At 38.1% G+C, this 72,089-nt stretch overlaps 1 long non-coding RNA gene across 1 annotated transcript; it reads right to left on the bottom strand.

Moving 5' to 3' along the window:
• Positions 1–34,542: 34,542 nt before the first annotated feature.
• Positions 34,543–42,856, bottom strand: LOC120753136 (uncharacterized). Its single transcript, XR_005700981.1, has 2 exons — positions 42,520–42,856; positions 34,543–36,072 (listed from the first exon to the last, which is right to left on the bottom strand). It is a non-coding gene; the product is annotated as an uncharacterized LOC120753136 (long non-coding RNA).
• Positions 42,857–72,089: the final 29,233 nt, after the last annotated feature.

Below are 72,089 nucleotides of genomic sequence, written 5' to 3'. Positions count from 1 at the left end.
ACTTAAAAATTATTATTAGAAACCTTTCTGAATTCTTAATGATTGCACATCACAACCTATAACCTCAGTAGGATGAATGCATCCTCTAGAGTTCAGAGAAGACTTCCAAGTAACATCTTGGTTGAAATGCCTTAGCAAATTAGAAAAAAATAAAGACATGTTAGGAACAACAAGAAGTGTCACTCGGCTTTTGTCATACTGGTCTTGGTAAAACCTACTGGTTAAATAATTTAAAGAATAAAAAACCCACCTGGAAATGGAAAGAAGGACAGAATTTTGAAAAAATCAGCAAAAAATTGGAAGTGCGCATATATGTACACACACCCCCTTTTTCTTTATTTGCTTTCTAGTTCATGAAATATAATATAAATATCATTTATATAAGAGAAGATAAAGAGGTGATCAATTGACAGCCTATTACTGGTTCCATCAGGCAAAGTGATGTTTTTATCTAGAAAAAACACCCAGCACATAAAACAGAATAAACCAATCATTACATCAAGTGACTGGAAGTAAAAGCTAAACAGGTACATATTAAAAATATAAGCAAAAATTAAATGGAAGAGATAATTCACCAGGGTAATGGTTTGCCTTCGAGTATGTTGATTTTTTTATGTGAGAATAGGATGATTTTCTAGAAGGGATGTGTTGGGTTTTTTAGGCAAGACAAAGAAAAGTCTAGAAAATGGATCTACCAAGATAAGAGGTGTCCTGGGTGAGTGCACCCCTTCATCTCAGTGGCTCTGGGCCAAGACCAACACCAGGTGATGTGGGGGTGTAAGCTGGGCTCTGGGAAGGCTTGGCAGAAAAACAAAGCCAAGAATAAACCCCCAGGAAAGTGATGGTTTTAATTATTACTCAAAACACAAAGGCAGAGGCTCGTGGTATTGAATGCTGCCTGGCTAGCTGTGGTGCAGCACACGAGGAGTGTGAGAATGACCCCCTCAAACAACTTGGTGTGAGAATCTCTGACCTTGAGAGTCCCCCAGGATAAAAACCTGGGACAGGGTAGAGTGACTAAAATACATCACCAGAGAGGAGGGTGTGTAACAATCACATGATGACAGTTAAACAGTAAACAAAGCCAAGCTGTAGGAACAGGTTTATTGTAGGTGAGGGAAATATTCCTTCCTGCAGGAAGGTGGAACCTCGTGTGGCTCATCACCAGCACAGCAGTTCCACCCCACAATTTCTAAGCTTCCGAAGACATGAGCACTTGATTAAGACAGTCCTGAGATATTTGTGACTGCTGGGGAAAGGGAACATTAAAGAAGCAATCAGCCCAGTTTTCTGCAGGGCTACAGAATCACAGGGCAGTCCAGGAAAATTGGGTTGGGGAATAAATTCCTGGGAGAACTCCATCTGACTCAAAGGTCTGTTAATTTGTGAGACAATTGTGACAGCTTTCATTGTTAGTTGCCACTGAACTCACAGTTCATGAAGACAGGAGAGAAGTAACACTAGATGAAATCTATCTAGGACAGAAATTAAGTCATAACAGTAATGATAATAAAATACTAATTACACCTGAAGCAGCATTTTAATAATGATAATTCAGATTATGTTAATGTACAATTCTCTTTAAACTTGCTAACTACCTGTTCAAACTGGAGAAGGTCAATGCAGTGTGTGGCTGGCTCTCATCAATTTTTTTCTTATATCCTGGAATTCACAGTCTTGGCTGACATCCATTTTCTTTTTTCAATCAGCAGTTTACATTTTAAATTCATTCATTAAGTAATAAAAAAAATCTTTAATTAAAAAAGTAATTTATTCTTAATGACTCTAGGTCCTATAAACTGACAAAGAGTATTGCTTTAATACATTTATTAGATTCTGAGTGACGTGTTATCTCCCTGGAATGCTAAAGACTGTGATGGTTATCAGCTTTGTTTACTCAGCACACACAGAGGATTTTTGGCTGTGTGGACTTGCTAGTGTTCTTTATTACTTAAATACTGGCTACAAGACCTGCATGGTGACTGCAAGCAGTGCCATTAAGTTTGATATCCATTTGATGAAGAAATGTTTCTTCTCTGATAAGAAATGGCCAGGGTAAGAGCTGATATTCTAAAGGGTTGCTTTTGGTGCATGCAGCCGCGTTTCAGTGTTGTTTGTCAGAAGCTGAGGGAAGAAGGAGAGTAAAGAAAGGTGTTTTGACTAAATGAGTATGGGGTTTTTGCCACATCTGAAGAAAGGAAGAAAGATTTGCTGTGAAAGAGACGCCGTAGGTATTGGCTAATTTTTTTATGTTCTTGCCTTCTTCTACGTTCAGGCTTAATTCCTTTGTATCAAATGAATAATACACTAGGTTTGCGTAGCAGGGTGGGGAGGAGATGGGGAAAGGAAAAGAGGAAAAAAAATTCAGACACTGAGCTGTCCTGCCTTGGAGGGAAATTAAGGTCTGAATATCTGATACTTGCTCTGTGAGTACTCAAGAGCCCCTTCCTTGGTGCTGTGTATAATGGCACAATCAAGCCAAATTTCATATACTTGCAGATATTCCCCTCTGGAAATGGGGGAAATTATCATTTTTAATGATTGCTGTTGACTTTAAATTTCCATTCACTGTTTTTAAGCACAACTTGTCTATTTTCAGGTTCAGAGAAAGTATTCCAGTGTCAGGCACAGAAGTTCAACACTTACAGAAAATCAGTGTGAATGTAAATCACATCCCGAGTAAATACCTAGAAAACATCATGATGAATGCAAAACATCAGAGATTAGCTCCAGAACTGCTCATCTGAATTCAGAAGTAAAACGATGTAAATAACCATTACAACTGTCATGCATTTAGCAAAGCTTCAACATTATCTGTTTCATGGATTGGGCCTTGTCAGCATTTAGGAGAAAATGAGACGGACAAAAAGAGAAAGAGAGCGAGCAAGTCCAGTACTGATTTGCCAGGAATTTTCCTTCATTGGCAGAAGACTGTGAAGTATAAATGAAGTTATGGTCATGTCTAGTGAAAATTTGTGATGCCATAAAATCAACTTCATTGGTTGGCATGTTTGGAAGGTTGAGATTAGGCATTTTCTGTCCAGTTTGTTTGATTTTAAATATTCCTGAGAGTTGTGGAACTCATTTGCTTCAAGTAACATAGGCTGGAAAACTAGAAACATGCTTACAAAATGTTCTATGCAATTACCCAATTGCACTGGGAACTGCTTTCTGAATTTAAAGTGTCCTTTTCACTGCAAAAGTTTGCACATTATTGAATAGTCCCACTTTGAAGGAATATTTTGGGGCCTTTCTCAGCAGAAGAAAAGGTCTCCTTCCCAAGGAAAAGGTTTTTCTGACACAGTCTTTTGTATCAAATTAATGTATTAATCTGACCCTGAAGACTTGATCAGAAATGGGTAAGCACTAAGTGGAAAAAATAGTATTTTCCAATGTATTTTAACTTTATATTCACTGGGTTTAACATCGTTCTTGAAATCAGATTTACATACGAAAAAACTCCATTCCCTCTGTATATGGGAAACTGAGACATGTAAATATGCAGCTTCATTTTCAAGAAACTGACCCAAAAGCTTTCAGTTCAAAAAAGGAACAATTATTCCAGAGGAAAACTAGAAATGGAAATGGCCCCTTGTACAGTGCACATCTGATTTCTGCAGCATCCCTCCCACTCTCATCTGGTGGTGTCTCCTACAGCTCCTTAGGACACAGATGCCACTGTCCCTCTGCCAGGTGGCCCTGGCCCCTCAATCCAGCAGTAGGTTTTTTTATAAAAGGCCTTTTTCCTAGTCCTTCTGCCACCTTCTCTCCACTGTTACATATTTCAAAACTTCAGGATCCATGCTGATTTTTCAGCATTAGTGCATGCTCTCTGGTTTTGATGGTGGTGTTACCAAGGATACCATGATATGTTTTATTGAAGATGGTAATAACTCTTTTTATTTTTTCTTTTCTGGACCAAAGTGATGTTTTGCTTTCCAGTCAAGAGCTGATCAAATGATAGTTCGCCTTCAAGTTGCTACGGAAACCAGACTATGAAGTCAAAGATACAATATTTATCTAATATCTTCCTTGCAAAAGTATTTTTTCCCCTCTATGCATTCTGTCAGAATTGTATCTTAAGCAGGTAACACCAGTTCATAAACTGAATCCAATACTGACTGTAGTGAACTATATATGGAACAATAAAAATGTTCTATTGCAGTAATCCCCAAAGAATTCACATGGTCATCAGATAGTAAAATTTAATATATAAATAGTAAAGGAAGCAGTTGCCCACTTTCTTCTCTGTCATTGTTCATAATCCATTTTACAAAGGGCTTTTTAGAATATTGACATAGAGGAGCCTGCAACAGTTTTTGCAGTCACACCTTTGAGGTGAAATATATTTTTATTGGCCCTACAACCAAATGACCATAAAAAAACCAAAAAAAACCAAACAAAATAAGATACTGGATGTTAAATCGGTTTTCTGTAACTCAAATAGACGGAAACTTTCAAGGTAGTTTTAGAAAATAGCATTTAGGAAGGTATCCATGGGAGTTTCCAGTTTGCTGAAGAGCAAAACTTCCCAGGTGAATCTGCTGGCTGGCACAAGGGGCTGTAGTCAGCAGCTCTGCATCTCCTCAGGGCTTGGTACCAAATGAGAGACTACATTTGAGGGCAGTTTACAAAAAATGATGGAAATAAAGGTTCATCAGACAACAAGGAAATTGTGTCATCATGAATTAGTTCACTGCAGCAATTGGCAAATATCATTTGGGCTGGACAAGAGGACTACCTCTTTCTTCATATCAAGAGGGGCAGAAAGCTAATTATACTTAGGGTGCCATCTCTCTAATAAATAATGTTGAAGGGGTTTTGTCTGGTGGGGGTTTTTTTTTTAGTGTTTTTTTTTTTTTTTTTTTAGTGTGCAATACAGTCAAAGCTTGTTGGCAGGAGAGTGTGACAAGAGAGGGACCCCTCAGCAGAGTGATAGCTCAAAAACCCCCACCAGCTGATGTTCTTGTTTGAAATTCTGTGCTCCATTGACTTGAGCATGGTTTCATGCAGTTGAGCAACAGGAATATTTTGCCACATACATATGAAATACCCCAGCTAAAGTTTGGTGTCTCCTGGCTGAGTGTTTAGGCTGTGCCAGCTATCAAGTACCAGTTAACTGAGATGAACACTGGCAGAGATTAATTAATCACATAAACCCCAAATAATGTCTAAGACAAGTGAGATAAATGATGTCCTGAATAAGCTCTCTGTTAAATGCAGAGGGAACCCAGTCAAGAACCAAAATGAGATGCTAGGCACACAAATTTGCTGAGATGAATCTCAGTTCTGGAAGGAGACAAATCCTGGCTAATCCAAAGTGAACAGAGAGAACAGCATACCTGAGACTGTGGGGTGTGCAGGGATCTTGTGCTTTCACAACAGCTGGGTCCCAAATGGATGCACCTGAGCACAGCGGTGGAGGGCTCTGGGGTGTGTCAGGAAAGGGGGCACACAAATTTAAATCAGCCAGAAGTGAGAGGGCTCTTAGGGCTGCCTCTGATTGCTTGGACACACAGCTCAGAGGAGGATCTGCTGTCTCTCAGGCCGTGCTGTGCCAAGCTGAACACAAAGAAGGGGCAGACACACTTTAGGAACACTCGTGCCTCCTTTAAAGCAGCAGGGCGCCTCTCGGCAGCGGTCTGCTCTGCAGGGCCGGTGTGCTCTGTGCCACTCCAGGCTTTCACGTTCTTCAGCCGGGATCGGCAGGCTTCCCTGCAGAGAAGCAATCAAGCATACGACCGTCAGGTTGGGACCAAGAAGGAGAATATGTAAGTTCTGCAGCTATTTCACTGGTTGGGTCTGGCAGTGCACCTCTTATCTGTCCCACAGGAGGTAAAAGAGCAATGTTTTGTTGCGGCATCTGAATAAAAATAAAAATATTTCAGAGCTGGGATTTGCTTTTAGGTTATCAGAAAATCTACTCAACTTTGCAGTGTGGTGGAGCTTGAATCCTTGTTTACTTGCTCCCCTTCTTAAACTCAGTGGCACTGAGTCTTTGCACAGGGTAACATCTCTAGTGGGACACGTGTGTCCCACCATATCACTGCTGGCAGATTTCCATCCTCCCAAAACTAGATTTTTGCTTCTTCCCTCCCTATCACAGCTCTCTCTCTCTCTTTTTTTTTTTTTTTTTTTCCTTCTCACAGCTTTTATCTCCTAACCTCAATCTGCATTTTCCATTTCAATGTTTCATTTTCCTTCTCTTCATGAACAGTTTTTGTGTCCATCATGTGCCTTGGTGGGAGATAAGAGATGAGGCTCTTTTTTGTGAGCAGTGAATCCAACAAAAAGTAAATTACAAAAAAAAGACAGATTCACCAGAGTATTTAAGACAAAGTCTGAATAATTATCAAGGGCCTTGCAGTTAATTTCTTCATGTCTCCACCTGCAGCTTGTTAGCAATGCGCCTGATTCCAGCATTAGGGGTATGGATTCCTATTAGAGATTGTCATGCACTTGTGTAGGCACATGAATTTTTCATGCAGATGCTCCTATGGTTGGGTGATTGCTTCAGCAGAAATATTTGCTTCATCACTAATATATTAAATTGGCTGCAGACACTAGCAAAATCTCGCTTGAGAAAGGGAAAAAAAGCTGGAACAGGATGAAGCCTGTCACATCTAAATGACAGCCATGTAATAATTACTGCTGTGTAATAATGCAACTTCACCTTCTCGTCTGTTATTTCCCAAATAAAAAATGATGAAGTGCTGCAGCTACCAAACCCTCTTTTAGCCTAATATATTCTCATGTCAAAGAGAAAATTTCTACCAGATAAATAATGACTCCATTTGTTTCTTTGTTTCCTGATAAAAATAAAGACTGGTCCATGATTGAAGGTCAGAATTGACACTGCACTTCCAGAGAACGCAGACATTGATTGCTGGAGGAGGTTTTTAGCAAACAAACCTTAGTAGATTAAGTCAATATGTACTTCAACTTTTTCACACTCTGTTGATGTTTTTGTGAGAGTTAGAAGGGAGTTGAAAAGAGGCTGCTTTCTATCAGTCCATAATGAATGTTTTTAGGTGAGGTTTTTTCTGTCTTTACAAAACAAGTGCTGAAGTTTTGGGCCACATTGCCATGGTTGTTCCAGTCTCTTCACTTTTGGAAAAAACACCAAATTTATCCTATTTACCTAATTTTGGAAAGCCAGAAACTCAAACTCTCTGCTTTAGACTCACTTATATGAACAACAGAGAAATCCAGGCAGAACCAGAACATGACTCAGCCAAAATCAGATTCTCTACAGCTACCTGCCTCCACTGACAGCATAACGAGCAGGAGCTCTGTAGCCCCTCAGTGGAGCAAAAGATCTCCCAGGTGTAAAGATGGGAAGCTCTAAAGTAGAGATCAGATCACTCCTTCTGCTGTCAAGAATATATCTGTTACTTGGAAACTGAAGACCACATCTGGGGCTCACAGAATTACAAAATTCAGGCTGGAAATTCCATAGAGCATTTAGTGCAAAAGGCAGTGTATGAGATGGAGGATGTCTGTGAGCCTCAAGAATCTTATTTTACTCTAACCTCAACATCACAACTGCAACTCTTTTACATACAGGTTACAAATTTTTCCCCTCTCAGTTTTCATATTTCTGAGAAGACTGGCTGTCTTTTTAATCTCAAAGAAACTTTACTACTTTTTAATTAAAATAAAGTTTTGGTTATATTTGGAAAAGAAATTGTGTGTATTTTATGAGGATACATAATGCAAGAAATCATGACAGCTTCTAGGACTTCTGTTATGGCTAAACTACCATCAAGTGTCAAACACATTCTAGTTTTGTGCTGACAGTTTTCAGCCTCATCATCTGCTCACGCTGAACACGGGAGTAGCTGGAGCACTGTCTTGGGTTATGTAACCGAAAAATGTGTATTCTATTTCATCTGCTGAAACCCCTTGGGGAGATGTTTTTTCCTTATCTCTTGTAACTCCAGGGTGGAGGGGGGTGGATGCCTTCTGATAATGGCCCAGCCATTAAATCCAGGTGGGGCAGTGTTTCTTATCTCTTTCACCACCCCTCCATCCTCCAGGGGGACATCTTCTGATAATGGGCCATTAGGGCCCACCAGTGACATGACACATTCCATCATCCCATTGGGAGATGCTCCACACAGTGGGGAGGAGCCAACTGTTCACAGCTAGATAAAAACTGGGACTGAAGGACACAAGGTATCCGGTTTTTCCACTGGATTCCCAGAGGAAGACCGGACCCATCTCTTCACCAATGGACTTTCTACAAGACCATCTCTACTTCACAGAACCACATCTGTTACTCCAGGAGGATTTATTTGGACTGCTTCCAACACCCTGACCAACAGGGTGCCAGGTTGTATCCCTGACTCTGTTAGGGTTTTTCCCAGGATTCTTTTTTTACTTGCTTGTTTTTCTGTACTATTACATTTGTGTATATGTATATATATATATTTATATTCCTAGGAAAGAACTCTCACTCCTATTTCCCATATCTTTGCCTGAAAGCCCCTAATTGCAAAATTATAATAATTTGGAGGGAAGGAGGTTTACATTCTCCATTCCAAGGGAGGCTCTAGCTTTCCTTGGCAGACAACTGTCTTTCAAAACCAAGACAAGCACAAATGCACTTTTGTGTGGCTGTGCTTACACCAAGACACAAGTTGGATGATCATTTGGTTTGGTTCCAAGTTAATTCCTGGCACCAGACCCCAAACTCAGCTGTCCCAGGCAGAAGCAGTTAAAATTTGGCTTTTGTCATTTCTCAGCACTGTCAGCGATGGATTTAGCAGATGGGATCACAGGGTTGTGCTCCTCCTCCTCACCTGCTCTGTGGCAGGGAAGGAGCTACAGTGCATTAATATCTCTGTGTTTCCATCCAAACACTGGGATTTGTACTGGGAAACACGCATTGCTTGGCAGTGGGTACAAATCTGGTGCTGGGGTTGTTTCATGGTAATTAGTCAGAGCATGGTGGTCACTGAGCTGCTCAGAAAGCCTTGACCTGTGTTCACCCCACCTAAAGGTTTCACAGATTTTTCAGCATCATTTGATTAAATATTTCTTCAAAAGGATTCCCATGAGAATGTCTAGACTCCCAATTAAAACATTTCCATTTGGTTTTGGACAGCAAAAATCTGTGACAATAAAAGTCATCAGTAAATAGCAAAAGAAAAAATATAAAACCTCTGAATGCAACAGATGAAAAACTCTGCAAGTTATTCATCCTAGTTATTAAATAAATATTTATAAACAACCCATATCTTTAAACACTCGGGATCAGTTCAGAAAGGGATCAAATAAAATGAATCAATTTAAACATAAATGACATTCAAAATAAATGTTTTGATGAGTGAAGTCAATGCAGAATTGATTAAACAGCTCAGTGTGTCAAGGTAGCAGCTTACTAGGTTTAGCTTCTGAGAAAATCAGATGTTTCTCATGTTACTAAATGTTTTGTTAATTCATTTTTACTCTGATATGATGAAGCAGATTTATTTCTTATTTACAATGAGGTACTAAAACAAGACCATGCTGGACCTGATGCTGCACATATGTGCTGTGCCCTGGACATCTCTATTTAAAATGTGGTCAAAGCAGCCTGTAGATAATTTAGGGATGGTGGTGTCATATCAACCATATTTATAAGCTCTGACATGCCTATGGTTAAGGTGAATGTAGGCAAAGCACATGACCAATTGGATTTGGAGAATATTAAAAATATATAAAATCAAAAAAATTAAAATTATGTAAAACAATATTATCAGCTCTGAGAAAGAAATATAGAATATCTGGTGGGTTTTTTTAAGGTCCATAAATGTGCAAAATTCAGGCAGCATGAAGACCCTTTCTGGGAATGTATATACTGCTATATGCTCGGAGAGGAATGATAGTATGTGATTATAAGGTGGAAGTGGGAACCTGCTGGAAGGAAAGAAAAGTTTTTTTCAGGAGAAGAATGTCTGAACTCAGAGGGAGGCTTACCTTTGCTGAGGTGGTGAAACCAAAGCTAAAGCAAACTTTAGAAACTAGAAATAGGTGTAAGGTTAAATTTAAAAAAAAAAAGAAAATCCACATTAAAGTAAGCTGAAGTTCAAATAACACCTGCAGCAGTTGCCAGTTACTAAGTTTTGAGCTGGATTCTAGTCTGAGTGAATGAAGATCCAGAAAGCAAAGTGTGATCTGTCAAAGATTTCTGGGTGCTGTTAACTGGGCTGGAGAGAATTAATGGATCATGACTCCACCATAATACAAAGACAGAGCCAAAAAATGGGCTTTGATGTTTGAAAATAACATTTTAGGTCTTCAGTAAAGGTTAAGTGTAGACAGAGTGAGGAAGGAGAGGCTGTGAGGCCACAGATATTAACCAGGATGAGGCCACGGACTCAAGACAGCAATTTCCTCCACTTTGAAGAATTCTTCTGTTTGTTTAGATGGTAAAAAAATCTTTCCAAACAGTTCGGTGCCCAGTGGTGAACGCAAGGAGGTAGGCCTGACTCAGTGCTGGAATGAGTTGTGTGAATTGCATCACCCCGTCAGTGCTGAACCCCACCAGGACAAAATAACACAGACTGAACTGTTTTCTGGTTATTGAACAGGTATATTATCCACTATTTTTATCTATTCTTTGTCACATCACAAATTTTAAGGAAGGGTTTGGAACAGGATAATGAAATTATTCTTCTACTTCCTCCTGTTGTTGACTGCAGGAGGCCTGGGTGGGCAGCTGGGCTGGGTTCTTCAGAGCAGGGTGGCATTTGCTGGGAATGACCAATATGAGCAAGCTCCTTGGAAAATGGGATTGCTTATTTTTGAGTTCTAAAAGCAAATATTTTTGAAAATTTGTGTTCTTGTTGTAAATGTCAGCATCTTGTTAATGAATACAAGTGTTTGAGGGGAGGAAGGAGAAATGCAAAAGGGTGTTTGCTGTGCATATTCACAGGGCTGAATTTCAGCCTTAAAGAGCAAATAAGGATGGCTCTTCTAAGTTTGATTGTTATTGCTATATTCTGGCTCTTAATAGAGCAATATGCCTAGGAGAAATGGAAAAATAATTGGTTATATTTGATCCTGTATCATCAATCATCCCCCCACCCATCCATCCATCCATGCATTTAATGAGAACCACTGAAGTTTCCCTCGGAAGTAATAAACAAAAAGACATCCTGCAATTAATTCAGGCATTGCAAAATGTCCACTTAATTTTACTGGGGATGCTAAATCAATTCTATGCTTCACTCAGTGCCTTGAAAGAAGCTGGCTGGCAAGAACTTCATCAGTTATTAACTCACAATGTGAATGAAGTGAGTGCCTTTGTGCTATGAATTGTCCTCTGCTGCCAAAACCAAAAGTCAGAGGGATAGAGGAGGAGCTGATTCCTTGTAAAATACAATAGCTATATTCCATTTTTCACCTGCAGCCAAGTCCTAGTAAAAGCTCTGGCTTCCAGCATTCTTTACTGTGCTTTACCTTTTGAAAGAAAAACCTCCTGTCGCTGTTTCAGGCGAAACTCATTCTTTAAGTTCCCTCCAAGAAATAGATCTGTTCTTCACATAGTGATTGCTCTAGTTAAAAATTACATCAGCATAGTTAAATTTGACTTTTACTTGCATGAAGGACAGCAGTGCTTTATTAGGCTCCGTTCTGAACATGGACTTTTCTCAGTCTTCATTGGTTTCTTTTTCATTTACATTTCCTGAGTTGATAATGTGGAATACTCTGGTGCAAGTTTCTGATATTTTTTTCATTGCCCTTTGGATTCTTTGGTTTGGTTTTCATTTTTTTTTCCCCACTTTTATCTTCATTCAGGTTTCAATGTAAGTCAAATCTTTTTGTTTTTATATCTTTCAGCATGATAATGAGGAGCAGATAAAGAGAAGAAGCTGGAGTGAGATAAAGCTTCAACAAATAAGACGTCTCAAGTTCATTGAAGAGTGATTGACAGTTGAAATATTTTAGATGAAAAATATGTGACTTCTTTGAGTCCCATAATGATTAATTAGAATGTTTCACTTGAGTTTTGAACACTAAAGCTCTGGTTTATCCCTGGTTATCTGACCAATGTGGTTGAGATCCTTGTCACCTCACCTCAAAAATCAAAAATATAGGCTTGTAGATCTGCCATAGTCAAATATTCCCTGTGTACAGTGTGAGGAGGTGTAGACAAGGAATTTTAGAACTTATTTAAGCGAGGATGAACCATTGTCAAGGGGACGTTTGTCTTCTGCACTAGCCTCAGAAGTGTTGAGAGATTTTCCACTCTGCAAATCTCCACTGGCTTCTGGCTCCTATTTTAAAGAGTCATTCATTGCTTAAAAGGATTTCACTAATTAGCCACAGAAACTGACAGTGGCTTGCTGACAACAGAGAAATAATGTCCTGATGCTCTCGGCTGAGAATATCAGAACTGCTGAGTAGGTCATCTGTTACAACCCTTTCTCCCTTACCCCCTTGTGGGCTCTTGACCTCTCAACCCTCCTCAAGAGAGGGTCTCTAATACCTCCTGAGTGCAGAAATACAAGGGCTTATTCCAGAAAAGAATTTTTTTCTTTTCCTACAGGTGAGACTGTCACTCCATTCAAGCAGCTAACCCTGGAATCTAGAATCTTACCTCAGGGGCTAAAACTCCTTGTGCTTTGGAGTAAGCTCAAATCCTCCTAAACTCCACTTAATGCATTGACTTGGTCTGCCTTGGTCAAAAACTCAGAAAAATCCCTCCTGTGTAGAAAACTACTTGTTTATCACTGGTGTTGAGTCCACACTTCAAATAACATCTCACAAACTCAAATAAAAAGAAAGAATTGCTTAAAAAAATCTTTGCTTGCTATCTGCTTTGCTTTGCCATCATTACCATATCAGTCTCCATAACTAAATCTTGACAACAATCAGCATTTAGCCAACAGGATAAAATCATAACAAATAAGCATTAAAAAAATGTAACAAATTTTTACTATATATTAATGAACATTTGCATCACTGCTTTGAATGCAATTTGGTACACAAAGACTGCTTCAGCTTACATGTGTAAAAGATAAATAGGACAAGGGGCAGTGGTTTTAAACTAAAAGATTGTTGATTCAGCCTAGATATAAGTATTTTGCTACAATAGGTGTGGTGAAAGGCTGGTGCAAGTTGCTCAGAAAGGTGGTAGATCCTCATCTCTGGAAACATTCAAAGTCAGAAGAGATCTCTGAACAAACCTGATCTGGTTAAAGATTTCCCTGCACATTGCAAAGGGTTGAATTAGGTGACCTTTAAAGGTCCCTTCCAACCCAAACCATTTTTGTTTCTATCATTCTATAGTATTCAAGTTTGAACTAGTCACTCATAGACTCCTTTAGCAGTTTGGAAAGAGCACAAGTACCTCCAGAGGGCTGGATTCTGCTCCTGGGCTGGGGCAATCCTGGTTTTACATTGAAACTGGGAGACAGGAGGCTGGAGAGAAGCTCCACAGAAGGAGATCTGTGGGTTTGGGTTGATGGCAAGTTGAAAATGAGTCAACAGCGTGACCTGTCCTCTCAAAAGGACAACTATGTAATTTCCAGGGGTTTTGAGGCAGAAATATTGGAACCTTATGTAAAAGTACAGACATGAAGAGGACAGTTGGTACAGCCTCCAGATGCCCCCTGTCCGGTCTGCCAACCCCTTCAGCATGTTTTAGATGCAGTTTATCAGATATCCAAAATCCCACGTGTTTGTAGAACTGAGAATTATTGATGATGGAAAAAACAAGATCATGCATATAAGAAGCCAATCCCATATTTTTGTTCAAGTTCTGTATATTTGACTGAGAGAGATGGAGCTACTGAGATCTGTTGCCTGACCCAATATGCAAATAATCCCTTGGATGACAAAAAGCCATTGGGATTTCTCCAATAGTCTCACACAGCCTTCAAAAAGAGGTCCCGGTTATTAAATATGATCAAAAGTTGCATAAGCAACTCAGAAAGGTTGTGTGTTACCTTTAGGGAAAGTGTTGAAAAAGTGGGTCAAACAAGCAAATCAGCCAGGAGAGAGAAAAGTCTGTTATCAACACAGATAAGCTTTGGCTCTTGTTACGAGGTAGGACAGTGAAATCTTTGAAGTGTTTGTAATTGTTTATGTCTTGCAGTTTTTAAATAGACAGCTGGAATGGGCATTATTTTCAGGAGGCATAAACCAGGTCCCTTTGGTTTACATCAGCTATGACCTCCAGGACAGTGACAAGTGTGGTCACAGTAGATTTATCTGTGGGTGGCAGAGTCGACCCCTCGGTGATAGACAGGAGAGATTGGCAGGTGATTTTTGTCTTTTTCATTGACTTGCTGAGAGGGTTATTACCTCCTGAGACAGACCAAAGAGACAGCTGAGTGCTGCAGGAGGCAGGTGGGAGCAAGACAAGAATGGGAATTTCTTTCTGTGTGTTTTACCCCTAGGAAAAAGAGACAGTGTTGTGACGCTGCAAACAGCTGATGTAATGGCAGCTGTAGCCATTTCCAAAAGCTCCACTTGCCCTTCCTCCCTCATCCATAACACATCTGCCACATCCCTCACTCATCCCTCAGGACAGGCCCAGGCTATTATCAGTGTTGCAGCAAAATTTAGGCTGAGAAGTTCTGCATGACATTTACTGCTCTGGTCTGGTTGAGAACATAGTGATCAGTCAGAGGCTGGGCTTGATGATCCTGGAGGTCTAGTCCAGCTTAAATTATTCTTTGATTGATTTGGCCTGGGCTGGAGTTGTAGTTATGCTCCCTAGAATGAGCCTTCTTTAGGTTCCTCTGCCTTTCTGCAAATCCAGCTGGTTTTCTCAGCAGCTGAAAATTGTACCTGAGAGCCCAGCTAGAATAACCTGGGGTTTGACTTGATCTTTCCACAATTGTAACACAGGGAGTCGTATTTATCAGTTATCCAAAGTGCTTTGAAGTCCACAAAGAAGCCCCAGATTTAGAACTGAAACCTCTGCCCTGAATTCTCATTTATTCTAGTACAATCCTTTCTCATGGAACTTTTCTACCTTGGTGAAAGTGCATTTTCCCCCTCCTTGAAAACTGTATTTTGGCAGTCTTTCAATGTTCTCTCTTGCCTGATAATGGGCTCAAAAATATGTGACTAAGTAATACTGAGTTTTAGGCCAATAGCAAAGTTACAGTGTCAATATTTGGGTCTTTAAAGATGTTTTTGTAAATTTTTGAGTAGGATTTATACAAACTTTCAAATTTGAAAAGTCTGTTTTATAAGGAACTTCAACCTTTTTATTTTTTAGTTTTTTTTAATATCTGCCTTTTTATATTATAGGTGAGAACTAAAGGGAGACATCAAAGTTCCGTTTGAGCAAGTCAGCATTGTGGATGGACAATTTCCTCTGTTACTAACAGTTAAAGGTTTTAACTTCAAATATACTCTGGCCATTTAAAAAGTGCTAAAAGTCAAAGAAAACACGTTTCTTTGTAGCTCTTTCTAGGGAGAGATTCCAGGTAGATGTGTTTCACATACCGTGATTCAGTGCCAAGGCTGATGAATTGGGTTAATGTAGATACCAGCAAGTTTTGCAAGCTTCGAACAGAAAAACATTTAGAAAATGCAGGAGTATGCTAAAGGCAGCAAAATTTGAGATAAATTAGAAGCTCCTAATTAAAAAAAAAAGAAAAAAAAGAAAAAAAATATTTTTGTGTTTGTTTGGACAACAGAATCTTCAGTCTCTTAGGTTAGCTTAAGAAGCAGTGAAGGCTAGAAGAACATTTTTCAGATTTATCTTTCATGGCTGCAGAAAAAGGAGAACAGGGCAGAAACACAGAGGTACATATTCAGTCAACCACTAGAATGCATGATAATGCTGAAAATTTTCAAAATAATTTCTCATTTTTCAGAATCATTGAGAGGATTCAAATAATGCAGAGGCAGTTGGTTGGGGTTTTTTTTTGTTTGTTTTTGGTTTTTTGTTTTGTTTTGTTTTGTTTTTTGGGGGTTTTTTTTGGTTTTTTTTTTTGTTTTGTTTTGTTTTTTGTTTTTTGTTTTTTGTTTTCTTTCTTTTTCTATTCCTCTACCTATTCTGTCAGGAAAGTAGCTGTAAATGCTTTTCCTCTGCTAGGATTGCACAGCATTCAGCCAAATTCTGCCTCTCTCTGCACAGCCTGAGCCTGCAGTGCAGCTGAGCCACTTTTACTCCACATTCCCCCATTGCTGGATGATTCTCGGACCATTTCAATCCAGGTTCCCCACCCAGTGCCAATCCCCTCAGATCCTTCTGTCACAAGGGCTGAGGCCATGCCCCAGAGCTCAGTTTTCCTGTTGTATTTTACCTGCACAGTATCTAAGTTTGGTGCCTGCCAGGAAAAAACCCAGAGCTTCCCTTGGAATAGAGAATGTAAATCACCTCCCTCTGAATTATTATAATTCTGAAATTAAGGGGCTCTCAGGCCATGTTCTCATGGGAACAGGAACAACAGTTCTTTACTAGGAATATTAAAAATGTAGTAGTAAAAAAAAAAAAAAAAGAAAAAGCAAACAAATAACAACAACAACTCCCCCCCCCCACACACACACACATACATGCAAAAAAAAACAAACAAAAAAGCGCCCACCACTGACAGAGTCAGAATACAACCTGACACCTTGTTGGTCAGGGTATTGGCAGCAGTCCAATCAAGTCCTCCTGGAGTGATAGATGTGGTTCTGTTGGAGCAGAGATGATCCTGTAGAAGGGTCCAGTGGCGGCGAGATGGGTCTGGTCTTCCTCTGGGAATCCAGTGCAAACAGGCTGTCCTGGTGTTCTGAATCTCAGATTTTATCCAGGTAGGAATGCTTGGCTCCTCCCATTGGATGGAGCATCTCACAATGGAATGATGTAATTGTATCAGTCATGCAGTGAGCCTCAATGGCCCATTAACATCAGATATCCCCCGGAGGGAGAATATGTTGTGGAAGAGAGAAGGAACATTGCTGTACCTGGTTTTAACAGCTGGCCCATTAACAGAAGACACCCACCCCTTCCTCCCTGGAGTTATGAGGAATGGGTTACACAAGAGATAAAGAAAACACCTCCCCAACAGATGACAAATAGAATACACACTTTTGGTTATGTATTGCAACCCAGGACACACAAACACAGCAGCACATTCCCCTCTGAGCAGCTTTTCTTTCCATTTCCACTCTGGGACAGCAGCTGGGGGAGTTTCCTTGTTGGAGCTTTCCATTATCCGTCCTGCTTTTAGTGGTTTGTGAGAGTGCTCTGCAGATCTCTTCCAGCAAACCAAACAGCCAGTTACATATAACATCACACCAGGTGTTTATCTGCCGTTTAGGAGACATTATTAAATTACAAAGGCGTAGAAGAGTTTAGGTTGGAAGGGACATTAAAGCTCATCCAGCTCCATCTCCCCCTGGGGGACATGACGCCTTCCACTGGACCAGGTTGCTCCAACCCCCTTTCCAGCCTGGCCTTGGACACTTCCAAGGATGGAAACCAGACTCATGCCTCTTCTATATGAACTGATATATCTGGTTTGCTCCTCACCTTTTGTGCTGGGGAGAAAGAAAAAAAAAAAAAAAACAACCAAAAAAAACCCCAAACCAACAACCACACACCAAAAAAACACAAACAAACAAACAAACAAAAAAACCACCACAACAACACACCACCAAAAAACAAAACAAAACAACCCCACAAAACAAATCAAACAAAAAAACCCCAACAAAACAAAACAAAACAAAACCAAAAACAAAACAAAACAACAACAACAAAAACAAAACAACCCTCCCCCACCATAGTGATTGCAATCAAGGTGTCCTGAAAATCCCTGAGGAAGAGACTGGAATAATGCCTGAACACAAATTCTGAAATGAGGTTTAAATAGTTAAAATAGCTACAGAGGCCTTGTAAGAGTGAATAAACATAGACACAGGGATGAGTTTCATGTCATGCAAGATTTTTGTTTATTTGTATTCAAATCAATTAAATAAAAAAAATGGAATGGTAGGATTTAAAAATAGTTTAATAATTCCAGGAAATATGTAGTCAAGGAAAGTTATCAGGTTTATTCTTTAGCTCATTTGGAAGAATTTATGCATATTCTGAAATTACCAATATTTCAGTATGCAAGCAAACACAAACAGTGTTGAGCCAATATTAAACTGAATCTCCCATGTACATAAATAAACATTAAATTTCTGCCACCATGCTATCAGTCAGGTTGGTGTGCAGATGTGGTATTTATACCCTAAGGAATTACTATTGCTTCTCTGAGACTTTCTTTACAAATCACTTACAGGAGACAGACTGAAGAAAATTAAGCAAGAAAATCATCCACACCTTGCATGTGATATGGAAAGAAATACATAAAATACTTATATTGATCTAATTTCTAGTTAAGCAAGCATATTTCTTTGAAGCAGGATGCCTATGCAAATTCCACACTAACAGATATTTTATTGAAGGGAACTTAATTGAACTGTAGCTGGTCTAGAGTCTTAGTTGTAAAGTATTGGCTCCCTCATGTGCCTGGGTGGACCTATGGGTTTGACAGCTTTTCATCACTGCTTTCCTCGCTCTTTTCTCTTTATAAACAACAGCTCTGAATGCCATTGCCTTTATTTTAATTTTCTGTGTTGTTTTTTTGTTTTTGTTGGGGTTTTTTGTTTGTTTGTCTGTTTATGTTTGTTTGGTTTCTTTTGGGGTTTTTGTTTGTTTGTTTGTTTGTTTGTTTGTTTTGTATTGAAGAAGAGTTCATAATTTCTAATGAAAACACTCCTTGGGTTCTTTCAATAATAATGGGATACACTTTGCTCTTTTGGAGCCTCACTGCAGTTTTGAGGGGTTCCTGTATAGAGACCCACACATGTGGTTAAGCAAAAAACAATTTGCAGTCAAATTCACAGCAAGGGGACAACATCTGCATCTTTTGGTTCAAAGATTGTCTACAAAAAATATCAAATTAGGTCTGGGGCGAAGGGCAGTATTTAAAATATGCTATAGTATCCTCCAGTCCTATCCTGTCCCCTTTTTTGCAATGCCAATATGATAATAATTACACCATCTCTTTTCAGGCAAAATGGGCAATTTTCTCTGTAACAAGTGCAAATACGTTTCCTTTAATGTCCGGTTGTGTCCCCGCTCCGGGTGGGAGCTAACCCCCAGCTAGCTCGGGTCAACACAGACACAAAGTTTCCAGTTCGTTTCGGCTTCTCGGCTTGGCAGCTGGACCCAAAGGTGACAGTCAACAGCAGCAGAAGAGAAAAGGCTGGCTCTCAGCTTAGCAGGTTAAAGGATGTTTATTAGCAGAGATCTCCAAGCTCCGAGGCGAGCGGCTCGGAGCTTCCAGGCTGAGAACCCCGCGGCTGAGAGCTTCTAGGTGGAGAACCCAGCGGCTGAGAGAGTTTGCTCCTCCCCCCCACCCCCTATAAGTGGGGGAGGGTCCCAGGGAGGATACAAAAAAGACCACAAATCAGGGGTTTCAGGGGGTAACAAGGTGTGCCCACCCCCGAGCTTCAGACCACTAAAATCCAGAGCCAAAGGAATTTCCCCCAGGCTACCTATCACCTGAAGCCCTCTGCCGGAGATTTCACAATCTGGGAGGGACCCCGGGAGTGATAGGCAAGCTGCCCCAGAGAGGGGGGTTGGGGCAGAGGGGATGTTACATGTCATGTGAGGTATGGGATGATTGACACAAAATACCTTAATATACAGACAACACAAAAGGGATACAGAATTGGGGATACAGTGAAACGAACCATAACATAAACTTCTTACAAAAATCTAATAAAACAGTTCTGCACCACCACACTTTAATACAAATCAGAGAAATATAGCGATATGGACATATTAAGGCTCTATTATCAATAAATGTTTTCCTTCTCTGTTGGCAGGCAACATTTTCCCCTGCTTCCAAATGAATAAGTATTGTGTGCACAAATTGGAAAAAAAACCCAAACCACCTTAAAAAAGAAAATGTTTTTGCTTTGCTCTCTATACCTTTCAATTCTAACAGTCTCAGAAAACATTCACTGCAGTTTTAGACAATCTTAGAACTGCATGTGGTGGAAATAAATTAGTACAAAATACCTTTTCAGGAATCATCTGATGGATGTGAAGAAAAACAAACCCAAGACAGAGGTGGAAAGCTAAATAAGGATGTGAATATTAATCATTCAACAGCTCAGCAATAGATATCTGTGCAGAGACACAATTTCTCAGCTGATGTAAATCAACAGAGACCTGTCAGAGCTGTGCTGATTTATGCCAGCTTGGGATACAGCTTCATGTTGCTCCTAAAGCAGGAGACAAGATGTCACTTCAAGTTTGCTTATATCACTAAGAGAGGAGATTTAAAGAACTAGAGGACAATCAAGCACTTCCATTTATACTCAGGGACAATTTAGTATCCAATCCCTGTTATTGGCTTTAAGAAATCTCTTTGTAAAGATACTTCTTCACATTACTGTATTTTAATGTGTGTAAGGATAGAAAACTTTCCTGGAACGTGTGTCCAGTTAAACAAAAATCAGATTTCTGTTGGGAAAAATTAAGTTTTAATTACATGTGTAATAAACGACTGCCCTTTTGAATGTGGCCAATGAAACATAAGGGAAGAAGTTTCATGTTTTGTTTGGAGTGTTTAGTAACAGAGCTGTAAGAACAATGATGGGAGTGAGAAGTTCACCATCATTTTAATTTACACAACACAGGAAGTCTGCAGTGCAACAGTTAGTTTTCCACATAAGTAACTTTCCAGGTAGTATGGAAATACTGGCCAAGAACACAAAGCAATTTTATATTAGAAAAAAAAACATAATATGAAATAGAAAAATATGGATGAGAAAATAACATTTTCCCCCATTTATATGTGTGCTCAATTGTTTTTTATTAATACCCAATTAGTAACCAGATATTTGAGACCTGATAATACCTGAGTAATCTGAGCTTTAAGGCACAGAGGTGAGTGCGGCTCTGGAGGAGGGAGTCCCTCTTCAAAGATTTCCTCAGTGCTCAGTAGAATACCTTTTCATTAGGCAACTGCATTGCCTTTCCTTTGGGCTGTAATCCTTTCAATCAGATTATAAACTGTCATCCATAGGCAATTATGGACTGGGGGCAAATCCAAGAAAGTCAGTGAGAGTGTTGCATAAGGAAGCAGCAAAATCTGAACATGGAAAGTTTTGGTAGCCTTGGCAGGCAGGGAGAAGGTTAGAGAATGTGAAGGAAACCAACTTGGTCTGCAGAAAACTGAGAGACAACCAGAGGTGACTGGGTGAGGTGGGATTTGTAGTGAAGGGCAATGTCAGAAGGAAAATCTCCAGGTCTTTATTCCAACTTTGTTTCCAATCAGGACTGACATCAAAGCTAGGGCAGGTTTATGAGGATGTTATCCAGTAATGCTCTTAAAACCCTTGAGGACAGAGATGGGCTTACCCCTCAATGCACACTATTTTACAGCAACACAGTGTATAAATGTTAATTTAATCTAACCAGAATGCACTGGTTAGAAGTTTGAAACTTGCACCCATTGCATCTTTTCACAACCTGAGAAGAACCTGCCTTTGCTTTTTCCTGGGGGCACAGTGTTAGCTCACAGGTGGCTGCCCACTCTGACCCTAGAGGTTTCCTTCAGAGCTGGAGCACCTGGTCTGCTGCTCCCCAGCCTCTACTGACACACAGGGCTGCACCATCTTACGTGTGGGATTTCACATTAGTTTTATTAAGAAATGTATTTATTTCTTTATTTAAAATGGGAGGAGTTACTAGCATATAAACATGCACTAATAGATATATTGTGCTAAATAGACATATTGTGATGGACATAATGTGCTGTATTCCAGAGGGATTTTCCAACAAGACTTTGCAGAGCAATGGATAGCTCATGAGAAGAAGGATGCTCTTGCTGAATGGTTACTGGGGTTTGTGTGTCAAGTTGTTGGCATACAGACTTGATCTTTCATCTTGAATAGGGTGGCGTTGAAATTATTGGTGAGAGGAGCAGAATTCCAGGTTGCAGGACTTTCTGGCACAGGGATGTTCTGCTGCTTCAGCTGCTGGAGCAGTGTGATCCGAAGAGCACCAGAGCAATGCAAGTGAATATATTGTTATTCTAATTGTTGATGAGATTGGTGGTGTAGCATCAAAGAGAAGGGAAAACCTGCTGCCATACTCCATCTGCCAAAATGTATTTGCTTTGTCATAACTCAGATCAAGAGTTTACCAAAGCAAGGAGAAATTTTCTTTGTGTCTGATGCAAAGTGCTTTCACAAGTGCTTTAAAACAATGGTTCTTAATATAGAAAGAAGAATTCAAAATAAGGAACTCCCACCATCTTGGCAATTTCTTTTCCTATCTTCTTCCATAAAATCAGAGTGAAAATTCAAATGTAATTTTCAGTATATTTTTAGTGCTTCTGTCAGTTAGAATTTGATGTCAATTCTTACATTTCATTCAGTACTATGAAAACATTTAATTTTTACAATGTTTTTTGATGTAACTCAGAAGAATTTCTCACTGTCTAGGTATTGGTAGATATCAACTAAATAACCAACCACAGACTCCCTGCATATGATGATTTATATCAACAGAATTTAATTTAATCAAATCACTTAATTTAATTCAGCAGTAAAATTCCAAACATTATATATATATAAATAGATGTCCTTATGCAAGAATTATATTTTTATATTTTTTACTTTGTTTTCTTTCATAACTCTGTGGATCTTATGTCTTGCTTTTAACAAACTCAGATTTATGACAGTGTTATTAGATATAGAACAATGTTTGATACTTATTAAAAATCCACCAATCAGTTTGATTTTACTTTATTCCCTAAGCAAATCTTGAAGTTCTTATCATAACATTTCACTGATCAGTACTTGCTGGTTTTATCCTGGTTCATTCCCCTTTCAATTTCTCCTAGATCTAGGGACTAAAAAAATCTGGGTATTTGCAGGAATTTGTTATTGTTTTACACTATATAACCATAAAACATTTCTGTACTATTTAAAGGTAAATAAATCAGTTGTGTAAAATGAATAAAAGCTATGAAATGTCCAGATGGAGCTTTCTACCCATCAAAGAGGTAATCAGCATTTTGCTTAACAACCACACTTTAATTATGCCAGTTAATCTTGGAGGTGGAAACAGAAGTGGGAAATCTGATGCTTAACTAAAATTGATTGACTCCTTAAAATGTCCTTGAATAGAAGAAGGGAAATAACCTGGCCTTTGGAAACCAGTACACAAAGAAAGTATAGTTAAAGTGATTTCATCATTTGAAGGTGTTTGACTGATCACTTGTACCTTTGTTCTCATCAGTGTTACAATATTTAGTAGTTTTGATAATAATCTTTTGAAAGGAAACAATTTTGAGGGAGGGAAAAATAAGGTTGCTGCTTCTTCAAGTCAAGGAAAAGCATGTTTTACAATAAAAATGCAACACAAAAATATGGTGAAAACAGCAATCTGTTAACCAACCACTCTTCCTATTGTTTTTCTAGAAATTGACTGACCTGGTGATAACCATGACTACCAGAACATTTTGGAAATAATTTATTGGAGTAGTTTATTATCCCTCTAAAATTTGTGAGAAGATGAACCTTCAGAGACAAAGTCACCTCATCTCCAAAAGATGTTTATCACAGGTCAGATTAATCACCTGCTCGTGTGCTGTATTTGTATATGGTGGAAGAAGAAAAGAGATTCCTCTGATAAAATGTGGATACCTACATGTGGTACTGAAATAATATGGAATAACACAGTCTAAAATATTCTAGAGGAATCTCTACTTAACAATTTCTATTTCCTTTCACTTCCACAGAACCTTGACTCTACAGAAGAGCTGTAGAGTTCTCAGTGTGGGTGAGATTTTTTCACAGCCTTTGTGTTTCAGATGTAGTCAAACCAGTTCCTGTCTTGATCAGATTAGGCTAGAGCTTCTAAAAGAAAAAGATAGTAAGAAATTTTATTAGAATCCTTGGCATTCATATGAGAACAAATGGCAGAAGCATAGTAAAAAATAAAATCAAATTAACACATTAAATCACCTAATGAAATGGATTCCTCAGGATCTGAAGGAATGGATTCCCATGAAAATATTCTATCATGTTTGGTGATGTTAATGAGATTCTTTTTTAATGTTTTTTTCTGTTTCCATTCAATATATATGTACAGGTAAACATGTGTGTGCATATATATATGTATATGTTCATAAATACTTATAGCTGTGTATGTGTGTATGTATATATATACAAAAAAATATTCCTGCAAATAATTGAATTATGAAAACTCAAGGATCTTCTAGTGACATTGAGGCTTCTATTACAGTCTAAAACCTCCAAATCAAACCAAACTGTACCTAACAAAAATGAAGAAAATATCCACTATACTGGCAAAATTCAAAATAAATAGAAACATTCAGTCTGAAGTAATATCTGTGAAAATTTGGTGTGTTCCTGAACTCCTAAAAACAGCTGGAAGAAGATAACCCTGAAAACAGTGAAGTGTTGCACTAACCTGAAATTAGTTAAAATCAGTTCCACACCTTACTCTAGAGACACTTTTATGAAGAATGCTATGGTAGTTTCCAGCATCAGGACCTTGTGGTCAGCCTGTGTTTAAATCCACACTCTATATGTGCCAAGTCAGGCTATGGAGAGAGTTCTCATCCCTGAATGGCCAGAGAGGAGAAAAGTGAGATTGAATTCTATTGACTTTATGCTGAACATCTAGAAGTTAACACAACTTGCCAGCTTAATTTCAAAAAAGCTGATTCCTATGTGTTTGATTGAAAGAACCTCTATGACACCAAGATCATCTTCAACTGCACCATCTGGTAGCAGCTCATCATCTTACAGCAGCTAAGTGTGACGAAAGCCGATTTGACAATTAGTGCAGATGTCTCTTGAGGGCGTTTGTTGTGTATCTCTCTTCCACCAGCAAGATTATGATGCAAAAGTCTCTTTGGGCCTGATTTTTATCCCATTCTTGTGGATTTTGAAATGGGACCTGCACAAATGATACAAGGTCTGCATGTTAGCAGTCAAGTCATGTTAGGGGTAAATCATACACTCTCCTCTTCAGGCTAAGAAAAATAATCATAAATTTTCCATCCCTTGCTGAAATTTAACAGTCTGCCAGGTGGCAAGCACCATTTCAGAGACATATGCTTGAAAGGTAAAATGTCTACCCAGTCATCCTGAGACAATTGCCCTCACAAATGTGATTCCAGTGATAGCTTTACTGGATTTGGAGCCTTCCAGCAAAATTAAAATCACAGTCCCAGAGGCTTTTAAAAAACACTTGGCCTGATGATAGAATCACTCTGTGCCAGCAAATGCTTTATTTATCTTTTTTCTTTTTTGTTCTCATAGAGTATCCCCAAAGTGGATGAAGCATTGTTTCTTGTCTTTTAAAGATGCAATTGGTAGAATTTTGAGCAAAGATGCAGACACCTGGACCAGTGCTGAGCCAAAATTTCCATTGTCTTTTCTAACACTGCTTATCCTTCACATGTGCTGGAGGGTAAAAAGCTAAAAAAAGCAAATCAAAGCAGTACTCACTGTCCAAACACACAAAATCTTGCATCTGCCCCTTTAGAGGACTGAATCAAGGCAGTGCAGAGAGTCTCCTGGATTTAGCTATGGTTATATTTAAACATAAGCCATAATTCCCTTCCAAACTTCTGTCAAAGCTTCCAGAGAATGACCTGGGCAGATTTAATAAATACATGAGTCTGGTAACAGGAGCCATGCCTTGCTTCATGATCTTCAGTCAGTGGGTATCCTACATAACTTGAGCTCTCCACGTTTTTTTTTTGCTGTTCACAAAAGCATTAATTGATCTTACTTGTGCTAATTCCTCCAAGCTAGTCACCCATGCTGCTCTTCAGATGAAGCCTATCTAGTTTTCTTAGACTAAATAAGGGTACAGAGGTGCGCTTCTCTTTGGCCAGTTGCCTCAGTAATTCAGGAAAGAGAGCAAGAAATTAAAATAGATTTTTACATAAAGCAGTCAGAATCACATTTTTTTTCATTCATAGAATCATGGAATCATAGAGACATTTAAGTTAGTAAAGAACTTTAAAGTTGTCAAGTCCAACAGCTAACCCAGCACCAACACTAAATTGTGTCCCTAAGCACCTCATCTTCACATCTCTTAAATATCTCCATGGACGGTGACACCCGACCACCACATCACACTGTCCTATTTTCATGACAGACCTCACTGCTCACAGCCAAATCTCTTTTACTGTATTTTTCCAGTAGCAAAATCTATTGACTATGGCTTTAAAAGTAGAAAGAACTAAAAAAAGTATGAGCAGGTGTTCCTGGTTCCAACAGGTATTCCCAGTAGAGATATTTTGTATTTTTGATGCACCCCTCTGTGTGGTCTTACCTCAGGTGATTAGTGACTATAAAAGATGTGACATTTGCAGCTCAGTGATATTATGTACCAGCCAGCACTATATCAATCACAGCTGCCAGATGCAAATGCAGCCTGTCACCAAAAGAGATCCCTTTTCCCAAAGCTGATTTATGTCAAGATGAGAGCAGTATGCTCCTGCCTGAGCTAACACAAAGCAACTCCAGTAAATTTCATGGAATTATACAAAACTTAAACTAGGTTACATCAACTTGTATATGGTAAAACCTTCTTTTATCTATTCTCTTTTTAATTCAGCACTGGCTGCAGAGATGTCAGTGATGCCACTGCTGACCCAGAGGGGTGTTTGCAAACCCATGTATTACTACTAAAACTAGCTGGATTTTTTTCCATGGGCTGGCATTACAATTGGGGAGCACTGGCTATGAGAATCTAATATGGGCTTGCAAGGATTTAAACAGCATCTACAGGGCACTTTCCTAGAACAACATCTGAGAGATGTTCAGAAGCATCCTAGCTCACTTTAACCCTGGGACTGCTGGGTAATTATCCTGGAAGATTTACTACATTTGCCTCCTAGATCCTTGAATCTTTGGACCATCCCATGACTGAATCAGGAATCCAAAACTTCTGGATTTCTATGTGTTCTAGAAGCAATAGGAGACTGGAGGTATCTATCTGGGAAATTCAGGTGTCTGAATTTATGATGGATGAACACTGAGGCTTTCTGGAATGCTAAAAGTTAGAGCAGATTCCTAAGAGCTTCATTGGGTTTAGTTTTATTAAACCTGGCTACAGCTTGTCCCTTTAAATCCTGTGGGGGTCTTTACAACAACTGCTGGGACACCACTCCAGAGAAACGTGGTGCTTGTTCACCAGTTGCAGGCATTTCTCACAGAGTTTTAAAGCTTTCTACTCTTGCAGCTTTGAAATATTTATAGATGCTTGTAATGACTGAAAGGCTTTCTTGGAAAATTTTCAAGCTGTTGTTTTAAAAATGCATAAGTATGACTTGCTTTAACAACATTTTCTGAATTTAGATGCAAAACACACTTCCTGTTCACTATTTACTCACTCACTCAACCTTTCTGTTGGTAGAAGAGAGCACGTCCAGGCATTATATTTATCAATTTGCCTTTAAGAGTATTAATACTGCAACAGTGATTACGGCTCTTTCTTCTTAGCAGTAAGACATGTGCAAAGGATTTGTTGACAAAGAATATAATACTTGTAAATTTATATTTTTTTGTCACTGTTGTATTTTGGAGTATATAAAAAATTAACTAAATGATCTTTAAGGTTCCTTCCAACCCACACCATTCTATGATTCTCTGGAGTTCTCCTTGGAGACAGAAGTGGGAATCCTTTTCTCAGCCCTACTCTTTCTGTGCCCATCAATCTGAAATTCTCTGATGTTTGAAACTCTACAGAGGAGCATGGTGGCAAAGAAAGAAAGATAAAATAATTGTTATTGGCTATTTTCAAATAAGTTGCAAACTTTCTAGTTTTGCATCTTAGTTTTCAGTTCAGTTACAAGTTATCATTATAAAATATATAAAATAATAATAACAGCAGTTATAGCAATTTTCTGAAAATATTGTTATGACATCATCAATATTATCACTTTAAAACTTTACAGCTTACAGCATTTTATAAAAAGGTCATTTTTATAATCCCTGGGGCTTTTTTAATGGACGGTAAAACCAGGGAGTAAAGACAGAAATTCATTTGCTCAAGGTCACTCCACAAAGCACCAGAAAAGCCATGAATTGAAATCAGGTTTTCCAGTCCCTAGCCAGCTCTTTAACTTATGGCCACAATACCTCTTACCAAGGACAGCAGGCACTTAGGGGAACAAAATACTACAGCATTAAACAAAAAGAACCACATTAAAGGTTTTTGCTTTGCACATTTTATAGTCTGTTCCCTTTTATGAATTCCAGAAATTCACATTTGTTTGCAAGTCACAAAGGAGAAAGGCATAGCGCCCAGAAAATGCAACTATTAATAAACTTCTTTGAACAGCAGTTTTTCTCAGAATAAAAGGTTCTGGGATAGTCTTGCAGGTAGCATGTTGTCCTAGTCTTTGGAAAGACAGGTGTCTGCCAGGGAAAGCCAGAGCCTACCTGGGAATGGAGAATGTAAACCCCCTCCCTCAGAATTATTATAATTTTGAAATTAAGGGTCTCTCAGGCAAAGATATGGGAATCGGAATAACAGTTCTTTACTAGGACTATCAAAAATAAAAATGTAGTACAAAAAAAGCAAATAAACCAAAAAGAAAACACTGACAGAGTCAGAACACAACCTGACACCCTGTTGGTCAGGGTGTTGGGAACAGTCCAAAGAAATCTTCCTGCAGTGACAGATGTGGTACTGTTGGAGCAATGATCCTATAGAAAGGTGTAATTTTCTTCTGAAGGTCCAAAGGTGGTGAGGTGGGTCCAGTCTTCCTCTGTGAATCCAGTGCAAACAGGCTGTCCTGGTGTTCTGACTCTCAGATTTCATCCAGGTAAGAATGCTTGGCTCCTCCCACTGGGTGGAGCATCTCCCAATGGGATGATGTAATTGTATCAGCCATGCCGTGAGCCTTAATGGCCCATTAACAGGAGATATCCCCTGGAGGGAGGATGCGTCATGGAAGAGATAAAAAACACTGCCCCACCTGGTTTTAACAGGTGGCAATAGAATACATACCGCTGGTTGGTTATATCTTGCATTGCAACCCAAGACACATGTATAAAGAGGAATAGAGTATAGTTACTGTTGATATTAGTTTGTTCAGGTGAAGGGAAGATTTAAGAATAGAGTATAATAATTATTGAAACATCCATGTGTTCAGGTGAAGAGAAGATGTAGGCAATACATGCATGGTTTGTTAGCAGACCTAAACACTTTTCTTTCCTGCCTTTTTCACAAAATGTAGAATTAAAGAATAGCAGAAAGGCTTGCTTTGGAAGAGACCTTAAAGATCCTTCAGTTCCAACTCCCCTGCCATGGGCAGGGACACCTCCTACTAGAACAGGTTGCTCAGCACTGCTTGAGGCAAATTCTCACATTCCCATATTCTGATATGATCTGAAATACTGAGGTATCACTGAACACCTCAAAATTTTAATAATTTAGTCATCAGTTAAGGCTCAGCTGTTTCCACGCAACAGTATTTGGATTTCTGAAGCTATTTCCAGCTCTAGATTTGTTCATGGAGTTTCTCAGTATCACTTTACCCAGTGTGATCTGGCAACAAACAAATCAAAAACCCAAACCATGAGAGATACCAAGAAGGTGGGAAAAATGTATGTTTGTTGATGACCTCAGAAATAAAGTAAAACACTAATTTGTGTGCAATGTTCTTTGTCCAGAGGTAGTCTCTACTTCCAATTATTAACATTCTTTTGATTAGTTCAGTGAATCTCAATGATCTATGCTGCATTAATAGTGAGCTGTAGGCATTAGCAGGATGTGTGAAGAACTTGCTCTACTGACTGTGGGGGATTCCCACTGAGAATATTTGTAGAAATGAAAAAAAAAAAAAAAAAAAAAAAAAAAAAAAAAAAAAAAAAAAAAGGGAAGCTATTAAAAGCTCTGGATTCTCAAAGACTTGAAGAATTTGGGGCACTTAAGGTTTTTTGTTTTTTTTGTTTTGTTCCCCTAGGATGGGAAAAATAAATAGATTTAAAGCAGTTTAAAACAAAATAAAATTAAACAAAACAAAAAACCCCAAAAACAACAATAAACCCCCCCCACAAACAAACAAAACCCAACCAACCAACCAAAACACGAAAAACCCCAAACAAAACCATCCAAGATTAGTTTCCTAATCTTCCATTTGAATATAATTTTGACACTAAGCTTGGTAAGTAAATGTAGTGGGTCATATTTTCCACTGATGTAAATATTTCAGGATACTTGGGGAGGGGTTTTGATATCTATTTCTGTTTTCCCCAGTGTTTCGTAAAGGACTGCAGATCACTCTAATAAAGAAGGATGGCAGCTCTGTCCAGATGTTAATTGCTTCTTCATTGTGGGAAATGTGCACAGATAGACTGCATGACTAATTGAACTCTGGGGCCAATGTTGCTGTGTGTTATTTGGTTTCATATTATATTTCATTTTTATATTGGATTTTATAATGGTTTGTTCTGTACTCCCCTCTTCTGGAAAATGTAATATCCCAAAATTTGTCCCTGTCCTTTCCCTTGCCCATCCTCCCACACTTCTTCCAGTTCCCTCCTGCGGGCCCTGTCTATCATTTGGCTGTTCCACCCAGGTTCTGGAGGGTAAAAGACATTGAATGACAGGGCAAGGGCCAAGAAAATCACTCCTTTTATGCTCCCCATTGATTTCCTTGATTGTCCCACCAACCCTGTTCCATTCCCACCTTATCCCTGATTGGGAATTGGCTTGTCCCCTCCTTTAGCCCCTTCCCTGTATATCAGCCCAAGCAACGCGAGGTCAGGTCTCTTGATTCAGCAGGGCTCTGGGTCAGAACCGCAGAACAAAGGCTGAATAAAGCCTTGGTTTCACTCCCAGACTAAGCTCTGACCTTCTCCTTTGCTGCTGACGGGGTCTTGCTCTCTCATGCGAAGGGAAAGGTTTTTGGCTGCCTCCTGGGTTTTTAGGACCCTAAGAAGCTCCTTCCATCTGCTGCTCGTCTTTGGCTAGCCTAGGCAAAAACAGAGCCAGAGTTCTGTGAGAGGCAAGCAACGGGCCAAACAGTGAGAAAGAGCAAAGCTCTTGGTGAAGCCGAAAAGTCTAAATGTATGTGTGTGTTATAGTAAACATACAGTTCAAATGAGGATGATTATTAAAAAAAAGCAAAATAAAAAGAAGGTGGGATTGGAAAGTAGCTCCTTTCTGATGGATGCAGAAAAGAAATTTGAGCTTTCCTCCTCTTTGTCTTAATCACTGACATGGTATCTCTAGCAAAGTTATCACCAACCTGACGTTTCATTTCCATGAGAAATCTCCAAATACAATTTTGGAGCAACTGGTGTCTAGTTTGTAAAATTTTAGGGTAACAGTAAGCTGAGCCTCATGACAAATCTGTTTTACCACTGCAGCTACTAATGGCAGCAACATTAACACCAACACCAATACATGGTTGTTTTCACTATGCCAGCATGAGACTTTTCCAGACAGTTCAAATGAGTGGGGGGAAATATTTAGGTACTCTGAAGAGCAATGAACAATTTGGTTTAGTCAGATTCTGGTGTCATTAAATTGTTACACCTATTTGACACTGTAGATAAGACTATGAAGAATGTCAGATACTTGGATTTGTGAAGAAAAGAGAATAATTTTTCTCATTAAATACTTTTAAAATGTTGTTAATATTCCTTTGGTTTAGAGCTTATTGTTGTCTTTGTGCTTTTCCAAGAGAGGTCGTCAAATAACCAATATGCTTCTCTTTTTAAAAATGTTTTCTTCCATGGAAAACCATATATTTTAATTAAAACCTGAAAATATTTGCATTGAAAATTATTTTCTTTCATATTTCCTCATATAAAAATAGTGTTCCTATTTGTTTACATTTATGAATGAACTTAATAAGGAAGTTTTCTGAGAAAAATGAAAAGTCTAGGTAGAAATTAAATATTTGAGTATTTTCAGTTAGCCGAAACCAAAATGAAATTTCCTACGCAAAACAATTGTAATATCAGTTCAGCAGTTTGAAGAATGATCCCTGAGAAAAGGAGCAATTATATAAAAAGATTAGACCCGATTTTTGACTTTATAATAAGCAGCATAATTTAGCCAAATACATTGGGTTTCTTCTCATTCAATTTAGTATTGAATTAAGTTCTTAATTTCACCAATACATACCTGAATTAAACAAAAAAATTTGGACTTCATTATACTTCAGTATACAATTTATTATTATATGAGCTAATGAAGGGATACAGGCACTAGCCTGTATCTATACTAGCCTATCTATACTATCTATCCATACTAGCCAAGGACTGAAAAATAAGTTAACACTTTTTAGAGGTGAATAGGCTGATTGTTTTCTCATTTTTTAATGTCTGTAAATCTTAAAATATAACAAGAAGAACACAGTTCATTGTATGTGTGGATCATGTGTTCGTCATTCAGAAACAACAACCCTATCAAAAATACTCAAAATAATTTAAAGATTAAATATAAAAAAAAAAAAAAATAAAGCCATGAAAAGCAGTACAAACAGCTTTAAGATTAGAATATTGCTAGAAAATGAAGTAATAACATTTATGCCCATTACTTATTTTCTTTTATCATTAAATCTACTTTTATATCATAGAAATGGATGGATGGAGGAATAAATTACTGAGAGTACAAAATATCCATTATGAGAAGACTGCTATACATAGAATACAATATTCTTATTTAATCCAAACAAGTGTGCACTTTAGAAGTACATTATATGGTGCATTAGAATGAAGCAAGAAGAGTAAATCCATGGCTGTGATTTTTCCGGTCAGTGTCGTTCTCTGTAGTCATTTTCAAAGACTGTGTGTGTCTCTGCCTCTACTACAAATAAATCAAAATATGTTCTTTTTCAGTTTTATACTTTGATTCTTTAAATAAGTTAATGCAGATCTTTTGCTCTAAATAAATAAAACCTTTATACATAAGGCCCTTCAAATGGGAAATAGATTATATCTATAAGGAATGGACCAGGCTCTTTCAACAGCCTTGAGGTTTGGTGATTAATCTTACAAAGTGTGGTCTGACACTGAAAATGAACCCTAAATCTTGAATCTTACTTTCCAACAAGAGTTTTAAATTGAAAATTTTCGCTGTCACTTATTAGCATTTAAGAGAGATTTTTGACCCAGTTGAAGAAAGCAAGAGCTCAAAGGACCTCAGATTCCCATTTATATGTTGCTTACTCGGCCATGGAAATCTTTTCATAGCAAATTCCATGGTGTGATTCCTACTCTGGCTGTGTTTTATTAACTTGTAAAGGCAGAATTAGGGATTTTTATGTATTGGGATTTTCAAAAGTTCTTAATTCCCAGGTTTCAATTGAATTACTCAGCATTTCTAAACACCAAAATAACTTTCAATATCAGCTTCAAAGCCCCTGGTCTTGGTACTCATTGCACACAATCCCCTTAATTGTAGGAGCTGAGTACTTTGCTGTAGTTAATGGATTTTATCCCTGTGGGACAGCAAAATGCTCTCACAGCTTCAATAGCCTGAGAATGGTACATGCAATAAATAGATTTAGAGGCTTTCCCAGAGCCACACAGAGAGGCTGGGATGAAGCCAAGCAGTGAACTCATACTCCTCATCTTCAATCCACAGCTCTATCTGGTCGCCCCTCTTAGTTCCTGGAAAATCCAGAGGGGGAGAAGATCATGGTTTAAGTACACTTTTGTCTCCTTTTTGTTGTTGTCTGGCTCCTTCCCTAATTATTTTTCAACTTTATATTCTAGAACAAGGCATGGTCTAGTAGAATCTCACTGCCCTGCAACTTCATTTACTTGGAAATTGTGACTGTAATGCTTCATTTGCCTCGGATGTTACTTCATAAGTGACAATTTGGAAACTCTGCAGAGAACAGCCCCATGTCTCTGCAGTCCCTGATGTGTGACATGATGATGCCATGCCAAACACTTGGCTGCCCATGGGAGTTTTTTTCACAGTACCCTACAGGGAGGGATGAAGGCTAAATAAACAAATTATCCTTCTGGATGAGGGTTCAGACGTTGACTTGGAACTTGCTGAGGGAAAATAAGTTCAAATAAGGCAAAATGGCATTAAGACAATGCAGAAAAATAGAAAGAAACTGAACTAAAATGTGAGATTTTGTTCTTTGGGAAATCTCAATGTCACGGATTTCCATTCTTAGCGCTTCATTTTTGTATTTTCAGAATGAGTCAAGGAGTGTGTAGGGAGATTCATCACAGTGGGGGAAACTGCACAACTGAGCTTAAAAAGACATGGAAGCATTCTGACTGTCATCTTTTGAATCACAGGAATATACATTAATGGAACAATGTGACAAAAAATAAAATTTTTGAATGTACTCAAGCATTTAAAGCCTTTCCACATTTAATGATTATTTTGATGGCTGTTGGGGCTTTCAGAACACACAGCACCATGCAGTGGCCTCATCACCCATCCCAAACATCATTAGTTCAAGAAAAAGTCATGTCTGATTTGGCAGCTCTCCAGTCCAGCTACTTCTCTTCAGCTGAAGCCTCATAGAGGTTTGTGACATCTCACTCACAGGAATATCACTGGAGAGAATTATGACCACATGTGAAGGATAGCATCAGGAACAGCTGAGATGCTCAGGAGAGAGCCTCATTCTTGTGCTGAAGCATTTGAGATAACAAATTTAGAGATCAGAGAAAAGCAGAGAAAATCAGAGAAAAAGAGGCAGACGGTATTAAATGTCTGGAACTTTTCTCGATGGATAGTTTTCCAAGTGTTTCAGGAAGCATCTGGGACTGAGACTTCAAATGCAGTGACATTTTAGTTGCCAAAATACAGCAGAGGAAAAATTAAAATGGGATCACAGGATGTAATTCTGAATTAATATTTCCCTCTCTTTATCTTCTTTCAGCTTTCATATATGACCCCATCACAATGAAGTCTGAGAGTCTGTGCAAACCTACAGTGATGTAAAGTGATACAGTTCTTCAGTGAAGTTTCATTAATTTGTAGAGATGGTGATATGACCCCACTAACCCCAATAACCACTGGAGTTACTTTGATGCCTACTACAAATTCAGAAAATGGCTTTGAAGGACATGACTGATTATGCTACACTTAGCTTCTTTGAACAAAATGGGAATTTCTGGAACTTTGAATCTCCTATGACATTTCAAGTATAACTAGCAGAATCAGAATCAAACCCAAAGGATCAAGAAATGAGAAAGAGTAATCACATTATCAGATTAGAGAAATAATTGCCAATCTTAAAGGGGTGACAGATGTGAAAAATGCCATATTTTTAGAGAAAAACAACTGTCAGTACCTACTTCAGTGTAAACTTCATGTTGTGCTCTGTGGGAGGTGAAATCATGAGACAGCATAATGCACTCTGTGTCTCTGAGCAGAGAAGGAAGACATGAATTCTGCTGATCTGAGGATGAGACAAGGAGAAGGTCTGAGGTGGAGAAGGGAAGAGAGGGATGAGCCTCCCAGTCCCCCTTGTTGTGGAGGAAGAATGGATTATTGAGAATGAGCAGCAACATTGAAAGTCTTATTTTTCTCTTTAGTCCCAGTATCAGGCATTAATCCTTGCTCCTGGAGTGGTAGAAGTGGCCAGCACAGCAGTGGCACGGGCAAAGCAGCAAGGAGGCTGTGGCCATGATGCTGTTTCTGTTGATTTATGGTCAGAGTTTCCTACCTCTACTGCCTAAAGCTGGAAAAGGCTTAGTACACATGAAGCTTATAGATATAAATCAGATCTCTTTCAGCTATCTGAAGTTTTATCAATTCCTTGAAGCCTTGAAGAAGAAATTAGATCAAATTCTGCAGGTTTCCAGGGTAAGTTCTCCAGGATATTGTTAATATTTGAAAGTCCCCCTCAGTGTTTTGCAGTGCTCCCCAAGCATCCCTTGGCCCACGGACTTTGCGTGATCAAAGAAGGAAGGCCTTGAAACTCTTCTGCAACCACTGACAAGCCTCCAGCCCTTGTCATTTGTCGCTGCTGTGGTTTTATTTCTCACTGGTGTAACCCCAGCATTCCCAGGCACATCCCAGAGGCCAGTACAAGGCAGGACATATTCCCACAAGGCAGTTTTTCCATCATCATCCTGTTTTGGGGAAATAAGCAAGTTTAGGTATTAAGATGTAACTAGTGCTGTTCCAAGTTGGCCCCAGGGAGAAAAATGTGCCTTTATCTGTTTGCTCAACACATTCAGGGACTCCATCAGGCACAGATTTCCAGGCATCCTCTCCATCCTTTCTCAGAGCTGCACAGATTTGTTACACCCCAAGCTTTTTTTCTGGCACATCAACACAGATCTATTGCACTCCTAACTCTTATTTAGAGGCAGAACTGCATAACTGGGGCTTGCTGCTGTGTTTACTGTGTTTCTGACTATTTTCTAGGACTGACATGCAGCTCTCTACAGGCAACTCCATGACATAACCAAAAACGTAATTCCCAAAAATCTCATCACTTTTGATTGTTAGTTCAAGATGTCAGTGAGTTTGATATTTAATTGGAAAAGAGAGTAGAAGTTGTATTTCAGTACCGTTATTTTATTCTGGTAAAATCAATAATAAAAGCTACAAATCTGATCAGTTGCCATGACTTCCAGCTTTATTTTGCCAACACATTTCCAAATTCCCAGTCATGCTGTCACCTGGAGTGCTGTTTTCTTTTATGTTCTCTGTGGTCACTGGGGGATTTTTTTTTTTTTTTTTTCCTCAACAGTTGACTTCCTGGTTTTTTTTGAAGAGTGGAACAGAATGGGAAATGACACACATCATAAAACTGATTTTTTTTTTTTTTTTTTACTGGCAACTTCTCCCTACCTGTCCTTGAAAACCCGACAGATAAGTTCAGACATCTAGATATTAGTTTTCTCTGTATTTACTTCAAAATATTCCACAACCTTTATTCTTCATAGCATATTTTTGTATACAGAAATGTGATCAGTCCATCCATGTTTAGTTCCTGTTTCCCTGGCTTGATGTACTTAGGAGCTGGTCATAACAACCACAGAACATCTTTATTTCATGGATATATATATTGTTTCAATCACATCCAGAAGACTTTAATTGCTGATGTTCTCAAGGCAGGGAAAAACTCTATGTTTTTAAAAATTTAAAGTGTTTAATTGTATAATATATTACCTGTTGAGTTACACTACATTTGGGATTCTGTTTCAATTAAATCCAAAAATCCTTTCTTTTTATAGCTTTTCAGGCCTCCTAGTGCACTTTTAAAATCTTAATTAATTCTTTGAGTCTGTAAGTACAGCCATTAAAAAAACTGCTGTTTTTTCTCCTTCACAAACCTAGGAAAGTTGTTTGTAAAAAGGAGACCTAAGAACATTTAACCAAGAGGAAAATCTGAAGAGCTATATTTCAGAGAAAGGGTAAACATGTCTTTTAGAGTATTTAAGATTTCAGACTTGCCCTTTATGTCAGCAAACAGAATACTACCGATATGCTTTTTGCTGATACAACTCATTTGTTAAAATAAGAAACAAAAATTATAGCGGGAAGTGAGGTGGGAATAGTCCCCAAAGAAGGAGTAGTATCTACATAAGCACATTCTGATTTTAACTGTGTTACTGCTGTTCCTGTGATTTCTGAATAAATACCTGCATTTCTATATTTTCTTTTTCTGTTGCAACTAGACTTAGAGTAATAAAAATCCTTGAATTAGACAGTTAATACCTTCATTTTAGTAACAATAAATAGCTTTTTAGAGCAGGGCCACAAAAAAGAACAGAGGGCAGTAACACCTCAGCTGTGCAGGGAGAGTTGAGGTTGTTCAGCCTGGAGAGGAGAATCCTCCCACTGTTGATCTGATTGAATAAACAGTAAGTGAGTTGTTCTCGGGTTTTACCCCTGAGATTCAGGTGGTTTTAGAGTCTTTTTGCCCTCTGCAAAGCTCTGAGCCAAACGCAAGAAAGAGACGGAATCTTCAGGTTCTGATTTTTCAAGGTTGCATGTTTCATTTATTGTTTCTTATCTTACAGATTTCTCAGTGCCCAACAAAGGTCTGCACATCTGCCTGGGCATCTGGTGACTCCTCGACTCCTCCCGGACTGGGCTGTCGCTATCTTTTATACGAATTGCTACGTATTCTTTATTTATCATTATTTGCCAATACCTATCACTTACACTAAACAGGTCATCCCTACTCTGACCCAATCTCTTTAAACTACTTTGTGCCACCGTCACTGCTGAAAATGGAGTGAGAGAAGAAGAAAGAAGAAGCAGGAGACAACGCCCCAAATCCTCCATCTTGCCCCCATTCACTTCAATGCTAAAACCCGTAATCTACTGTTTTTTCCCCCTGTGATAAGCTAAACTACAATCTTTCACACTCTTGTGGCCTGCAAACCCTCCCGCAGTGCAGGAAGCCTTTCCCATGGACTGGGATCAAAGCCAATGTCCCTCTGGGCCAGGGTCCCAGACCCCCCTGTCCAGGTCTCTGACCCTCCAGGGCACCCAAAGGAATGCCCTGGACTCCAACAAGTTGTGGTTGGAGCCACAATAAGAACTAATAGAAGGCAGCTCAGTAATGTGAAATTATTACTCTGATTACCCAGTGAGTTTGATGTTGGCTAATCAAAACCTATATAAGTAAAGATTTCGGTTAAACAATATCTTCAGAGACTTTAACTAGAACTTAAGAAATATTTTTCTTTATCCAGTGTGCTAATAAAAGTGGGAGCCAAATGTACTTTAGAAGTCTTTGGTATTTGATCTCATCCAAGAAATATTAAAAAAAAAAAAATTAAAATTGGAACAAGTACTCAAAAGTCTGCTGTTGGATCAAAACTACTCAATGTCCAAGTGAATGAGTGTGTGAAATCTGAGAATATCTTTGGTGCTGTAGCAAATCGATGAAGACAGAAAAAGTAGCCTAATGAGTCAGAAATCTCCGCCCCATTACAGAAGTATCCCAAACACATCTATAAAAATAATTTTCATTTAAGATTCACTCAGGGAAAACAAAAATTTATGCTGTATCTTTCTCACTTAAAACATAAACTAGAAAATCCCTGTGGTGGGGATGTGAATCACTGCCAGGGAAATATCAACAATGCAAGTTTTTTTTAAAAAATCGATGCTGTATATCCGCTTTGCATTTTTATTGCTAACACAATTGTTGACATTGTAAATTGACTCTTAACATCATAAATGGCTTCTCACACATTGTAAAGTAAATCCTGTGGACTTTTATTAGTATCATAAATGGCTTTTTAACATGTAAATAGCCTCCTCCCCATGGCAGTGTAAATCCCATAGGCTTTATGGACAGCATAAGTCATGTAGCGTGTTGCACTTTGCAGTCAGTGTTGGTTTTCATTTAAAAACTACATAAAAGTTTGAGGAAATAAAACACAGGGATTTGCACATTTTCAGTTGTGGCCACCCTTGTTTTCCTGCTCCTATGACCAATGCGAAATATTAAAACAGTTTGATAGTCTTATGTTTCACACCCCTTTGCAAAATCAAAACATTGAATAAAAGTTTACCAGTCTGGATATTTCAGTAAGAGCTGACAAAACTGACTAAATAGACATAAGAATCTGTAAAAGATGTAAGAAACTGTGAAATGGTGGCTATTTCATCAGCCTCATTTCTTTGGCACCTCTCATTTGCAAGAGTCCCAGAGCACTGCAAAGAACACATGGACTCCATGTTAGGAAGAGATACAGTGGAACATTTTTCTGAAAATTATGATATAGCCCATATTCTTAATTTTTAATTCCGAATACTGCTGTATTCCTCAGCTCTCCCCTGAAATGTCTGTCTCTCTGAGAGTGAACAGCAATAATTGTTTATTAACACTCAGTAAAAAAAATCACCACGTTTTCATATTCAAAACATAAACCCAAATATTTTGCAAATATGGCTGATTGGGGGGTTATGCCTTAAATAGCTAAATTTTAATTCATTTTGTCAATGACTTCCAAGGTGATGATTTTTCTGAGAGCAAACACCTTATTTAAACAAATTACAGGGCATAATTTTAGAAGTTATTGCTTGGAAACTACCTGAGTGGGGTGGCTCTGGTGTGTTATGGGTCCTGTAGCTGCACACACAAAATATTCACTTTTTATGCTGCTGAAAAGGTGGTGGTAACTCAGACAATTGGGATTACCTGAGAAGACCAGATTGCAGAACTGAGTAGAGTTCATCAAGCTGCTGAAATACACATCACTCATTGCATGTCAGCATGTCCATCCCACCCATGTAGGATTTCCAGACAACCATCAGACAAGGAAATAAATAGTGGATGAACTCATAAAACTGTCACTGTGCTGTCAGGACAGAACACAGATCAGTTTTCTCTGGATCCCCTGAGGAAATTAATCCAAATTATTACAGCTTGAATAATACATATCTACAAAGGTAATGCTTATCTGCTTTTTCTCTAATGCAGCTAAAAAATAGCTTTCCTATATGTGCATATCTGTCTATATTTTTTATATAATGATTAGAGCATTAGAAAGTTCACCGACAGTACAGGTGGGTTAATTTCTTCTCTTGCCCTGAGAACATTTTGTGTGAGAGGGATCTGAAGTGCATTTGCTTGGATGTCCACACTGCAGGTGAAGACAATCCTGTTTCAATCACTCCTATGGGAACAGCACCTGTGTTTCATCCAGGCACACTGTAATGCAAAGTATAAATCAGAGAGTGTTTTACACACTGGCCATGCAATTTAGATTTCTGAGGGAGTGTTAAATACTTGAATACTTTTGAGGAGGTACATCAAAGTTCCAAAAGTCATATTGGAGAATAGCATTACAAGCCCTGCACCAACAATGCAATGGATCCCTCTCATCAGTGCATTTTGGAATTAATCTCTATGAGCTCACCTGACCCCATGCTCCCAGGTGGGACACAAGAAACCTGACATTTTAACCTGCTCTGGTAGGATAGCAGCTCTTTCTGCATTCCTGAGCAGTGCAGTTCCTTGCAGGCTGGTTTGATCTTTGGGCTGTGCTCGAATAACCAGGTCAGTAATCCCATTTTAAAGGAATCAGTGACACCCTCCCATTTTTTACCAGGAAAAAAGGGAAGAAAAAACTTCTTCAGATATAGATCAGCTTAAATATAGCTAATGAAATCATTAATGTTTTTAGCAGACCTGAGTTTTCCCAATATGTAGTTACATTAACATGCATATTCTACTTCTGTTCACATAATGTAATGGGACACTGAGATCATATTTTTTGAACTTAGGCCTAGAAAGAAATTTCTGAAGACATTTAGACAACACCAGCTTCAGAAGGCTGCTGAAATATTTAAATATTTAAAAGTTTCTTTAAAAATTGCCTTAGAGGAGAAATATTGTGGAGATGGTCTGACTTTCAAAGTCAGCTCATTAATCATAGTTAATGCTCCTTGTTATAGCAGATAGTAATCTGTGCCTCTTATTGAGCTCACATTTGCCCACAGCATGAAAATATTCCTGATCCATCTATTAAAAATTTAGTGTCATTCCTTTCTAAATCTGGTGTCTTATATTCTTTATAGCAGGAATCTAAGAATTGAGACATTTTCAAAATGTACTTGAAATTTTATAGATGTATGTATTTATTTCCGACATTAGTATGTTTATGCATAAATGCACAGGTACGATATTACAAATGTGAACATGAGGTTGGTCAGGGTTTTGCAAGGATGGAGATCCATCCCCATTGCTCATCCCTCTTCTTGTGTTTAACCAAGTTTATAATGAAGACCGGTTCTCTCACATGAAATCAATATGCCCAAGAACACCTTGTTCTAATTAGCTATGTTTGATTGGAACTAAAGCAGCTCAGTAGATGAAAAGGTCTGGATTCAGGTGATGGGAACATCTAAATCTAATTTCTGAAATGCTCTCAGACTTCAGCTGGTTGGCTTATAATGAAGTGTAATTTAATCTTTCTGCCATGAGCTCTCCTGACCCCATTTGGAGAGTAAAAGTGAATCAAAGATAGTTATTCATTGTAACTCACTGTAGTTTCCTTTGCAGCCCAGTTCCAAATGTTTCTTAATGAATTAGTTTGTTAATTGCTACTGCTGTTGATATTTCCTTCACCTTGAACACTGTCTCGTCCCTAGGGAATGCTCATGGCGTCTTAAATTCAGGACCAAGGGGGGACTCCAAAACCAGAACTCCAGTCTGAAAAGGTTCTGAAGTTTCATTGCTCTAAAGCTATTATGTACCTGATTTGTTGTTAATTAAACATTGTTTTACATTTATAAATTGTTTTCATGCTTAAGTGAGTAGAGACTTTACACCTAAAGCTCAGTGCAAATGAAAAGTGCCCTGTACTTTTAAAGCAGCCCTAAATGTTGTTTCTGTTCAGCACTTGTTTCTTCTTTTGGCTAATAACAACTATTTGGAACCTCTTGTTTAAAATCATTGTCTAGAAAAGTGCATTAAAATACACACACACCTAAAGGTATCTCTGAGATGCCTTCTACCACGCTGCCTTTTCTTTGTACAACCTAATCCACAGTCTGGAAGTCATTGGTCATTCCTACTGTATCTACTTGAATAGAGAAATTACCTTGTTGTTGCAGTAGCCCTCTTGTTAGAGAGTAGAAATGAGCCGAGACACATACTTCTTCCTTATCACAGCATGGAAAGGGTCCTGGTTTATTCCTCTGTACAGCTCATCCATCCTAACTCCAACTATTCCCTGACTCTGGCTGCAGCAAGCTCCTGCTGGAGGTTTCCCTTGCAGCCTCTGACTGTTGAGTATTCCCTGCTAAATTATGATTGCAGGTTTTTACCTAGCTACACTGTGACTGCAGGCTGCAACCACAGGCTCTAGCTGGAGACCCAGTCTGACCTCACAGCAAATTCCATCGCCCTAAGATCCTTCTTCTTCATAATTCCCCCTCACCAACTTGACACCCACTCCCTTTTACCACACTTATCTTTACTGGTTATAGCTGTGACTCATCAGGGGTAGGCTGTACTGGGTAATTAACACAGTAGTTACTGATCAAGGGTGAGGCTGTACTGGGTAATTAACACAGCTGTTACTGATCAGGGGTGAGGTCACCTGTATTTCCTTCACCTACACCTTATCATGACTAAACTTCCACTATAAATTCCTTCCTAGGATGCAGACAGCACCCTGTACAATTTCAGTATTGACATGTTAGTCTACTTGTAAGCCAAGGAGCTTCTCCAGGTGATGCAAGTTGTTTTCTGCCTCCTATCTCTGGAAAAGTGTGGCTGCACCTTTGTGCTAGACTTGATTTGTGAAAAGCAGATGTAGAAGGAATCAATGAGCCTCTCTCTTGCTCACTGTGTCTGCCTGAGAGGGCTGTGAGTCATGAGAACCATCTGGCTGCGAGTGCTGGCTCCTCGTCTGAAGAAACAGCATCTGGCACACATCAAGCAGGGCACTTGAGTTCCTGGCATGACCTTTTTGGCAAGAAATGGAAGCCTGAGCTAAAAGAATGATTCAAGAAAATCCAACCTAAGGTCTAAGAAGCCATTAACACCTCCAGTTTCAGGCAGTGTTTCTCAGACCTCCTAAATTGCCACTCTTGATAAACTGGGTGTGTATCTTTCTCCTTCCAAGTCTGTTAATGATGGAAAATCACAGACAGGTGTTTGCCATTGATCCAGAGGAACCCTGATCTGCTCTACATGTTTGTTCCTTGCCTTATTCCCTTGCACAAAACAATCTTGAGTTAAAAAACTGCTGCTGGAAGTTCCTCTTATGAAAAACTAGTGACAATAATGCTGACCCTACAGCTGGGATGCCTTGATCCTGCCCTTATGTGGTGTAGATCCAAAGCACCTTCATCTGGAATTGAGGGGTTAATCTTTATGGAGACCATCTTCCTCTTGCTGATGCTGGGAGAAGGCAGGAGTCATCACTGCTCAGTCCAGTGGTCAGACTCAAGAATCTAGAATAAAAGCAGACAAGAATTTTAATTTCTGGTGTGTCAGTATTTAGCTGCAAATAAAGGAACTGCAATTCTGACTCTTAAATTCTGGTTCTTTTGCTAATAACCATTAATTATAAATTCCTTTAGAAACCTGAGGGAATAGGATCTAGAATTCATATTTCAAGAAAAGCTCATTTTTTACTCTTGTGCTTGCAATCCGGGTTTGAGACACTTTTAATCCCCTTTTGCTAAGGTTTTTTAGGGTGTTGTTTATTATTATTTCTTCTGCTACAGTAGAGAGAAAAAATCTGGAAAGAGTTCATAATATGGTCACTGGAGGAGGCTTCTCTGGTTGTGAGAATGATTAGTTAAAATCTATTCAGCTAAAGTATTTAAATACATCAGGCAATTTCAGGCTCTGAGGCTCCATATCTCATTAAATTACTGACTTTAGGGATCCTTCAGGTCTACAAACTCCATTAAACAGTTCCATACAGAGATTTTAGATGTTGTGCTGTAGATTGCAATATCTAAAAACTTTAGCTGAAATGTTTTCCTCTTGCTTTGAGCATTGTAATACTGGCTCAGTACTAATGAGTGCAGACAAAAAAAAAAAAAAAAAAGATTATAACAGTGGTAAAAACATGAGCAGATCAGTGCTGGAATCTTTTCAGGTATTTGGACCTCAAGGTCAGATTAACTGTATCTCAAAAGCCTCCTTGGTTCTATACCCTGCCTTATGCTGTGGTCTGAGTTTTGCTCCTCACAAATCATCTTGATGAGAGGTCTCTGAGAATAATTTTCAGAGTAGATGAAGGCAGTGTCACAGGATGGGCACAGAAGAGGACAACTCCCACAGGCTGTCCAGGCTACCAAGGGAAGAACTCTCCCTGGACATGGTGTGCAGCGAGTCACATCACTCCTCTCCCAGGTGAGGGCTGAGCCCACACTTGTGTGTGTTGATCACGGTGAATTTCTCCCACTGCCACACACAGCCAGTGGATTACCTCTTTTCTTCTAATGAACTCCTGTTTTGCCCTTTGAACAACACAACACAACATATATTTTACTATTTTATCCCTCGGCCTTGATTGTTTTCCCTTATTCTCTTTGATTTTACAGCGCATGGATCTCCAGGCTATTTCCAGCAAGAAGAGTTGTAAAGCAGAATGGATCATCCATAAATTTCAGAGTTTATATAAGAATTCTCAAAGGACCTGCGTTTTTTCTGTAAATGATTATAAAAATGACTGAGTCAAGTTTTGGATTTGAATTTGGAGTCCAACATCTTCATATTTTGGACCCAAGTTTTGCAAACAGTGCTCTTCTTTCTAGATGAATCTAAAATTCCAACAAAAGACATTGATTATTGTAGTACTTAATATCTGGAACTTAATCTAAGATTTTCCCTAGTGATCACCTCTCCACAAAACTTACAGACAACCCAATACAGACTTTCTGGTTCTGTATTTATTATGCAATGATGCTATTGCTGCAGAGCAACTGAATTTCACAGAAGAATGTAGGAAAAAAGGTATTGTAATTCAAAGATCAAAACTTCACCAGAAAATTATATTTCTGTGTAAGGTGATGAATTGCAGTGTTTTGATTTAGTGAAGGTTTTGTAAAAAATAGGCCCTGAGACTTTTCCATCTTACTAGAGTGTAAATGAAGAATTACTCCTTTGATCTACTTTAATGTAGGCTATAATCTAATCCTCCCTTTTCTTTAGGAGTTTATTATTTGAAGGTGAGTGGCTTTCTGCAGCATTTAATGGAACATTGCATTGTCTGTCATCATTTTTCCTCCCTGAAACCAGTACATCATGCAGCCCAAATGTAGCTTTAGGGGTGTAGAGAGCTAAAGAGAGCAAGATCTCCTTTATGTGAACTCTGCACTACAGCAGCCTCAGAGCTCAACATCCCTCTCCGCCAAGTGCAAGGATATTTTTGCTTAGCTTAAAGAAGAAATTGTTGACTTTGATAACTGTTTTAAGATATATTTTTACTTCCTTCTTTAGTTTTCTACAACCCTGATTTCTGTTTGTTGCCAAAACAGGTACTACAGATGTGTCTTCTACAAGTTCAAGTGTCAGATGTGGTTGAAACTCGCATATAGTAGATCACAATCAGAAACCTGAAGAAAAGCAGAGTCTGCAGAGATACACAACTAGTTAAGGCTCTAGTTAAGCCTTTTTGGTTTTCAAATTAATTATTAGTTCAGACAAAATGAGCATTAGAAGAAAATAGTACCTTCTTCAAAAAAATTTCAGATTCTTTATTTTTTTAAATGCTATTATTAAAATGATGACTGAGAATATAAGAAGCAAAACAAAACATTTAATGGTTCCAATGTAATGGTAGTAGAGAGTATGATTTTTTGTATTTCTTTGGATTTGGGTTTCTTTTTTCTTAATCTAATGAGAATGTTAAATTACAAAATTTTTATTAAAAAAAACCCTAAACAACTTCCCTCCATTTTTAAGAGAAAAAAAAAGGCCACAATGAGAATAAAAAAATCCAACCCCCCCCGAACTAGTCTCTTGCTTATCACTCAGCTTCTGTGAACAGGCACAAAACAAGGTGTCCATTCAACAGAGATGCAACAAAATCTTTTTATGATTTTCTGATTTTGTGATTCTAACTTCAAATCTTGGAAACAAACACTAGAAAGATCACTAAGGTATCTAAGTGAAAATTTGGTTTATTATATACTTTCAGAGGTATATTTCATTTGTGGTTTCTAGGAAACATTTTTTTTACACTAACAGAATTAGGAATTCAGCAATGCACATAATGAAACTCTCTTTCCAGGACTCCCTAATCCACAATTATTAAGAAGTGACAACAAAAATATCTTAAAAAAAATCAAACAGCAAGATTCCTCCTGTCTGTTTGTTTTGCTTGGGTTTGTTTTTTTTTATTTTTTCCCTTTTTAAAGAGAGTTTAAAAGTTTTTTCTCAGAGATGGCTTAGTGCTTGTCCAGATTCACCATCTCCAGATTAATGAACTGGGTCCCAATGAAAATGGGAGTAATTTTTCTTATCTTTGTCTCTTTTAAAAACATTAAATGTTTCACCAGCAGACTTATGGCTGTTTGCGTGGGTCATCTCCGTTTTGGCTGGTGCTCCTCTTTAAGATGTTATGGCTGAGCCCACACTGCCCTGACTGTATTGTGTGCTTTCTTTTGAACCCTGTGGGACTTATTTTTCTTTTTGCCTCCATAGATGCCAGTCTAAATTGCATTGACTGATTGTCTGTGACCATCCAGGCTGACAAACTGTGACTTAAATGGGACAGTGTCAATTTTTCTCAGACAGGGAAAGGTCATTTCAAATTCAGAAGCCTGGACCAAAATAATCCATTGAATCTGAATTATTGGCTTGAAGGTTAACATTTCAGTGATGTACAATGTCATTAATATGATTAATATTTGCTTTGTGACTGTCCAGTAAGGACTGCAGAAACAATGAGAGGGACACTGGTTGTTGTTTTCCAAGCCAAAGCAATGTTATAAAAAAAGAAGCTTTGAAAATAATTGTGGAATGGACCTGTCCCGGTGTCAGTGTTTCCAGTCAGTAACAGGGTTTGATAAAGACATTTTATATTATGTGCAGGGATAGGGCTCTGTCCCTGACAGCCTTCATCATCACAGTCCCTTTTTTGCCCATACAACCTTAAAAAACCCACAGATTTCTGCAATTATCTTCTTTAGGATGACAATCTCTGCTGCAGACCTAATCATGCCTGAGTGGTGTGGTCTGTAAAAACAAATCAATTTACATGCCCAGGTGAAGAATTTCTCAGAGCTGGATATTGCTGTTATCACTATTCACACTGCACATACATAATTCTTGCCTGGTTTTTCAGCAAAAGTGCAAAACAAACCTTGTTGGCAGTTTTGAAAATTGTTCACCCCAGTGAATGATTTTGAAGAATGAATTTTGATGATGATTCACCCCACTGAAACAGCAGTATCCAGAATGCAACCAGTTTGGCTGTTTATGGGCCAGGCAGCCTCCCCCACTATTCCAGAATTTTCTCTCTTATGCAAATGTCAAACATGTCTTCTTTCCACCCCAGGGGACAGAGTGTAAATTCTCAATTTCACAGTATAAAAATACAATTCTGATGGGCTGAAGCAGAACCTTTGCACTCCCTTACTCATCAGAAAAAAAAAAAAAAAAAGTATGAAGACATATTTTTTGTAGAATAATTATTATTAGGAGAGGAGGGTATTACATATGTATGGCTTCAAGAAATCACACTTAAATCTGGAATAAGTGTCATGGTTTTATGACATAAATACAGGAACTAAGATTCCAAAATTTGTTTTAGTTTGGTTTTGGTTTTGTTGTGTATTATAAAGATTAAGAGACAAATGAAATAGGAATTACAGACTAATCTGAGAGATTTGAAACTGTCATTCTCCTGTGATCTAATGATGTTGACTTTTTGTCAGTGTCAGGATTTCTCAAACCTTCATCCACTTGACCACTGCTGCAGATCATTTTGTACTGGTGACTGACACAAACTAAATTTTCCTCCCAAGCAGGAAGATCCTTCTTTATAAGACCAGTCCAGTCCAGTATTTCAAGTAATTTTAAAGCTAATACCATAATGTGGTAACTAGTAAATTGAATTCATAGATGTAAAAGATACACAGCAATATATTTTATGATAGATTTTTTTTTTTTTAACTTAATATCCCATTTAATTTTTCTTGTTCTCATGCATGTATCATTATTAATTTTGGATTAAGAGCTTGATTCCAAGTTTGAACTCCAAATTGTAAGGCCTTGTATTTCCATGGACTAAAGGCAAGACCCACATCTTTGATCTAGCAGAATTCCATTTCATATTCCCAGATGATGCCGCTCTTCACTGCTGCTTCTGCCCAGTTTTTCACTCAAAACATTTTCTCCTATGTTTTAATTTTGCTGTATGATTTCTCTACATGGTGGGACTAGAGCCTAATGACAGCTTTCTTTTAGAAGAGCAGGAATGTTTTTCTGCTGTCTGCCATCAGCTTCATGACTCACCAGAAAGTCATTAGGAGTATTTGATTAGGAATTATTATTTGCAAGCTAAATTAGATAAAAAGGAAAGAAAAAAGAAAAAAAAAAGGTTTAAAATAGAGAAAGTATTTGTCTCTCTATCATCTTGAAACTTTTACTTTTTCTTGTGGAAAGCTGCTGTCTATTCTATTTTCCCTCCAATCCTGCATAAGATGGTAACTACTTATTTGTCATCCTTTTATCTACAATTTTCAAGGATTTTTTTTGCTGTAGATTCACAAGCACAAAGTGCATTCCAAGCAAATAAATATGTATTGATCAATGGAAGTAATCAATTCCTGAATATTTTTCAAGTAATTAGGGAATCCATAAGGTTTTAATTCTGAACAAATCTGAAAAAAATGAAAAAGAAACAAATATAGGAACAATTAAGGGGATGAGTTGCATTCACACAGAAATATGTTTTAATCCCTTAGTGATTTTCTAATACTTAAGTGTAGCTAAATATGAATTAATTAATCAGATTTATTTAATTATTGAGCTAATCAAATTAACAAATCAGAGCAAACTGCTGTAGAAAAAGAATTAAAACCACAACCTTCACCTTGTGGTCATTGTGTGGAGCTGTACACTTAAACCATTGCTGTGAATTCTGCTCTAAGATCATAAATAGATCCACAGGATGTTCTTTTGACACTTGAAATGATGTTCAGAACTATAAATATGAAATAAAGAATATCTATCTTGAATGCAGCTTCTAAATCTGTGGGTCGGTCAGCTTGGTGTTATGACCTAACAAAAGAAAAGGAGATCCGTTTTATTTATCAAAGAATAAAATGTTGGATTTACCACAGTAAAAGTCTGACTAAATTCATACCTGTTACTTCTTGAATGAGGAAATCTTGGATTAGTGACTTCTATGTGATCATTTTTAAATGTTAATCAAATTTTAGCAGTAACTGGTGAAAGTTGTTTTACTGTTAATTAATTAGTTATTGCCAGAGTCTCTATTATTCAGTGCAGCACCGTAACTGGATTTCATTGCTAAAGGCTGGTAAATTAATTTTTAATACGTTGTATTTCAAAATTTAATAATGAGACAATACTATTTAATTATCTTAGCCAAACACTGAAACAATTTCAGGTCAGCACACAGTACTTACAAAAAGTTAGCCATTTATACTACTAGAAACTTTACATATCCTTCTTTATGCCATAAATATCAAGCAGTGCCTCTGAAATTCTGTCTTGCTTTTTTGTTACTTAGATTTTCCCATTTTGTCTCTCCACCGGAAGAGTTCTGTCTGTACTACAAAGGGGGAAATACTGCAAATAAGGAACTGACAGTGAAAATGTCTTAGCTGGTTTTCTAAGGCAATTTTTTTTTAAAAAAAAAAAGGATGTGAAAAGTGCAACTTCTTGCCAAGTACAGAGTAGTGCACTGGAAAAGAAGATGTGAAAAGGTGATAGATAGAACATGACTTGATGATATACTGCACAGAAAATACGGTGAAAAAATCACACTTTGTATCAAAGTAAAGATTTCTGAAGCAGTTCTCTCAGTAAAAAGTGCCATAAAGCCCTAGCAAGGAGTATTTCTACCCTCAGGATTGTGCCCAGCATCAGAGGAGTGTGCCTGCACACTCAGTGCTTCTCTCTCCGTGGGCAACTCTAAAATGGTATGATGATTTGGCTTAGTTGGCACTCCAGGGTTGTGGGGCTGCTGCTGACCTCAGCCCAAGGGCTGTGGTGAAATTTTTAAGGTTTTATTGAGTTCCAGATATGCTAGAAAGTAATGATGAGATTACTTCTGCTATGTACAGAAAAGGAAAGGTGTTCCTGCCTGTGGCAGGTGGGTTGGATTCTGTGATCTTCAAGGTCCCTTCCAGCCCAAACCATTCTGTGATTCTGAGATTTTATGACTCCATGGAAAATGTTACCAGGTCTCTTTGCTCCCACAGCATCCTCTGTCCATCTGTCCACAATTCGGCTTCAGTTTTTTGTTTCATTCCCTTCTGGAAGTAAGGACATGAGGTTCCTCCTCCTCTCATCTCCTCCCTCAGCATGATTTCTTTCTTTTTATTTCATTTTTCTTTTACTTAAAGCGGCCTAGAGAGTGCTTTTCCCCTCACCTTTGGGACACTGAGGCTGCCGGCTGGTTTTGGCAGGAAGCTGTTCAGCATTTTAAAATATCCCTCAGTCTTCTGGGGGCTCTTCCCAAGGTATTTTTTTACATCAAAGATCTCCAGAAATTGGTAGGCAAATAATACTGTGCTTAAATGAGACTTAAGTGCTGCCTGGGCTTATAAAGAAGGCTACATTAGGAAAAATAAGTGCAAGGGCAGAGACCTAAGAAATGTTTCCCCTTTTTTCTCTTGTCACGGTTTTACCTTATGACATGGTTTTATCCCTCACAATCAGGATGCCATCATCAATTCCTGACTAAAATTCCTTGAATTCAGATACTGTTTTGGGAACTGTACGTATGAAGTGTCTGTTGTGTTACTTTGCTGCAGAGGATTTCCATGAGTTGTTTCCAGGATTTCCATTAGTTATTTGTATGTATGTATATTGAAGATATAACCATGAAGGAAATTACTTCTTGCAGCGTTTGCATTGATTATGAGGAAATAAAAGATTACAAACTTTAGTGGAACAGCTAAGTGATCCATTTATCCAGTCTAAAGAATTTGCATTGATGCGGTTTCATATAATGTCAAAAGTACATTTCAAGCAATATAAATTGATTTTATTGCATATGAAATCAATCCTTGAAGACTCTAGTTTTTGGCAAAATGTAAAAATAACTGCAGACACTAAAATTAGGGGTGTATGTCTCTGTATGTCTGCCTTTGTGTCTCCAAATGCTAAAGGCCAAAATTGTGGACTTCAGTTTGAACTGGTTTCCTTGGTAACTTGCTCATAAAGTTAAATTTTTCCTCCTATTTTCTTTAATATTTAAATTAAATAACGCTTAACAATATATTAGTTGCTCTAAGTTACTATATTACTGAAGTTTTTGATACTATGTAAGAATAGTTTTTCCCCTAGCTCCCTTCATAATTTTGATTACAAAATAAGAACATTTGACTTGTAACTTCACAGAACAAAATGCTTTTCTATTATTGCAAATAATATTAATGTTTGCTATTCTGTCATTAGTACCATTACTCTTAACACTGTCACATAAATACACCTGATTTTACATCAGAAGAGTATTACGTTAAAATTCTTCACACTATGTTCAGGAGCAGCACAGTTGTAATCCACTAAAACTGGTGGTTGACATCAGTAGCAGATTTGTAGTGACAAAACCAGGAGCTCACAGGAGCTGGAACTAAAGTAATTTTGTAGCTTTGATCAATATTTGGGGTTCCTTCAGCCTATTTTGTCAGAGGTTTTGAGCTTCTGCAGTGGTCACTTTTTCTTTGGTAGAGGTGGGTATTCCACGGACACCAAAATCTCCAACTGTCTCAAATAACCCACCTAGAAAATGAAACCCACAGTTAAAAAAAGTGCAAGGAAAACCAATCTTTGTAAACTGTCTTTCCCAGAAATTCAACAAAGGCAAAAATCAAACTTATTTGGTAAATATCAAAGGGAAAATTACTTCTTGCTATGAATTCTTATCCCTTTATCTCCATAACTAGTGACACAACTGTCAATTTTGTGTTGTTTTGTACCTTTGAAAAATTCCAGCTGTTATGAGGCTGCTTATATAAAAGTATGATTTTAAGGAAAAAACCTTCAGAGCAAAATTTAGGTAACATCTTCCCCAAATAGTCAAAGATGACGTTCAGTTTTTTGTAACACTGCTCAAGATTTTACAAGAATAAGATCAATAGAAACTTCCAGAAAATCTTTCAGAAACATTGAACTCTGACTGCAAAGTCAACAGAAATTTAGGTATGGATTTAGGAGCTATTCCTATAGATTCTCAGACTCGCCACCATTGCATTTCTCCTTGGATTGAGGTTGCACTCAGTCCTACAGAGGGCAATGTGTTTTCAAGGTGCGTGACAGGGCTGTGAGCAGTGGAATGTGGCATCTGCTAAAACCTGCTCATGAATTCTTAATCCCACACAGAAAAGTTATAAGGTGTCACATTGATCTCATTTTATTTTGTTCTGCATGCAGCTTTTGTATAATGACACACTTAATAAAGGTAGCCTGTTGTTATCTCTGCAACACCTATATAAGGTGTATTTCAATTTGTTTTTCTCCTGGGGAAGAAAATACATAAATTTTCTTGTTAAATAGCTTTAATCTTATGAGAAAGGAGATGTAGTTAAACCATTTTTTCCTCCCTCTTTAACAATTGCTACAACATGGTAATTACAGAAACACTATCTGAATGGAGGCAAGCAGAAAAGGAATCATTTAAAATGTAACAAAATCAGCTTTACTAGCTTTCAGCCAGTCTGAAAATGCTTTTTTTATTCAAAATGATATCTTTTATATTTTAGTGAGGACAGTATTTTATTTTTACTATAGAATGTAGTATTTTATTATCAATAGAAACTACTGTTAAAAAGTTGACTTAATTTCCTGCTCATGTAAAGAAGCAGGCTTACACCAAAGGTGGATTCCACTACCAAGAATGAGAACTGAGAAGATAAAATTGCTCACAAAATGATAGTGTCCCTTTACAAAAGCCCGGCCTCTGCCTCTTAAAAGGGAATGCCATTAATCTCTTTCAGAGAAGACTTCCATCATCATCAGTGTCATTATCCTGGAAAAGTCTGCATGAAAAACAATGAAGCAGCTTACATTTTTTAATGGAATAGAAGTAAAAGTAACCTGCCACCTTTAAAGGGAAACTTTGTGAAAGAAACAGCTGTTCCTTATCTTCCACCTCTCAAGCTCATATACAGGGCTCAGGTTTTCTTGGGGTTGTTCCAAGGTCCTCTCTCAGCAAGAGATTTTCCCCCTCTGGGGTTTAAGTTTCTTCTTGTGTAGGCAGCTGGAATAATTGGAACCAAGATTTGGGATGGTGCTATTTTAGCTGGAAGCTCTGCATTCCTGTGTTCTGCTCTACCCTGCTTCACGTGACTCCTCAGCCTCTTTCCCTTCTTCCTCCAAAACGCTCCTCCAGGTGTTCCAGCACACCCACACCCATAGGAACTCTGTAATCAGACAGGTGAAAGATGGTTTAGAAAACACCTGTGTAGAAAACATAGGAATAATTTCGATTATAGGCTTGACCCTGCCTAGGGAGACTTCACAGAAGTCGGTGTGCTGAAAACTGGAAGGTGCAGAAATTTCTGACACAGCGAGGGGCAGCTGGGGGCAGAATAAAGCAGCAACTTCCTCACATAATTCAGCTGCAGCCAGAGAGAGACACACAACTGCAGTGTGAACCTTTAACCTCATGAACATTGCTCCTATCTTTTCTGTGAGCAAAACAGTTGTGTATAAATGGATATTTCCCATTTAAGAAGACTAGGGAAGTAGATAATAGTTTTCTGCAAGCTGAAAAAGTAGTTATCTAACTTTTCAGGGCTACACAGAAATAAAATTCTTAAATCTCCCTCCAATGCCACAGTGAATAGATCAAAAGAGGGAAAAGTAATGAAAATACAGGGAGCAATCAGTACTATTGTGAACATGAATTTTACAATCCTTCAGAAATATTATATGCAACATAATTTTAGACAGAATAGCATTTCTCATTCTTTTTCTATCCCGGAAATAATCTTCCAAAGTGTCTGACCAAGAGCACTGACTGACATTAGGAAGGGAAATGGATTAAAAATGAACTTAGTTGATATATTTGTGTTGTTCCTTTGGAAGAAACTCACTGTTAATGACACTATTCATTCTGAGAAATTGAATGAAATTTATCAGGACAACAGTGAAATTGAAATCTGCAGCACTAATGCAGCCATCACCCCTAAATCCTTTCCAGTTTCCTATGGCCTCAAAGCTCCCAAAACTATTGTACGTGCTGCATCTGCAAATTGTTGACCCATGTATCTGCTGTGAATATTTTATATATGCTAGGAAAGATTCTAGCCTTGACATCCAGGTAACATCAGTTCAGCATTTACCACGCTTGCTAAACATTCTCCAGACTGAGCCTTAAGAGCCATTAAAAGACTGAAACCCACCCCCCCAATTCTAGAATCAATAATTTTTCAGTATTTGAGTTTATAAAGAGAAAATGAGAACAGAATGAATAGTTCTGAACAACAGGAAAACTGATGGAAAAGAGGTAGCCAAAAGTACCAAGAAAATGAGGGTTGCAGTTAATTGTGTCTCCTATAAATCTTGGGTGTGTTTCTTCATGGATGGGTTTCCCAAGACTGCATGTAAAAATGTGTTTGAAGGGGACTATTCCTTAATTCTCCACTAAATCCCCTTTCTGCCATCCATCCAAGAGACATACTTAGACAGGAATATAGGAATCCAAGGTTCACACTGATGTCCAAAGAAAAAAGTATTATATTCAGTAAATATTTTCTTCTACTACAATTATATTGCTAATGCTGAATCTCAGGCCAGAAAATTCTGGTTAGTCAAAATGGGGTCTTCAGTATAGAGATGTGCACTGAAATACAGCTAAAGAAAGTTTAAAATGCTGGGAACGTGTTTATTTGTAAAATTTCCTAAACTGATAAGGTGTTTTTTTGTTTTTTATTTTAAACCATACTAACTCAGGGATTAAAAAAACCCAAGAAAATCAATTTAAACTGAACTAACAAAACAACAACAAACAAAACTCTCCCAAAGTATGGAACACTCCAAGACTATTTTTGAGCCTGATTTGAGAACTAAATTTATGAGTTATTATAACATTATATATGTGTTATAGCAATATATATGTGGTTTTACGAATCTATTATTAAGATAATTTTTTATTATTTTAAGAGGATTTTTTTCTATTTACTGCCAGCATTTCATAAAGTTAGGCTAGAATTTTGTAGAATTCTAGCATTTGAGTTTTGTTTTGTTTTGCTTTTTTTTGCAGGTAATTTTGTTGATGAAAGATTGAAAGATGAGTTGAACAGCCTTGTAACTTCAGTCCTTCCTCATCATTAGTTGAAATCTCCATCAGCAACACCTTGATTACTTCCTTATTTAAAAATTCAGATATTTTAGTGCATCTCATGGTTTTATAATATCCCTAGGGTATAATTTTCTGACTTGCAGCTTCTCCTTCAAAACAAGAGAGCTGAGGCACAATGAAACAGGGTGAGAGATTGCCCAGGGAGGTTTTGGGATTAAAGCACTTTGAGATTTTCAAGATCAGAAAGGATAAGGCTTTAAACAACCTGATCTGGATTCATGACTTGGTTCTGAGCCAGGTCATCAGGCCAGAGACCTCCTTCTAATTCTGTGACTCTTTATCTTCAAGTCTCATTCTGATGTCTTGATTATCCTTTTGATTACCCAAAATGGAACTACACACTTATGTTTAGATTACTAAATAATGGGAAAATATCCATTCCCTCGAATGGGACAAACCCACAGTTATAACTGTAAATGAAAAGCCTCTTTAGGAGATGATATTTATTAAAAGGAAAACCTCCAGGTTTAAGCCACTGTTTCAGGCATGGCTAGGAAAAAAATAGACCTGGTAGACTGAGAGGTTCTTTATGATATCTCAGTTCTAGTAAGAGAGATAAGCATTCTTATCAAGATTTTATTTGAAAGGAGGATGTGCTGTTTGCCAGTTACCATCCTAAAACCAAATGTGTAGAAAAATTCCAGAACTCCTGCCCCCGGACACACACTTCCCCTTTCCAGGGCTCCTCCCCTGAATGAAGGATTGCACACAAATACTGCCTAGCATTGCAAGAGCTGACAACCTCACTTGATGCCAACAGAAAATATTGAAGGGCTACTGCTGCAGTTCATTATGCAAATTGCTGAAGTCCCAAGGAAACCAACTCTTTTTATGCAATTAAATTGTTTACAAGCCTATTTATATCTTAATAATGGCTTAGCCTGGGTGCTTTTTGTTTCTGCTGGCGCTAAGCATTTAAGCAGGATCTTTCTATTATCCACACGTATTTGTGAGCTGGTGCTGCGGAAGGGATTGACCGACTCATTTCTATGCAAGGATTCTTTCCTGTATTGAAATGAATTTTCAACCCATGAAGCACATTACCAGGGTTTAAGAAAAATCAAAACATTAAGGAACTGCCTCATGCGATTTGGCCAGCAATATACAAACACTAAACTGCAGAAATTGTGATGTTTCCTTAAATGCCGCAGATATTTCTCCTATGTACTAGAAAAAATGAAATGAATAAGTGTATTCTGCAAATAAGATTTGTCTGGCCTTTGAAAATTTTATAAGCATATGGATGGATTCTTTAGCTAATAACAAAGACTTGCTAAAAAATAGTCAAATGTGCAAAGTAGCTGTGTTTAAATAGATAAAAGGACTTCACTAGCTAATTCCATATTCATGTGGTTTGTTGGGTACTAGGGTTGGTTTTTATATAAAAAATAATTGATTGAAAATAAGAGGCAAAGTCCATCCTTTTCATGTTTCCTTTTTTTTCAGAAATCTATTCTCAACATTTTTAAAAAGACATATCAGGTCTGTGAGCTTGATTTCAATAGAATGTGAAATAAAAGCAAATCAAAGTCAACAAGTATACACAAAATAAAAAAAAACACATGGATGAACTCACACAACAGAAGCATGGTGATTCCACACCCTCATCTTTCCACCACTTTTCACAATTTAAGGCAAATATAAGTTTCTACATTATGAGAGGTGCCTGGGTTGGAAAGAAGGTTATAACAAGATGTTTCTTCTTTCTCCTGTTTTTCCATCCTGTGAATTTCTCAATTCTTTTGCGACTCTGTCCTACCTTTAACAGAGATAATGTTCTCTTCACTTAAATCAAATAGTTTGACCAGGACGGAATTCATATGAAAGGTGTGGGATTTAAACCAAAAGTGTCATAACCTTATAGGTATTTTTTCGGTCTGAAGATTTTAGCAAGAGACTTTGTGGAAAAGTGAAGTGACACCACTATTAACTTCCTTTAAAAATAAAAGCCAGCTATCCACTTCTTCTTAGATGATGTAAATGTTAAACGATGGGAAATTTTAGACTGTTAGTCCTGACCTTGTACAGATGCCAGGGCATTCCTAGTCAGCACATGCAATATTATCATGGATGTAGCTTGCAATGGATATTTGACATTGATACATTACATCAACAGGCAATATGGTACACAGAAAGCCAAACCTGGCAGTGGGATCATGCCAAATCTACTTTCTTCCCTAAGACAAGGAAAATTTCAAGGCATCTATAATTTTTTTTTTTTTTCCTTTTGCAAGTGATCCCTAATTGTGAAGACACAAACCAGGACAGGATGAACTCTAAATCTCAGACAAAAAGAAGCCAGACACTCCAAATAATGCCAAGAAAAGCCTAAAAATTGAACAATTCTTCTAGTATTAAATACAAATTTAATACAGTAATTTCTTTATTATTCTGGTGAATTAAAAGCCTAAAAACATTGATTTATGGATTTAATCTTTACTATGGCCTTTATTTGATTACTTCATTAATGAAGCTTTAATTAGGTGAGTAAAATAGCTGTTTATGAGTTAAGTATATTGCTTTGTGTAGTGTAGCTTGATGCTTTCCTAAATTCTTAAAAATTATACAGAGATGCCTGATTCCACCTAAATTGTAAAAATCTCAAAGCCACCAGGTTGCTTTGCGCAGGATATGCACGCACTGTCATTGGATATCAGATATTAGGAAGAAATTTTTGAGAGTGAGGATGGTAAGGCCCTGGCATGGGGTGCCCAGAGAAGCTGTGAGCTCCCCATCCCTGGAAATATCCATGGCCAGGCTGGACTGGGTTTGGAGCAAACTGGGATAGTCGAAGGTGTCCCTGCCCATAACAGGGGGTGGAATGAGGTGATCTTCAAGGTCCCTTGCAGTACAAATCATTCTGTGATAAGGTCTGGCTCTTAAACCAGGATAATCCAGATTTCCAGGGTAGTAGCAGAAAGAACTGTGAAAATAAGTCCTTTGTTCCCCCCAAGCTGAATTTCATTCCCTGCCAGGGGGGGATGTGAATTTATCCCACCAGCAGTGCTTAGATCTGTCTCTGCCTTGGTCTTTGCAGTCCATGATAGGACAAGTCTGTTCCACAGCAATGGCAAACACGGATGTAGCTGGTAAAATTTTAACTTTGCTGAGGCATTAATAAGATTTTTGTTTCCCAAGGAAATTAGATAAAATAGTCTCTGCCAGAGTCTTTTTTTTCCTCTTTTTTTTTTTTTTTTTTTTTTTTTTCTTTCTTTCTACAAATGGTGTTAATAATGTTAATAAAGACTTCTGTGTCTGCTAATACTTAAAATAGCAAACACCTCGTGCTGGATGTTTGGTTTAGAGGAATGCATCTATTTTTTCCTTATTTCTTTGCAACTTGCTCTTTTCTTTCATTCTCTTATCAATAAAATGCCAAAACTTTTGATCAGAGGATATTGGTGAAGCTGAATTTTTGAAAAGCTGGAGGAAACTATTAATAATAAAAATAACTAATAGTGGAGCTCCTCAGTGATGGATCTTGACAGAGCTTCTCTACTTATAGAAATAATTGAGTTCTATTAAATGAGTTTCTTCTTGCAAATTATCAAGTTCTAACAATATTTAAGAAATGCCACATTTGTTTTCTTGTACTGAGATCATTAAAGTTTTGTGAAATTAAGGTTATAAGTCAATTCTGACAACTTATGTCAAATCTTCATCTCTGAATGTCATAATAGAATTTCAAGTATTTGGAAAGCCAAGCCACAGTACATAAGCAATGAATCTAAACTCATTTTTTTGTTAAAAGACTGTTTCTTTCTTTCTTTCTTTCTTTCTTTCTTTCTTTCTTTCTTTCTTTTTCTTTATTTATTTCTTTATTGATTGAGGTAGTGATTATGGGCTTTACGTTTGGGGATGTCGGTTCTGGCTTATTTCGTTCTTATCTTCGTTATTTCTTTCTGTCGTTATTTATTTTTCTTTCTTTCTTTTTTCTTTCTTTTATTCTTTCTTTTCGTTCTTTTCTTTCTTCTTTTTTATTTCTTTCTGTCTTCTTTATTTCGTTCTTTATTTTTTCTTATTTTTTCTTTCTTTTTTTTATTTTTTCTTCTTTCTTCTTTCTTTTCTTTCTTTCTTTCTTTCTTTCTTTCTTTCTTTCTTTCTTTCTTTTTCTGATGGTCGAGATCCCGGCATGCATCAGTGTCTTATACTTCACAGAATCACAGAATTGTTTGGGTTGAAAGGCTTCAAAGACCATCTTGTTGATGTTCCCGTGGGCAGGGACACCTTCCACTGTCCCAGGTTGCTCCAAGCCCCATACAACCTGGCCTTGGACATTTCCAGGGATCCAGGGGCAGCCACAGCTTCGCTGGGCACTCTGTGCCAGGGCTGCCCACAGCCACAGGGAAGAATTTCTTCCTAACATCTAATCTAGATCTCCCTTCCTTCAGTTTGTATCCATGCCCCCTTCTCCTATCTCTCCAGCCTCCTTGCAGGCCCCTCTCATTTCCTTCTGAACTGCATTTCTCTCACTTTTTCCATGTGGACTATGAACTCATGATGAAATTCTATTAGTCTGATCCATTTGACATTTTCACTAATGCTTCTGCTTAAACATTGTCATGAGCAAGGTCTATTACAACCCAAATAGCTCTGTGATTCTGTCATTGCATCCTGCTCTTAAACTCCAACCAATATAATGCAGATTGCCAGGGTAGTAGCAGAAAGAGCTGTCAAAATTAGTCCTTTGTCTCCAATGCTCTGAGAAGTCTGCCTGTTAACTTTCTCCTCAGAGGTATTGGGAAATGTCCTTATTTCCTCACTTGTAAACACCTTCAGGGCTCTGCAGGGTTGGGTATCTTCACCAGAGTCTTTGGGAGCTTTTGGCTGTCCCTCCTGCAAAGGGAAGGGATTTTGTGGGAGCAGCCAAATCTAACCTGCAGACCTGCACCTTGACACGTATGACGAATTAGACTTTCAAATAAATGGTTTTGATGATGTACAGTTAAAAACTCCTTTCAGTGATGCAATTTATTTAGACAAAACTTTAATTCATCCCAATGACAATACTCCCTCTTTATTGTATTGTTTAGGAGCTATTTTAACCCCTTCCCACACACTTCTGGCAGGGGTATAGAAGGAAGACTGACCAAGCTTTACTGGAGACATGATGAGTGTATGCAAACAGTATTTGTGTGAATCAGTGACAGGTTATCTGCTATATTTGCTCCAATAAAACTATAGCTGATGTTTTTCAAAATTCTTACTTGTTGAGCTTTCAACATTTTTCAAGGTTTTGAATTTTGTTTTTTACTCCTCAGCGTAATAAAAACAATCCTTTGAGCAATATTCACTATTTTGAAATGTTTCGGTTTCAACAAAGCAATGTATTTTAAATACCTCTAAATACCTTGAAGATATTATTTCCCTTTTCAGATAAGTATGCCTGTCTATGATTTTATGTAAGAATATAAGGCAACAAAACCAATTGCCCTCAAAGTTAATAGGAATTTGTTGCCTAGAAACAATATACTTCTTTAAAACTAATTGGTTGCCTAGAAACCATACAAATCCCTAAAACTTCTATAGTTTCAACTATGCCTAAGTGAAATTTACTGTTTCATGCAAGAAAAAAGTAAGGTTTGAAAATGTGATTTCGATGGCAGAAGTGTAGGAATGTGTTATCAAGGTGTAAGCAAGCACTAGAGCACTTAGAAAGTTTTAGGATTGGGATCTGGAGTGGTTCAGTCTTGCTGTGATTTTATACATATCGCCTTGAAGTGCGAATATTTTTAATGCCCTGGAGTGCAGGACAGCACTCTGTGCTGGAATAGCATTACCAGTGAAGCTGGACAGTACAGGCTGATGCTCAATTATCCCTTTTTGTTCCTCTGTATTGCCTTACATGAAGTTGAGAAAAGCAGATCTTTGTGGCTGGTGGCCAACACTTGGGACAGGTATTAAGGCAACCCTAGGGAAGGTTTAAGCCCTACTGAAGAGTCAATGCTAACATTAAACAGCACCAAAAAATGCCTTCTGGAGCACCAGTAAACCAAATATTATACTTAGCCCAGTTTACACACATGTACTGCACTCTTAGGGAGTAGCTAATCTGAAAATAAATAAGAGAGCATAAAAACAAGCCTCATACAGAACAGCTACCACACTTGGTGCCATTAACTTTTTGAATTTACCACAACAGACTGTTTCTAGAAGAATTTTTTTTTTTTTTTTTTTTTTTTTTTTTTTTTTTTTTTTTTTTTTTTTTTTTTTAAGGGATACCCACACATGTCTGGCTAAACGCTGCATTTTCAGTTCCATGAGACAGGGCAATGTTAAGCAGCCTGTTAATCCTTGTGTTTCAGTGCTCAGAGGTTATGACTTTATTAGCGAGAAGGTGTTTTCCCTTGTTGAACATTAGATAACATTGGGAATTAGGAAGGGATATTTACTCTCCTTAAAATTATTCGTCAGAATTGTCAGATACCAAACAAACATTTTACTGCAATGCCATTCTCACCCTTTAAGAAAAATGGCATTCCTAAAGTGGAGTTAAGGCTGAGAAGCAATGATATCAAGTTAACATTAAGTTACTTCTTGTTCACCTGGGCAGTCTATGGAAGGTCTCAACAGAAGTTTAAGATCTACTGGGACTTGGCTGAGAGCTTTGAACAGTAAACCTCCATTTTAAAATCCACTGCAGTACCAGCATTCTATATCACACACAAGTCCATGCAGCTGCTGCACTCACATCAGGGTTTGTCTGGCACCTGTTTTAAATGTCCATTGTGCTTTCGGCATTTTTTTCAGCTGGTCTTCTAACAAGGTACAGTGAGGGCATAATGACAGCAAGAATCTTGGCTTTCTTTTGTGGGGCAATTAAGTGGAGCTTCACAAATTTTATGCGTTCACCTACTTACCTATTATTTCTTTGTTTTTATCATGAAAGAACAAATAGGCAATGAGATCTAAGCCTGACAAGCTCCATTTTAAATAGACTGTTGATCTAAAAGAAAAATGCAAATAATCCCATTAAGGACACGCTTTTTTGTCTACTGTTGAAGTAGTTGCATTAAAAGGAACCTGTATGGAAAATAATGAATATGAATCGATAGCTACAGAAACTGTTTCAACAAGCAAGGATAAATGGTTTTCTAGCAGTTTGTGCTGAGCTGCTGCCATACCTATATTTATATTCAGTGTTGTCTGAAAAAAGGGCCCTGAAAATAAACATTGGGAAAATAATCACCTGAGATCTGACACTTTAAAACCAGTGGTCAAAATTAGTATTCTGAAGTCGTGAGGCCACAGTGTATGTGACTGAATAGTTGCTGTCACTGGGACACACTGATTTATCACTTCCTGCAAGGTGCAGAGGTAAATTCAAAACCTGTATAATAAAATCCCATATGACAAAAACCAGAATTTCATTAGATTATTTTCACACTGTAACATTTAATATCCAGAAATTTTACATGAAAATTATTTTAGGAAATAAATCTTTAGATCATATTATTCAGGCTGCTAAAAATGCCTTCTCCCCAAAATAACCAGACAAACCAGGCATGGGATTATTATTCTCCAAGAAATTTGCATTTCAGAAGCCTCATGACAATAGGCTTTATTGTTACTATTATCATGGTGAAAGGTTTTTAAACATGTTAGTTGTCATTTATGAATATCTCAGAAAATAAAACTACTCACATGCTAAGTGGGTTTTGAACACATTTTCTTATTTACACTCAGAGATAAATCTTTCCAGGTAAATTATTAAGAGGATGTAGAACAAATCCCACTTACCATGAAAAATTAAATTACACTTTAACCTAGGAATATTTACTTCACCAGAAGCATTTTCATCTAAAGAACTATGAGGAAAAAAAAATGTTCAGGTACTGAGTTATGCCATCATGGGCTTCTTTCTAAGCCCAAACCTAAAGAGTTAGTCAACTCTGTATTTTTACATTTATGTTTTATTGTTTTACTTAGAGTCACAATGGAAGGGCAAAAGGAGACTGATACAAGATACATTGATCAACAGAGATACAAAGAGAGCAAGAATGCTGAAACAAATGTGATTTTTGAGAAATTTATCAGACTGCATACAGTGGGTCCCTTCTGTGACAAAACCTCTGACTATGGGAAAAGCTGAATACAAATTCTTCTTCCTGTTCTTCGCAGAAGAGTAGGTGGTGGGGGTAATGGGAGGTACAGTCCCATGTTTTAGAGCCATGGTTATTCCAGGTACTGGGCTGGGACACCTTGTAAAATCTCTGAGGGAGTCTTATAGCTAGAAATCACCAAATCTAAGGATTGTCCTCTGTTATGGTTCATTTTCCCTCAGGGCAAAAACAAGAACCTACACTTTTTTTTTTAGTGGTTAATTTTTTTTTTTTTTTTTAATATATATAGGGTTTCTGTAATTTTACTCTTTTTTTTGAAAGTTGAGGCAAAACAGCTCAATCTCAGTCCTGAAAGACAAACATTGGTCTTGGCAACTAAGCTAATCACAGAGCCCTTCAGTAATTGCAGGTGATTTCATGGAATCACAGAAGGGTTTGGACGGGGACATCTTCTACCATTGCAGATTTATCAGAACCCTATGCAACCTGGCCTTGGACACTTCCAGGGATGTGGCAGCCACAGCTCCTCTGGACAACCTGTGCCAGGGCCTGACCACCCTATAATTTTTCCTAATATCTGATCTAACCCTGCCCTCTGTCAGTTGGAAGCCATTCCCCCCTGTCCTGTCACTCCAGGCCGTTGTCCCAAGTCCCTCTCCAGCTCTCTTGCAGCTCCTTTAGGCACTTGGGCCATTTACTAGGAATGTGAAGCTCTTTAAAAAGTGTAATGGCCTTAGAGAGGGAGATTTAAGGGAGTTCATATTTTTATGTACTTTGATTTTTTTCAGTAGGGAATTGACCCCGTGGAGAAACATTTGCTTGTGACAGTGCTGGATCCTGCCCCAGGTTCCCCCCTGCATCCCAGCTGGTGAAGAGGAGCACTGCTGGCTAGAGGAAGGTGTGAGACAAGGTGTACTGGTATGTAAGGGTCACAAGGCTTATGCATGCTGGAAATGGTTATGTTTCGAGGGCTCACAGATGTCAATTTTCAAACATCCTTGAAGCACACATGGCTGAGAATGGCTGTGGTGGGATGAGGACTTCTCTTGCCCTCAAAACAAAGGGACTGCTTGCGCTCACACTGAGTGTGATCAGTTTTCCAAACTACGACACTCAAACCACTCTGCTCAGGTTTGGACACACTACTTATTCCAGCCCTTCAGTCTTTACTCAGAATAAAGTTTTTCTGACCTTGAGGGCAGTTTTGCAGAACAGGAGGCTGCACAGAGGTAACTTCCATCCCTATTAGGGCTGCAAAGCTTACAAAATACCTCCTTCAAATTCCCTTAAATTACACCAAAGCCTGTAAAAAGAAAAGTTTAATTTCTTTGACACACACTGCTTCAGTTGCTGGCACGACAAGTTGTTTCTCACTGAAGCTCTCTAAAATACTATTGATTTTGGCAGGATGGCTAAAATGAACTACTCTGCTTCTTATCATCTCCCATAGACAATGGGAAGACAACTATGGACAATGTCCAATCTGCTTTGGAATCACAGGGTTCTCACTGGCAATTTCAAATAATGGGCAATACACACTTCATGGTTTAGGTCCAATTTTGTTTTGTCTAAGAACACAACTCTTCTCTTTTGCCACTTTGAATAAGATGACTCATGCTGCCTTGCTGTTTTCAGCTTCCTGAGTGAATTATATTTGGTGTCATTTTTAACATTTTTCTATAACTAAATACACTCTGTACCCAGAAAAAGTGGCTCCTATATCAGAAGAGCAAAGGAGAATATATTGTTCACTATCTCATAAAATTATTTTGTCTTTTGCAGCGCAAATACAGACAGAAATGACTGCCTACCCTTTCTTAAGTTTTTGAGGTCCTTTCAGTGGTGAAGTTTCTTTTGTGAGAACATAAAAATGAAATATGCAAGAACAAAGAACAGAAAAACACCACTTCACTGAGAACTCTGTGTAAATTTGTGCAAGTCATAAACAATGGAATCTAAATATGATTTTTGCTCTTCCCAATAAGCATTTGTTTTATTTGGTTATCTCTTCACAAGATGTTTTTTATTTCCTAACTGTAAAAATGAGAGAGTTTGCAGACAATGCTTTGCACAGGACAGAATGATGTGTGCTCTTCAGCAGAGGTCTCCTGCAGGTTCACACAGGTGGGAGTTTTCTCCTCTGCAGAATGACAGATTTGACATCATGATGGAGACATAGGCTCTGGATAGACATAAGGCAGGAAAATGACAGCAGGAAAAATTTCTCCTGTTTGTACCACGTAAGGACTCAAGGACTACACCTGAATATGAGTAAGGATTGAAGAATATCCTTGCTGTGAGGATGGTGAGGGTCTGGGTTGCCCCCCCGAGAAGGTGTGGGTGCCCATCCCTGCAGGGGTTCCAGACCAGGCTGGATGGGGCTTGGAGCACCCTGGGATAATAGAAGGTGTCCCTGATCATGACAGAGAGGTTGGAGCTGGATGGTCTTTCAGGGACCTTTCAACCCAAGCCATTCTATGATGATTCTATGATGAATGTGGGTGTTTGTTATGAGTCAGCTGTAATATAGTGAGAAAATATTACTGCTTTGACTTTTATACTTTAGTTCAATTTATGAGTGCTCAGCTGGGTGTCTGGGATTCCCAGTTATTAGAGCAGACCCTGGAGTGGCCGGTAGTTGGAATAAAAGCAATTAGTAGGAATAAAAGCAATGGCAGTAGGAAGGAACCTGCAAATCCTTTAGCAAACAGATGAGACCTGAAGCCCATGTAGTGTTAATCTAAATGAAGCACATTCTAAGCACTGTGGAAAAGCTTGGTCTGCAATTTTTACAACCCTTTGATACACCAGAGATCACATTTATCCCTTGTCTTCATTCTGATTTTGCAGTTCACTTACTTCACAGGAAACATTTATCAGCCTCAAGATGAGTTGGGGAACGTCCCACTGGGGAGAGATGATGATAACTTGGCCTCCTGGCAGTCCCTACCCCAACTATCATCTGCAATGTGTAATCAACCACATTTTACTGAGTGAACACCAAAAGTGGCACTCGTATTTTACTGAACAAAGACTCTGCCTTCGTTACCTCTCGTTGTGATCTGTTTTATTGATGAGGAAAAGAGAGGGCCTTCCAAGGACAACACAGAAAAGTTTGGAGATGCCACAACAGCACCAGTGTTCAACAGGGCAGAGACCACAGTGCAACAGCAATGCTCCAGTGGCAGTACTCTGTGGCCACAGGGCAATATCATGGTGAGCAGCGGCTCCTGAGAGCAGCCCTTTATGGTTTTCAGGAATTCTCTTTGGGGGGTCACACCATTATTTATCCCAAATCTTTAATTTCCAACATGCCATGAAAATGTTGTACATTGCAGCACATCTGCAGCCATTTAGGACTTTACAGCTGCAGTTACTTTTCACACCTGAGATGTCTCCTGTTTCACTGTAGCAGAGGGGATAAAGCCCAGATCACCTTGCTTGCGGTGGCTGTTCATATTGTGGAGCCTACTGAAGTTCTAAGTGGGATCCCAGCTGCACACGTGTGTCTTGGCTGTATGTGAGGGCTGTGCTTTGCATCTAACTCCAAAGTCACTTTGCTGATCACAGAACAAAACCTACTGGACCAAAAAGGCACTGTCAATTTTAAAAAACCCAACCCATAGCATTATTAAAGCATTATTAAAACAAATAACTTATACATAGTTTTTCCAAACTTTTTCTTCTCTCTAATGCACAAAGACATAACATATAAATTATTCGCATTAAGGGAAATGTGTAACATAACACAGTGATCAAGGGGGTAGTGACTCTAATAGATGTCTTAGTGTAAAAAGTCCCTTGACCAATTAGGAGAAACTTCCTTGATTAACAGCCTTTTGTATTCACTCTCTTTATTTTACCTTTATAAGCCATTAATGGGTATGTCAGCCAAAAAAGTAGCCCCATAAGAATCAGCTTTGGAAAGGATAATCTGAGACCATCTAAGTTCACTGCCATTATTGTGGAATTGTTCTCTATAGCATTGTGTAAGTAGCTTTATTCAACCTAATTTGGGGTAACTCAATCACAAAATCATTTTTCTATTTCTCCACAGGCTTCTTCACTAACTAGCTGAAGAGTTTAAAAAGAAATAAGAAGGGTTTTTTAAAATCTTAATTCTATTGCTTTTGACTTTCTATAACCTATCACCTAGCATGACCTGTAGCTTCTTTATGTGTATTAATTATAATGATTTTTCAACTGTATTGTTGCAAACAGGGACCAAAAATCTACAGATTGGTTTATGGAGTTTTGTAAATTTAATTAGAAGATATAATTTTTCTGTTGGTATTGGAAAATTTAATTGAAATTCTATTTAAACACACACACACACACACCCCCCCCAATATATATATAAATATACACACACACACAAAATATACCCACCCCTGCTCAGTCTGTTCCAGTGGTACGATCATGGAGCTTCGGTCCTATTTCCATTTTAAAATGTGCATTATAAATTATAAAATGCATATTCATGAGATTATTTCTTTTTGTTTGTTCTTTCATCCAGTTTCTGAGAAATGCTCTGTGTCTGATATGAACACTGTAGGAGAGCAGCAACCCAAGAAGTTCTTTCTGACCTTAGAACCACAGGGTTCTCACAACACAGAGATGTGAATTCAGACCATAAAATACTTCCATCTTGTGTGAATCACTTTATTTTCAATGGGAAAAATGTAAGAAAAGCAAGCAAAAATTTTATGTTAACTCCTGTTCTGTATTGCCCCGTAGTTGAACATCTCCTTCCAGGCTACCTCCAGAGAGTGGCATGATGTAAACAGATGAATCTCCATAATTCTGCTAACTGTAGCAATCAAAAATATCTCTGCTCCTTTCTCACTTAGTCTATGTTTAAATCTAATAACAGTATTAATATTATCAATTAATAGTATTTAGATTATTAATCTATTAATCGTATTATTATTCTATTTTTATTTCCTACATTTTTGCCTTTTTCTTTCCCCTCTCTAATCCATCTGTGAGAGCCCATTAACTCAGAGTGCAAAGCAGTGAGAGAAGATTTCAAACCTTAGCTCAGCTTCCATTTCAATTGTTAGTGCAACTATTCTTTAGTCACTTTTCAGGCTTCAAAAATCACTAGAACTTTGTTATTTGGTCTAGGAAATGGTGAGGGCAAAGATATTCTGTCCCATAGGAAGAAGATGAATGAAATTCCTACCTAAGTTTAAGCTCTCTCAAAAAACCAAAAAAATTCACACTTTGAGTATCAATTCAACCCCAAATTTGGATCAATATTTCATCTTTTTATGAAACCTAAGTTCACATAATTCATCTACACTTTCTCACAAACTTTTTGATTAAGAACCCTTCCTCCTCCCTTTTAGTGAATAAGACAGCTGAAGATGACTTTATTTACCCATTTTCAACAACGTGGCAGTGCTGGTGGACATTTTTGTGTAGGAATCTGAATTTCTGCTGTAACCTCTGCAAAGGAGACAGCAAAGCCCATGCTTGTCATGCTTAGGCTAAAAACCAAATTATTATATTGCATTCTACAAGGGCATAGTTATCCTTGATACAGAGACCACATCTACCAGGAGATAATCACATTTCCTGTAAATGTGGCAGCTCCTGAGTTAATGGCAGTGCTATGTTATCCACTTCAGCTAGTTAGACCTGCACTAAAAATGGAGAGAATTGCCACACCCGTCAGTGTTGATGGGAGACACAGAGCTCCTACAGGAACTCCAGCTTTCCTGTGTGCACTTGGCTGTATTTATGCTGCCTATGTACCTGCTAACCTGTCAATAAAATTTCCAGGACACGAACATAGAGTTGCACATTCCTTATACATTTTGATAAATCTGTGCTAAATCTGAGTGTGTGTGGGATAACTGTATAGTATAGCTTAAAGAGCCATCTTTTTTTGTTTGTTTGCTTGTTGTTTTTTTTGTTGTTGTTGTGTTTGTTTGTTTGTTTGTTTGTTTGGTAGACTTGGTTTAATTCCCCCCCCCCCCCCCCCCCCCCCATGATTTAGCGAAAAAAATATCCCCATATTATTCTTGGCAATCCTTCCAATTACATTGCATAAGTGATGATTTTATGCTATTTTTCTGCTGGTGGCAGCAACTGGCCAGGCCATGTTTGGTCAGAGAGCAGGTGGAGTTTCATACCACAGCTCCAGCAAGGTTGAGGGGATTTTTCCAGGAAGATTTAGAATATAGCAGAGCTCACTCTGAAAGAGGAAAAAGCACTCATGGGTAAAATAAAACATTATTGAAGTTTCAGGTTAACAGTTAATGATCACACAGTTCTTTGCAGGCAATTACTGCAGTCTTTTTAAAGTCCCTTTTGTGGCTGCTGAAGGGGCCCATGGAGGTTCCTGTACTACTGATACCATTTCATCAAACCATCACTTTGCTTGCATCTGAAAGTGAAAAGTTTAACATTCTCCTTTGGAATTACTTCATGCAATATTCTCCCTCACAGTTGTTCAGCTAAGTGTGACTCATTTCTGCAGTGCAGAAAAATCTGAGAACATTGATACAATATTCGAGCACTGAAACTGGAATCTCTGAACGAGTTTAAAACGTAGGTGCAAAATGTATCTACCATTGGCAGTCATGAATAAAAACCTCCCCAGCCTATTTATTTGCATTATTTTGGGCGTTTTTCTTTCTCTCTAGGTTTATAGTCAGCAGAGAATTATTTAGGAAATGACACTAAGATAACACACAAAGACCAGTCCTGTACTACAGACATACAATAGAAACGCACTCAATGGAAAAATCTGATAGTTGTTTCCGTACCTGAGATTGGACCCAAAATAGGCAAATAGTTTCCCTAAGGTGACAAGAAGTCTTTAGAAATGTTCATTGTTCATGATATCCTTTCAAATGGGCCATACAAATGGAAGAAATACAACCAGTAATAATCCTCTGTCCTCCTATCCGAGTGTGCTTTTATCCGGGTGTATCATCAGATTGTCTATTTTCTTCCAGGACTCAAGTCCACATTTCCATGGTACATGGGAGCTGACAGGCTGAGACAGCTGCTAGTGTTCAGCCTGGAGAGGAGGAGGCTCCAGGGAGACCTTAGAGCCCCTTCCAGTGCCTGAAGGGTCTCCAGGAGAGCTGGAGATTGATTTGGGACAAGGGTTGGAGGGACAGCACAAAGGGTGTATGGCTGTAAATGAGAGAATATGTTTAGATTATATCTTGGGAAAAAATTGTTCCCTGTGAGGGTGGTGAGGCCCTGGCACAGGGTGTCCAGAGAAGCTGTGGGTGCCCCTGGATCCCTGGAAGTGTCCAAGGCCAGGCTGGATAGGGATCGGGGCAATCCAGGACAGTGGAAGGCGTTCTGTGGAAGATTATTGTTTAGAAACCTTATATCTTATTACTTAGTTCCTCAAACTATCTGAAAGCATTCAGTTTGCTGAAAGGAATATAAAGTATCTGAGGGGTTGCCTGTCAAAGGCTGGATATGATTTTGTCCAATCCATCACACTTCAGCTGTCCCATGAATGGCTACCCTCTTACAATAAAATCAGTTACAGAGCATGGGTTTTGTACTAACAAAAGGTGAGGAATACTAAGAAGAAAAACCTTTAAAAAATTAATAACTGAAGGTGAGCCTTGGCTTACAGTTACAACAGTGACACCATCTCCTGAAAAATCTGAAATAAGAGATATTAATTTACAAGTTGAATCATAACTTGTAAATAAAATTTAGAGATTGAAAATCAATGGATTTAAAAACGGGGATATCATCATTCAAGACAGAATGCTCACCAAAGCTCTTGCACTACATAGTTCCTTATTAGTACACATGCACAGTCACAAAATTGCAACCTGATATAAAAATCACAGTGTGCTACTTTCTCTTCCCCCACTTTTTCTGGGATCACTTTTTACAAGTATTAACATTAACATTTGGAGTTTCCATCCAGAGACATATACTACATTTATTTTACTACTTCAAAAAAATATAAAATTATTTATACATGCTATCATGCTCTGAAATCCTTTTTGTACAATTGTAGAGCTTTTAAAATTTTTGCTTATAAAAAGATTCACAGTATTTAGATCAAAATACTGGATTTATAACTCATTT

Source organism: Hirundo rustica, chromosome 5, assembly GCF_015227805.2.
Source record: "Hirundo rustica isolate bHirRus1 chromosome 5, bHirRus1.pri.v3, whole genome shotgun sequence".
In the NCBI taxonomy this organism is placed as follows: Eukaryota; Metazoa; Chordata; class Aves; order Passeriformes; family Hirundinidae; genus Hirundo; species Hirundo rustica.
Note: the sequence above shows the minus strand (reverse complement) of the source record. Positions and strands in the feature narration are given on the sequence as shown.